This window comes from Syzygium oleosum, unplaced genomic scaffold, assembly GCF_021117445.2.
Source record: "Syzygium oleosum isolate NSW1041296 unplaced genomic scaffold, Sole_v2.1 Sole_v2.24, whole genome shotgun sequence".
Lineage (NCBI taxonomy): Eukaryota > Viridiplantae > Streptophyta > Magnoliopsida > Myrtales > Myrtaceae > Syzygium > Syzygium oleosum.
This window is the reverse complement of record NW_026607508.1, coordinates 4032049-4103970: the sequence shown is the minus strand read 5'-3', so window position 1 is coordinate 4103970 and position 71922 is coordinate 4032049. Positions and strand designations below refer to the sequence as shown.

General features: G+C 40.4%; 4 protein-coding genes across 8 annotated transcripts; 2 read left to right on the top strand and 2 right to left on the bottom strand.

Annotated features, from left to right (window-relative positions):
* Positions 1–18118: 18118 nt before the first annotated feature.
* On the top strand, positions 18119–18910 carry LOC130134829 (uncharacterized). Its single transcript, XM_056302532.1, has one exon. The coding sequence runs from the start codon at positions 18119–18121 to the stop codon at positions 18908–18910; it is 792 nt and encodes a 263-aa protein (XP_056158507.1).
* A 20203-nt stretch (positions 18911–39113) lies between these two features.
* On the top strand, positions 39114–44440 carry LOC115668501 (glycolate oxidase-like). Of its 3 annotated transcripts, none has more exons than XM_056302672.1 (12): positions 39114–39204; positions 39829–39984; positions 40153–40277; positions 41482–41528; positions 41693–41770; positions 42193–42317; positions 42538–42604; positions 42692–42754; positions 42837–42906; positions 43001–43101; positions 43364–43468; positions 44079–44440. In XM_056302672.1, exons 2-12 carry the CDS (start codon positions 39848–39850, stop codon positions 44262–44264), a joined length of 1104 nt encoding a protein of 367 aa, XP_056158647.1. In that variant the 5' UTR covers positions 39114–39204; positions 39829–39847; the 3' UTR covers positions 44265–44440. The 3 variants fall into 3 exon arrangements, with proteins under 3 accessions (XP_056158647.1, XP_056158646.1, XP_056158648.1); XM_056302671.1 differs by lacking the exon at positions 39114–39204 and adding an exon at positions 39246–39435; XM_056302673.1 differs by lacking the exon at positions 39114–39204 and having other exon boundaries at positions 39873–39988.
* Positions 44441–45986: 1546 nt separating this feature from the next.
* Positions 45987–52640, bottom strand: LOC115665749 (U-box domain-containing protein 43-like). 3 transcript variants are annotated; one of them, XM_056302543.1, is made up of 7 exons: positions 51928–52640; positions 51496–51535; positions 51305–51384; positions 50192–51197; positions 49205–49502; positions 48034–48521; positions 45987–47458 (listed from the first exon to the last, which is right to left on the bottom strand). In XM_056302543.1, the coding sequence occupies exons 3-7, from the start codon at positions 51334–51336 to the stop codon at positions 46463–46465; spliced, it is 2820 nt and encodes a 939-aa protein (XP_056158518.1). In that variant the 5' UTR covers positions 51337–51384; positions 51496–51535; positions 51928–52640; the 3' UTR covers positions 45987–46462. The 3 variants fall into 3 exon arrangements, with proteins under 3 accessions (XP_056158518.1, XP_056158517.1, XP_056158516.1); XM_056302542.1 differs by having other exon boundaries at positions 50192–51384; XM_056302541.1 differs by having other exon boundaries at positions 50192–51535.
* A 5639-nt stretch (positions 52641–58279) lies between these two features.
* Positions 58280–59557, bottom strand: LOC115665978 (protein TIFY 5A-like). The gene is made up of 3 exons (XM_030587785.2): positions 59355–59557; positions 59150–59243; positions 58280–58709 (listed from the first exon to the last, which is right to left on the bottom strand). The coding sequence occupies exons 1-3, from the start codon at positions 59435–59437 to the stop codon at positions 58485–58487; spliced, it is 402 nt and encodes a 133-aa protein (XP_030443645.2). The 5' UTR covers positions 59438–59557; the 3' UTR covers positions 58280–58484.
* Between the last annotated feature and the right edge of the window lie 12365 nt (positions 59558–71922).

The window sequence follows — 71922 nt, the reverse complement described above, 5'->3', positions numbered from 1 at the left end:
ATGACGTAATACAAATGCCACTTCTAATCCATTTATGCCTTAAAAGAGCATATACTCGAAAATGTGAATGAAATCAATGTTTAATACGAATGCCTTTTGTCATGCTCCATTTTGACCATAAAGTCCTATCCTATGGTTTACAATTTCGAATACATCGAAAATAGACTTTCGGCAAATGGGATTGTACTTATCACATCTTGAGCATTCAATCTACTTGAATTACATTGAAAATCATCGTGGATCTATACATTCCATCTAGAAATGAAAAATGTGACCAAATGGAGCATGTCACCCTATTCATTCATTCTAGTATGAAAAGGCATTTTGATCAAACATTGATTGTCATTTGGGCATTTTTTTAACAAAATGGTGTCAACTAACTTTGCATAATTGAAAAGATGAGAGAAATGGAACGACACTTACTTACCAACATATTTTTGCTTGGTTTTAGGTATACCAACCACAAAGATAAGCATATGCAACAAGTGAAGTTTTGACACCTAAAAGGGTGGGATATACTAAAGGCTCAAGGTCACCATCTTAATGGACAAGGGATTCCATTCTAATAGGCGATCGGCCTAAAGTAATAGAATATTATTCCATCTCGGTGATCGGTATTGTATTTAAACGATCTCATGAGCAATCGGCTCACAGTTTCGCCTAAATACATACCTCCTAAGGGTGATCCTAAATGTAGCCGGGGTTGGGCCACGGGTGGTGTGTGCGAAAAGTGTAGTGCTAAAGCAATTTAAAGGCAAGCACAACAATTTATAACCAAACAACACTTCTAAAATTTGGTAGAACCACATTCAATCCCAACACCATCCTGCAAAACAAAGGTAAGCACAGACTACACCCCTTATACCTCCCACCTGCATCACTATTTAACACGTCATTAGTGGAATGTACCTGGGATCCTTACGAGCACAAACACATGCATATCATTCTATCTAGGCCTAAGTCCACGTAAAAATTTAAGATTCCCCAGCAGAGTCTCCAAGCCTGTCGCGCCACGCTCTCGCGTGCTAGAATGGAGGTATTTTTCTATACAGGCCTCTCCCAGACCATACCTCACGTGACAGCGGGGTTTATTTGATCTGAATTTGAACTTGGAGTTGCCACTAGTCATTTATGGTAGGTTGACTAGAAACCTAATTGAGGTACGGGAGAAGTACCGCAATCCTACGAATTAGAGATTCTGAATAAGGGACTTGGTTACGTTAACGATCCCAAATTGAGACCATTAGCGCCCTTTCGGTACCTAAGAATGATATGGCATGTCTAACGTATCACACGGATCACTAAGATCAATTCACTAATCTAATCATGAACAGACAGTTAAGCACCCAAGAATTAAATGCACATCCAATGGCAAATCAATCATAGCAACCCTAATTTGGCCACTAAAAATGAAAATCAAGCAAAATACCTAAACCCTAACGAAGCTCTAATAGCTTGTTCATTTCATGATTTACACATTTTTAGGGTTTAGGGTTTTTTAGGGGTTTTATCCCTAAATTTGGAATTTTCCAAAAAATACCACTTAAGCATTTCGGAAAATTCAAATTTCACTTTTTATGACTGGCCACAATGATTTTGAATCATTCTGTGGATTTTCAAAATTTTTGATTTTTTTTAAGTGCCATTTGGACACTTCAAAAATTCAAATTTCACCTTTTATGGCTGGCCACGATGATTTTGGACCTTTTTGTGAATTTTCAAATTTTTTGAATTTTTTTATTTTTTTGAATTTTTTGATTTGATTTTTTTTTTTTCGGAAGAATTTCTTTAAATCGAGAAATGATTTTTTTATGATTTTCTGGAAATTTTGTGAAATTTCCAATTTTTCAATTTTTTATTGATTTTCCAAAATTTTCAAAAAAAAATTTTATTTGTATTTTTTGAATTTTCGAAAGTTTTATGAATTTTCTGAAGATTTTTGTATTTTTCTAAATTTTCTGTAATTTTTTTGAATTTTTTTGAATTTTCTTTTATTTTTTTGAATTTTCTAAGAAAATCTAATTTTTTATGATTTTTGTGATTTTTTATTTATTTATTTATTTTAGAATTTACTAATTTTTTTATATTGATTTTTTATTTTTTATTTTTGAATTTTCCCGCCGGGGGACGAACCGGACCGGACCGGTTCAGACCGGTTCGGCCGAGACCGAACCGGCCATCGCCGACACCGGCGCCGGTCTTCTTCTCCGGCGGGCACGGCACGCCAAAACGGCGCCGTTTTGGCCTTTTTTCATTGTGACATTTTGTCAAACATCTGGTGTGCAGGTATCATGTGTTAGGGTCTTCGAGGTCGCCGGTTCGAGCTCGTCGCCGACGATCCTCCGGCGACCTTTTGGCCATTTTGGTTGCACCACAACGAAGTCCATATATTCTATTTTCAATGCAACCAATTCGAAACGCCGGCGGACGTTCACCGGCTGGTGAAAAAACTCAGTCAAAAACCTAATTTGCAAACTAATCAAACCTATTTCTTAAGCATTCAAATCAACATATTGATCGCCCTAACCATCTAAATCGGTTCTAATCAGCATCGAATCATCAAACAAAGTGAAAGGAAGCCTACTTGGATGACCTATGGTAACTGTGACGCTCCGGCGAGGCTTCGGGTTTTCCGGCGAAGTTCAACAACCATGGCCGACTCGGTTTATGCAGGATTTATCGTTCAAAATGCAACCAAATAATGAAATATGTGATCAGAACATATTTTGATTATCAATCATAGCTAAAATCGAGAAGCACATACACGATTGAACTAAAATCCTATTCTGGAAAATCGGGAAAATTATGACGACTAACGAAGTTTACCTGCTTCGTCAGAGGGCAAATAGGAATCTCCAAGCTTATCTTTGGCCGCAGAGATGTTCTTCAATATATGGACTATCGAACCGTAGTATCCACTTCGTCGGAAAATCCCTGGATACGTCGGCCGAGCTCGTGTTTCAGAGCTTCGTGATCAACTCCGACACTGGTTCGCCGGTGAGGAAGCTCACCACTTGGACCGATTTGCCGGTGCTTTTCCAGCCGGAAAAGCACTGATCGCTTGGTCCAGGAAACCTCAACTCACGTCGACGATCGTTCTCTCTCGTTTTCGCTTTTTTTTTTCTCTCCTCTCCCCCTTCGGAATTTCGTCAAACACTTTCTGTTCTTCTTCTTCAGTTTTTTTCAGTTTTTATTCTTTGATTTCCCGCTCAAAATTCGTTGAAACTGACTCTCAATCGTTTGGGGTTGTTAACCGGTGCTAGCTGGACATTTTCCAGCTGGCCAAACCGACCAACGCGTGCTAAAATAGCTAGAAATGTTTGACGAAGTCGCGGGTCTGAGTTGGTTTTTTCTGGGTTTATCGCGGGTTGGGCGACCAGGCGAAGAAGATGAACTGTTCGGGTCGAGTCGACTCGCCCGACCCGGCAGTTCCAGTTTTACCTAAATCCTCAAATTAAGTCCGATTTCTGCCAAATTTTCAAAATTCGACCCCAAAATTGAATTCCCCATCATATTCCGATCCCAAAGATATAATTTTCCTCAATTTTTATTATAATTGTGTCCAAGATTTTCTCATTTTTATATTCGGGTTAATAGGGTTTTGTTTAATTTGATGTCCTAATGACCTGATTAGGAAAAATTGATGCCAAAATTGAATTACCCACCCCTGATTAACCCTAGAAATGATGGTCTCACATTTCGATAATTTTATTTTGGGCACGATTCCCAATTTAGGTTCAAAATTCTTATTTTTCAATCAAATTTTGGGGATTTTTTATTTTTATGTCAAATTGTGCAATTGGACTGACCATTGTGCAATTCAAGGTCCCAGAATCAATTGTTGTGAAGACACTATGACTTAAAAATGTCTAGAAAAAATTTAATTTCATTTTTGGTTCAATTCGGGCTTAATTTTGCCCAATTCTGGGAAAAACATATACCCGATTGAGATTTTCTAAAATTGACAGTGTATTTATGAAATTGGATTTAAAATAAGACTAACGACTATTTTTATGGAATTTTCTAATTCCGTTTACTATTTTTCTTGATTTTCTTGCTTATTTAGACTAAAAGAAATTACGAAAAATTGCAGAAAAATGATAAAAAATTATTTTTGGTTTAGAAATAGGTTTCTAGGCTTGGCCAAGATCCCTACACCGAATTTTCAAAATTTTGAAAATATGACAAAAATGAGCTAAAAATTAGGTGTCAACATAGGGTCGGCGACTTCCAGGGACGTTGCGATATTCGACCATAGAGGTATGTCACGAGCTCGATGGGGTTCGGGGCGTGAGATGGTCCGTAGAACCATCCTCAGATATTGTCCATGTTCCTCAGGGCTCTTTGAATACACCAAGATGTCATCGATGAATACAATAACGAACCGATCCAAGAATTCCTTAAACACCCGATTCATTAAATCCATAAAGGCGGCTAGGGCACTAGTCAATCCAAATAGCATTACGGTAAACTCATAATGTCCATATCTCGTACAAAATGCCGTCTTCGGTATGACCTCCTTCTTGATCCTTAACTGATGGTAGCCCGTTCTTAAGTCTATATTGAAGAATACTGATGCCCCTTGCAGTTGATCGAACAAGTCATCTATTCTTGGTAATGGACACTTGTTCTTGACGGTTACTTGATTCAACTGTCAATAGTCAATGCATAAACACAAAGACCCATCCTTTTTCCTTACGAACAACACTGGTGCTCCCCACGGTGACGCGCTCGGACGAATAAACCCCTTATCCAGTAGTTCTTGCATCTGAACCTTTAATTCTTTCAATTCCGACAATGCCATTCTGTAGTGCGCTCTAGATATCGATTCTGTCCCAAGTGCCAACTTAATTACAAATTCCACTTCCCTTTCAGGTGACAATCTCGGCAATTCCTGAGGAAAGACATTGGGAAAATTGCATATCTCGGCTATGTCCTCTAGCCTCAGTACCTCAATTAAAGAATCAACCACAGTCGCCAGGTAACCTTGACATCCTTCATCTAACAACTTAGTCACCTCAAGCGACGAAATCCAAGGGATCGAGGTTCCTCCTCGGTTTCCCACAAATTCATATCTAGAGTGATCAATCGGATTAAATTGAATCACCCTACTACCACAATTCAACAAAGCCCTCTGTCTAACCAACCAATCCATATCAATGATGACATCGAAATCAAACATAGCCAAGACAGCCAAATCAATCAAATTCTCCCTCCAGCAATAACAATCTTACTGTCTGGGTATCCTAACGAAATCAGCACTTTATCCATAAGAGAGGTGGTAACACACAACATTACTTCTAGCGGTTTCGGAAAATTTCTCACTTGGTTATCATGTTGGCTACATCCAAAACATGCTCCAGGTCCACTCGTTCAAGGGCCATTCCCGTGCCTCCTTCCACAAGACCGACATGCGGCATTAGAGTAATGGTTCGGCTTTCCAATGTTCTTTCTTACAGGAGGGTGGTGGCGGTCAGGTGCCGTAACAACGCCGGCAACTTCACGGCGGCATCACGGTGGCTGGCGATGGCTGAGAAGGGCTGAGCAAATCAGCAAGGTGGAAAGGGAAGGAGCTTCGACCGAAAATGGAGGGGCAATGGAAGAGAGAGAGTGAGCTAGAGAGAATGAGGGAGAGAGATGATTAGATTTTACTAACCCAAATAACAAAACCCCAATACCAAAACCCACTCACAAATCCAAGGGTCCACATTCTATCCTCTTCCCCAAGCCAAGATCCAAGGGTCCACAAAATTCCTCTCATCAATTTCCCAAAATTACAAATGGCAACCAAAAATAAATAAGCAAGATGAGGAGGGGTAGATTGGTCTGAAATTTTTGGCCAAGGAGGGAAAGCATAAATGTCCAAATTGCCCTTCAACCTTTCAAATGCATTCAAATATCTTCAGGGGTAAAATGGTCTTTTTCCATACCTGGTCCAAATTACACTTTTTCGACAATTTTGAGCGATCTAATAGTTGGCCATGCTTAATGGACGACGTCCGATAAATTTTTGTGAAAACTCAAAGTTCGACATTCCATTCCGAATTCTAATTCATGGCTAAAACCAATCGATCGCGATTTTAGAGTATCTCAAACTAACGGGCGGCTTTTAGGAGTTACGCGTATCGATCCATAGCCGATTCGATATCGGGCCACATCTAAGTTTACTCGAGCCATAGCGACCTCAGTTGTCATGTAATTGGGAGGGTCAATCACTAGTTCCAATTGACGCGATTGTTCGAATTAGGTTTAGGATCGTTCGAAATCCATACAATGGTCAAGCGGAATCACCCGCGATTCAATTATATAATATTTGCGAATCGTCTCATAGCCATCCTTGGATCGGTCTTTAATTGCCCAAAATATCTCTTCGTCAATCCTTTTGGTCGAAGTGTCAATCCATGACCAAGTTCTTAGGTCCACGTACTTGATTCCTAGCTAGCCATTCCCTAATGGTTAGTCTTCTCAAGAGTGATCAATTCTGAGTGAGATTTAACTAAAGTGCATCGAGGATATAATCATTTCATAAATCTCGAAAATGGATCGAATTTCAAAATGTCACAATTGCACTGGAAATATCTTGATCTCAGTATGAACTTTTATGAAGAACATTTTTTCAGATTTTCAACACACGAATTTATAAAAATCTAAGAACACATGAAGGTCAATTAGAAACTCATCTATCACAGGAACTGAGATTTCATGAAAATTTTACGGTATATAGATCTAAATGTTCTTTACAACTTTTATGAAGAAAGTTTTCTCAAATAATGAACACATAAAATCAGAAAAATCATCCAACCTAGCAAAGTCATTCAGTATCACAGAAGAACAGAACACAGTATGATCATTCCAGATTCTGATTTCAACTTTCAAAGTAGTTTTTACCTAGCAAACGATGTCCGCTTAAGTCGTACGACCTATCAAATCGAAACTCAAGATGTATTCTATGACTCTCTAGTTCATCACTTCACGAGATTCTAACATTTTCGAAGTCAAATCGTCATCATTAGCAGACTGATCATCAGGATCCGAGAATGACAGATTTGAACTCACCTTGTGTAATGATACTTCGATGCACAACCGAGCAATATGGCCTCCGTATTCAGCTCAAGGACAGCACAGAAAAGCCTCGGAAAGCTCGACAAACCTATAATAATCAAGCGTACAAGCTAAAGTGAGAATCAACTCGATTTTACACAATTGAACGTTTAATCGAAAAATCAAAAGAACAAGACAATCCAGTGGCCATTCATAGGAACCACGGCCACCACAACCACAGGAGGACGCCAAGGAAGGTCGTTGGAGGCTCAAGATTGTTGAAGAGAGCCGTCGGATCACCGGTTCAGCCGATTGAACCGGCTGGAAGGCTCACCGGCTTGGTTGCAAATGAGTTTGTCGAAAGGAAATAGGAGTTGATCAAACGACCTCCGGCCACTAGCAGCTGTAGCCGATCTTGCAACTAGCTCCAGGACACCGAGAGGATCGCCGAAGCGGTGGCAACACGCCGGGAACCGGCTGGTGAGCAGTCGAACCGGTGAGGAGAGCTCTCGGCCGAGAGAGAGACAAAGAGAGAGAGAGGGCGTGAGATTGAGAGAGAAGAAAGAGAGGAGAGAGAAACCAGATCTGAAAAATGAGAGAGTTATCAATTTTTGGAAGGAAAAAGTATATATTCCCCCAACCTTGAATCCTAACCCTTAGATCAATCTAATGGCTTAGAATGCATCCTTAATGATTAAAAATATTCCTTAAAGGCTAAGGATAGGTGACTGGCATTATGGATGGCCATCATCTGCTCTAAATGAATGGCTATAATTGATTTGCTTAACCCCTAAGTAATTTGCTTAATCAATAAGTAAGGGCATTTTGGTAATTTTGCTTTAGGGGCATTTTTGTGATTTCCATTTAGGGGCATTTTGGTCATTTTGAGCACAAAGGGATGTGGTTGGCCGGAATGGACCGTCGGTAGCCGGATTTTTTACCGGAAAATGGCCAGTCCAATTAGACCGGTTCAATTCCACTCAAACCAGATTGAATTGGTTGGACCGGTTTGACCCAAGTTTGATCGGGTTGAACCGATTCAATTCTCAGCCCTATTTGTTCCAATTTTGTACAATTTAATCACTATCATAATTGATTGACCCGATTAATATTGAATTCGATTAAATTGGATTGAACAAATTTGAAATTCAAGCACAAATTGATCAAATTTAACTTATTTAGCTTAATTGTTTTAGTTTGAGTTAAATTCCATGGCCAAGCTAGACTAATGAATTTAATTGAAGTCCAATTGGCGAAATTGAGCTTCAATTTATCAAATTGGATGTTAGTCTAGACTGGGTCAACTTGTATTGCATTAATTGAACCTATTACTTTTAGATTTCTCAATCATTGGATCACTAATTTGGTCAAATTGGCTCAAATTCATATGAATCTTTCAAAATTGATTTTGGATTTAAGTTTCTTAAAAAAAATTAGGCTCACTCATGTCTTAATTGTGCAAATCATGACGAATCGATCGGAATCACTAATTAGGGTCTAAATTGGGGGTTTTTTCCCTTGGCTTGAAATTACAAAATTGGCTCCAAAATTGAATGCAATATGACCTCCAGATCAAATGTCGTGAAGGAAACTATCCTAAAAAATGACTAGAATTGAAGTAATTTCATTTTTGGCCTATTTGAACCAAATTTCGCAAATTGGAGAAAAGTTGATTCTAAACCGATTTTTGTAAAATTGATGATTCCAAAGTGAAATTAAGCTAAAAATGAGTTGATTTAGGGGTTTTGAAAATTTTGAATTTTTTTGGAGAAAATGTTGATCAAAAGTCAATATTTTAGTACTTATATACTAAAATGTCAATTAATGGGTCATACTTTGAATTTTTTGAAAATTGATGATGTAAAAGTGAAATTGACATTATTTTGGGGTTTTTTTTATGTAAAAAACCAAATTTTGACTTTGGGTTGACTTTTGGTCAAATTTCGACTAAAAGTCAACTCGAAAGTCAACTCTTTACTTTTTGAAATTGAAATGCAAAAAGCTAGAAAATGAATGGCTAATGATATTTCAAATGCTAAATGACTCTTTTTGGTTGAGGATTGGGTTCTGTTGCGATCAAGAAACCCTAATCTCAAGTTTTTTCCTTTATGACGTGTCGACTAAAAATCAGGTGTCAACATGGACTAGCATGGATTTTATATTCAGTATTTCTTTGTGTTAATATTTTGAATTAAGGGATTACAGATTGCTCCCGCTCACCCATTCATACGAAGTCAAGAGCTAAAATGGCTAATCATGCTGAACTACGAGATCGTATCACTGGTATTAAGGATCAAATGAATCAATTCTTCACTACAATCCAAGAAATGTCCTCCTAGGTCAAATCCCTTCAACTGACTCTAATTCCTACATCCATTCATCTTGAACCATCTGCTTTGAAGCTAAATAGTAGAAAGGACACTGTTTATGAGGAGGAGGATGATGATTTGCCTAATTTAGAAGATGACTCTATCCAAGTCATTGTTAATAAAGCTAAACCTAGTAGAATGCTAAAGGTAGAGCATGACAAACACGTCACTAAACTCAAGAAGAAGGTGAGACTGTTGGAAGGCTCGCATGATTCACCCTCGACGAAGCTGTTGTCATTCCAAGCTCTTTGGTGTTTCTACTCAATCTTGCCGTCGATGCTGATCTAGTGATTTTAATGCCTTCTCATCGCGAACCCAGCTGCAACGAGTCTCCGTTGCACCGCTCCTGCTCAACTCACCCCAATCCCGCTCAGTCCCAAGACACCCCCACACCATGAGTTACTCTATTTTTGCAGGTGCCTCCCAAGAGCTGTCTCGGCTAAGACCCTCTTTGGCCGAGTTTCCTCACCATCCGTGAGCTCATCTATGAACTTACTACCTGTCCCGAGCCATAATCCATCGTCCCATTCGTGGTTCGTCGAATTTGATTCGGAAACACCATTCGCGCAATATTTCGAATTAGGTAAGAATTTTATTTAATTTGATTTTCAAATGTTTTGTTTACTTAATTGGAATATTGCAATCTAAATTGAGTCCTTGAATGATAATGCATATCCGTAAAATATTCGAATAACCCCTAAGTTAGGAAATTTCCTAACTCAACAACACGCTTGGACGGTAGTCTGATCTCTAATCACGAGATACGATTCCCGACAGTACGGAAAATCTTCTATCCTATCCATAACCACTTGAATATAATTGTTGATTTATTTTGTTTCCAAATTTAAACATAAAACTTTTCATCAGTATGCATAACCACTTGGATATGGTCGCTGGTTTAGTCCGTTTCCAAATTTAAATAGATAAGATAAATTTTGCGGATTGTGTGGATATTATTTGATGATGGATGTTTATCTTTTAATTGATTTGCTTGCCCATAAAAGAAATTACAAAAAATATATCATGATATATTAGGTTATATTTGTTAGATAGCCCTTGCATGTTTAGATAGATTTTAGGAGATTAAAATTATATTCAGACTTAAATTAGGATTTAACGTAGATTATTTCCTAGTTTAAGTGAGATATTATTATAATTTTGATAGTTCACTTTGGGTGATTTTTTATTTCGAATTTAATAAAAAATACCAAAAACACCATCTTAGAGTAAATTAGATTTTCTTAGAGGATAGATTGCGTGTTTAAATTAGGGCATTTAATCAACTCCGAATCTCATGACAAATACCAAAAAGAAACATGTGCATGTCATGCGAAAATAGTTTGCATATTAATTTTGGCCCATCATCTGAAACTGCATGTTTAGGTCATTTAATAAACATTTGCATGTCATGTTAGAATAGACATATTTTGTATGTCATTGCATATATGTTAGTTTTCACATAAATAAGAGAAAACCCAAAAAATATATTGAATGAATTGCGTATTAATTAGAAAACATATTTAGCTTATTGATGTGATTTTCTAGTTAATACTGTAGATGCTTACGTTGCTTTGAGGTAAGTAATTCTTCCCTTTTTCTTGTAATTTATTTATTGGGTGTTAATTTGATGGCTTATGCACCTACATGATCAGGTCACACATTAGAAAGTAATAAAATTAATCCAAGCTACCTGCTCAAATATTTCATGAAAAGGAAAGGTACTGAAAGGACATTAGAGTAATCTAGCGTAATCAAGTCTCCATACTTATAGTCTCTGGTTCGTAGTAGTAAAGTAATTCTCCCAATACTTTACTTAGGTTTTTAATCGATCCACCCTAGACTAAGTGTTAAGAACTAAGTATTAAGAACTTGAATCATAAGTTGCGAATTGGTATGGAGTTAGGAGAGCTCGAGTTAAGTCCAGGCTTAATAATCTATTAGCCGAACCCCTAAGTGGTGCACCCGAGGTAAGGCCGTGATAGCTTGGCGACTCCGCTAGGGACTTGAAAATTCTTAGTGGACTTAGGTCAAAAAATTTGAACCTCTCAAGAATGCGCAAACCATTCATTCGTGACCTCCCCAACGGTGCACCATCCAAGAGTTCGGCTAATGGATTATTAAGTCTAAACTTAACTCGGACTCTCCCAAGTCCATACTAATTCTCAACTTATGATTTAAGTTCTTAACATGCAAATAATTTTCAATTAGAAGTCGCCACTAATGAGTTTACGGTGGGTCGATTTGAAACCCAAGTAAAGTATTGGGAGAATTATTTTACTTCTATGAATTGGAGATTATGAGTATGGAAACTTGATTACGCTAGATTACTCTAATATCCTTTCGGTACCTTTTCTTTCCATGAAAATATTTGAATAGACAGCGTAGATTGATTTTATTACTTCCTAACATGTGAAGTGACTATGCATGTGTGCAAGCCATCAAATTAACACCCAATATTTAAAGCGACAAATAAATTGCAAGAAGAGAGAAGAATTACTTACCTCAAAGCAACAAAAATATGTGCAATATTAGCTAAAAAATCACATCAACAACCTAAATATGATTTATAATTGACAAGCAATTCATTCAATATTTTTTTAGGGTTTTCACTTAACCTATATGCAATGACGTACAAAAATGTGTCTATTATAACATGACATGCAACCTTAATTAAATGACCTAAACATGCACTTTCTAATGACAAGCCAAATTAGTATGCAACTATTCTAGCATGACAAGCACATGTTTATTTTTAGTACTTTTCACGAAATTTGGCATTAATTAAATTCTCTAATTTTAACATGCAATCTATCCTCTAAGAAATCTAATTTATTCTAAGATGATGTTACTGGTATTTTTTTTATTAAATTCAAAAAAAATTACTTAAGTAAACTATCAAATTATAATAATATCTAACTTAAACTAGGATGTAATCTACTTTAAATCCTAATTTAAATCGGAATATAATTCTAATCTCCTAAAATCTACTAAATTTGTAATCTATCTAGAATATCCTAACTTAAGAGGAAAGTTTATTTAGCATGATTCTAATATAAGATTATCTCTAAAAAATCTATCCAAACATGCAAGGCTATCTAACAAAATTTAACTTAATATATCATAATATATATTTTTTTGTATTTTTTTTATGGAGAAACAAATCAATTAAAAGATAAACACTAATCTTCAAATAATATCCGCATAATCCGCTAAATATATTTTAGGGTTAATACCACGAAAAACCCTAAACTGGTTCACTTGTGACACATTTACCTCAAACTATTTTTTTAACCATAAAAAACCCCAAACTGGTACACCTGTGATAATTTTACCCTGAACTATTTTTTTTACCACCAAAACCCCAAACTTATACACCTGACAATTTTACCTGAACTTACCACAAAAAATTCCAACTGGTACATATGTGATAATTTTACCCTGAATTAAAATTTTAATATTATTTTTTATTTTTTCAAATTTTTATTTATTTTTTATTCTTTTCTTTTTTTTTTTTTTTATCTTCATTAATGGAAAGTTTTCCATTTAAATTTGGAAACAAAGTAAATCAACGATCGTATATAAGTGGTTATTGATAAGATGGAAGATTTTCCATGCTGCCGGATATTGTATCTTGTAGTTAGAGATTGGATTGCCGTCCAAGCACATATTAATGAAAGTTTATGTGCTGGATATTCAAATATTTTACAGATATGCACAACCACTTAGACATCAAATTAATTAATGAAATCAATCAAATTGAATAATAAAATATTCAAATTGATAGCGGATGAAATCATTATCTAATTCGAAATATCACGTGGATAAGTTTCCAAATAGGATTCGACGGACCACAAACGGGACAGTGGCCTGCAGTGGATTACAGCTCGGGACCGGGGAGGCTCACGGTAACAAGTTCACAGATGAGCTCATGGATGGTGAAGAAACTCGGCCAGAGAGGGTCTTCGCCGAGACAGCTCTTGGGAAACACCTGCAAAAACAGAATAACTCTTGGTGTGGGGTGTCTTGGGACTGAGCACGATTGGGGTGAGTCAAGCAGGAGCGGCGCAACGAAGACTCGTGGCAGCTGGGTTTGCAATGAGAAGGCAGCAAAATCACCGGATCAGCAGCGATGACAAGATTGAAAAGAAACACCCGGGAGCTCGGAACAATAACAGCTTCATCGAGGGGATTTGCGACACCGCAACAGGAGCGGAGCAACATCTCGAGTGTCAATGCAGAGGCAAATCAGCAGCAGGAGCAGCACCATCGTCGGGGTGGTCTGGCGAGGCGTGTCGTGGGCAGAGCAGGCACGGCGGCTTGGCAGTAACACATCGGACAAGCTGGGATCAGTTGGCTCGTCGAGGCAACAGGCACGGCGGCTGGGGCTGGCTGGATTCGTAGTCACGGAGAGGGGCAGCTCGGACCAGAGCAACAACGTCGGGGTTGACGTCAAGCTCGCAGCAAGGAAGCAACGACTCTTTCTCTCTTTAACTTTTTACCCTCTTTCTTGTCTTGCCTTTTCTTTGAGTTTTGTCAGAGAGCCCCCACGTCTCGTCTTCTTGTGCTTTTATAGTGCTTCTCTTGACTACCGAACCAGTAAGAAATGATCATCCCCTCTTTCTTTCCTGTTTCTGTACGCAATAAAACTGGGCCCCCAAATATCAAAGACAAATTATCAAAGACAAATTGTAAAATAATGTTGACTTCCGTTGTATATATTGCAGATTCTGTGAAGAACATGTGATGCGGGAGCATCCGACTTAGCTTTATCGAACAATTTGGAACCATCGATGCTTATTCAAGCCAATAAAGAATTTGGGCATCATGTGCTTCGAATGGGTCATTTCCAACGATTCTGAATGAAACAAAACCTATCGATAACATATCGATATGATGAAGAACGTCGATAACTTGAAGTATATTGATGACATATCGATGGGAGGCTATTATGGACTATTTCAAAGAGCATTTGAAGAGTTTTCAACAAGGTTATCTTCTGGTCAAAGGGGGAATACGAATTTTGCAAAGATGAAAACTCAAGAATGCAAGTTCCCATGCTATTAATTGCATTTCTAAGTTCCTAGGTGTCTTTACTATTTTACAAGTTTCAGAGAGTCAAAGTTTGTAGAACCTAGGTGCTTTATTATGTTTCTTAGTTCCAAGGTTTTTCTTTTAATATTTCGGTTAATTCCTAGATTTCGTTTCTCCTATAAATAGAGGACGATTCTCCATTGTAAGAGGGGATTTTGAGGAATGAAAATTTGTGAGATTTCTTTAGGTTTTTCGTGGTATTAACCCTATATTTTATTTGTTTAAATTCGGAAATAAAATAAACCAGCGATCATATCCAAATGTTTATGGATATTAATGGAAAGTTTTCCATTTAAATTTGGAAACAAAGTAAATCAACGATCGTATACAAGTGGTTATTGATAAGATGGAAGATTTTCCATGCTGCCGGATATTGTATCTTGTAGTTAGAGATTGGATTGCCGTCCAAGCACATATTAATGAAAGTTTATGTGCTGGATATTCAAATATTTTACAGATATGCACAACCACTTAGACATCAAATTAATTAATGAAATCAATCAAATTGAATAATAAAATATTCAAATTGATAGCGGATTAAATCATTATCTAATTCGAAATATCACGTGGATAAGTTTCCAAATAGGACTCGACGGACCACAAACGGGACAGTGGCCTGCAGTGGATTACAGCTCGGGACCGGGGAGGCTCACGGTAACAAGTTCACAGATGAGCTCATGGATGGTGAAGAAACTCGGCCAGAGAGGGTCTTCGCCGAGACAGCTCTTGGGAAACACCTGCAAAAACAGAATAACTCTTGGTGTGGGGTGTCTTGGGACTGAGCACGATTGGGGTGAGTCAAGCAGGAGCGGCGCAACGGAGACTCGTGGCAGCTGGGTTTGCAATGAGAAGGCAGCAAAATCACCGGATCAGCAGCGATGACAAGATTGAAAAGAAACACCCGGGAGCTCGGAACAATAACAGCTTCATCGAGGGGATTTGCGACACCGCAACAGGAGCGGAGCAACATCTCGAGTGTCAATGCAGAGGCAAATCAGCAGCAGGAGCAGCACCATCGTCGGGGTGGTCTGGCGAGGCGTGTCGTGGGCAGAGCAGGCACGGCGGCTTGGGCAGTAACACATCCGACAAGCTGGGATCAGTTGGCTCGTCGAGGCAACAGGCACGGCGGCTGGGGCTGGCTGGATTCGTAGTCACGGACAGGGGCAGCTCGGACCAGAGCAACAACGTCGGGGTTGACGTCAAGCTCGCAGCAAGGAAGCAACGACTCTTTCTCTCTTTAACTTTTTACCCTCTTTCTTGTCTTGCCTTTTCTTTGAGTTTTGTCAGAGAGCCCCCACGTCTCGTCTTCTTGTGCTTTTATAGTGCTTCTCTTGACTACCGAACCAGTAAGAAATGATCATCCCCTCTTTCTTTCCTGTTTCTGTACGCAATAAAACTGGGCCCCCAAATATCAAAGACAAATTATCAAAGACAAATTGTAAAATAATGTTGACTTCCGTTGTATATATTGCAGATTCTGTGAAGAACATGTGATGCGGGAGCATCCGACTTAGCTTTATCGAACAATTTGGAACCATCGATGCTTATTCAAGCCAATAAAGAATTTGGGCATCATGTGCTTCGATGGGTCATTTCCAACGATTCTGAATGAAACAAAACCTATCGATAACATATCGATATGATGAAGAACGTCGATAACTTGAAGTATATTGATGACATATCGATGGGAGGCTATTATGGACTATTTCAAAGAGCATTTGAAGAGTTTTCAACAAGGTTATCTTCTGGTCAAAGGGGGAATACGAATTTTGCAAAGATGAAGACTCAAGAATGCAAGTTCCCATGCTATTAATTGCATTTCTAAGTTCCTAGGTGTCTTTACTATTTTACAAGTTTCAGAGAGTCAAAGTTTGTAGAACCTAGGTGCTTTATTATGTTTCTTAGTTCCAAGGTTTTTCTTTTAATATTTCGGTTAATTCCTAGATTTCGTTTCTCCTATAAATAGAGGACGATTCTCCATTGTAAGAGGGGATTTTGAGGAATGAAAATTTGTGAGATTTCCTCTGCTTGAGTGAATATCTTCGGAGAGTGGATAACTCCTTTCGGTCTCTTTATCCTTGGAGCGTGGATTACTCCTTGGTGGTGAGCCAAGAAGCCCTTTATCCTTGACTGGTGGTATCTTTAGGTCTTGGTGGTGAGCTTCTCCTATCCCGAAGTCCTTTATCCTTGGCTGGTGGAATCTTTAGGCCTTGGTGGTGAACTTCGTAGATCCCGATCCTCATCCTTGGTTGGTGGCGTGGCCTTTATACCTTGGAAGGAGATCATTCTATCTTATTTTATTTCTGCATTTTTCCCTTCAGTTCCATCCTCATACACTCCATTCCATACACTTATCTAGAAAATTCCAAAAAGAAAATTACCCGTTCCGGAATCACTCGCCCACCAACGTATCAAATTGATATCAGAGCTCAAGGTTGAACTTGTTTGAGTGATTCCTTTTTGTTTTCCAATCCTTATTCAACATGGATGATCGGGTTCCAAGAGGCTTGACTTTGGAATAAGCGCACAATGAAAGGTGGGATCGTGTTATCAAAAACCTTCAGCAACAAATGGAGCGAGTCCTCAATCTTCTAGAGGATCCGGCGAGACAAGGCCAACCGGAGAGGCGTCCGAATGATCGACGTCGGCATGACGATTCAGAATCTCGTCAAAGTTCTAGTGGCGATTCCAATTCCACTGGGGGCAACTCTAGTGATTCCGATTCTCATATCCGAAGACGAAGAGGGAGGCATAAGGAGAATGATCGAGACATCAAAGTAGAGGTCCCTGAATTTGAAGGTAGTCTCAATCCCGACGACTTTGTGGATTGGCTACATATAATCGAACGGAGTTTTGACTTCAAGTCCTACTCAGACGAGAAGAGGTGCAAGGTTGCTGTCCTAAAGTTGACAAAGTATGCTTCTCTATGGTGGGAGAATCTAAAGCATCAGCGAGCAAGAGAAGGAAAAGGCCAAATCAAGTCTTGGGAAAAACTCAAGAAGTTGATGAAGAAGAGGTTCTTGCCCAACAATTATAGGCAAGATCTTTTCCTAAAACTGAATTCCCTAAGACAACAAGGGATGAGTATTGAAGAATACATCCGTGAGTTTGAACAACTCAAAATGAGATGCGACGTTCCAGAAGTTCCAGAGCAAACCGTCGCTCGTTTCCTTGGCGGCATGAATAGAGAAATTGCTGATATGGTTGAACTTCAACCGTATTGGTCCTTTGAAGACGTTTGTAAGCTAGCCATAAAAGTTGAGAAGCAACTGAAAGGCAAGAGGTTTTCCTCCAGAACCTCAACCAAGGCGACATCCTATTTTAAGGGTGCTTCCTCAAGCAAGGTCGACAGCACATCGACCAAAGACAAAGGAAAGGAGAAGAGTACAGAGCCTTCCAAAGAATTCAAGAAGAAACCTGAAGGCAATGCGAGGAAATGCTTTAAGTGCCATGGTTTTGGGCATTTTCAAGCAAATTGTCCAAATCGGCGAGTTATGACTCTTCAAGAAATTGAGGAGATCAATTCGGCACTTCAATAGGCTGAAAGCAATCCGGACCAAAATGGTTCCGAATTTGAAAAGGAAGAAGAACTTGTGGAGAAAGTAGATGATGGCGAAATGTTGATCATACGAAGAGTATTGCATGTTGAAGTTTCTCTTGATAATGAGCAAAGGGAGAACATCTTTCACACCCGTTGCACTATTAACGGGAAGGTATGTTCGGTGATTATCGATGGTGGGAGTTGCACCAACGTTGCTTTGACAACCCTTGTCGACAAGCTGAAGCTTCCAACAACGAAACATCCTCAACCATACAAGCTCCAATGGCTCAATCAAGGAAATGATCTCAAGGTAACCAAACGAGCTCTTATATCGTTTTCGATTGGGAAGAACTATCGAGATCAAGTTCTGTGTGATGTGATTCCCATGGATGCATGTCATTTGTTATTGGGAAGACCTTGGCAATATGATATGAATGCTGTGCGTGATGGTCATAAGAACACATACTCTTTTCGAAAGGAACAAAAATGCATCACCCTTTTACCCTTGAATCCTTCATTGATACATCGAAATCAACCTGGGGAGGGAAACACTGGTAAGGAAAGTTTGTTCTTAAATGAAACACGGGTTGAGAGAGCCATTAGCAAACAAAAGAATGTATTTGCTTTGCTTATGGTAGAGAAAAAGAGTGAGATAGAGCGACCCATTCATCCAAAGAAGCATCGCTTGTTGAAAGATTTTGCAGATGTGTTCCCGGAGGATTTGCCACCTGGATTACCTCCCATAAGAGGTATTGAGCATCAAATTGATTTGATCCCCGGCGCTCCTTTACCAAACAAACCAGCTTGTCGATGTAATCCGAAGGAAACAAAGGAATTGCAAAGACAAGTCGATGAACTTATCGACTGAGGATATGTTCGAGAAAGCATGAGTCCATGTTCTGTTCCGGCTCTACTCGTGCCCAAGAAAGATGGTTCATTCAGAATGTGCGTCGATAGTCGAGCCATTAACAACATCACCATTAAGTATAGGTACCCTATACCTAGACTTGATGATATGCTTGATGAATTGTATGGTTCTACTGTCTTCTCAAAGATAGATTTGCGGAGTGGTTATCACCAAATCAGAATGCAAGAAGTTGATGAATGGAAGACGGCTTTCAAAACCAAGGGAGGCCTTTATGAGTGGTTGGTAATGCCATTCAGGTTATCCAATGCTCCAAGTACCTTCATGAGACTTATGAACGAGGTTCTTCGTTCCTTTATTGGTCGATTTGTCGTTATTTATTTCGACGATATTCTTGTTTATAGCAGGGACGAGGAGGAGCATATCTCTCATTTAAAACAGGTCTTTAATGTCTTGAGAGGACAGAAACTCTATGCCAAAATGGAGAAATGTGAGTTCTTCTCTCCAAGCATTGTGTTTCTTGGTTATGTAGTTTCCAAAGAGGGAATTTCCGTCGATCAATCCAAGGTGGAAGCTATGAAGACTTGGCTGGTTCCGAAGTCCATTTTTTATGTAAGAAGTTTTCATGGACTTGTTTCTTTCTATCGACGGTTTGTTAAAAATTTCAGTACCATCATGGCTCCTATAACTGAATGCATGAAGAAGGGAGCTTTTGAATGGACAAAGGCTGCTCAAAATGCTTTTGAGGTAATCAAGCAAAAACTTTGTAAGTCCCCTATTCTTGCTCTTCCTGATTTTGATAAAGTATTTGAAGTTGAGTGTGATGCAAGTGGAATTGGCATTGGTGCTGTTCTTATGCAAGCACAAAAACCTTTGGCGTATTTCAGCGAGAAGCTGACTGATTCGAAGAAGAATTATTCAACTTATGATAAAGAGTTCTATGCCATTGTCCGAGCTCTTGATCATTGGAGTCATTATTTGAGGCCAAAGCAATTTGTCCTTCATTCTGATCATGAAGCTCTCAAATTCATTAGCGGCCAACGCAAGCTTAATTCGAGACATGCAAAATGGGTAGAATTTCTTCAATCCTTTTCTTTTGTCTCAAAGTATAAACCTGGACACACTAATGTTCTAGCAGATGTTTTATCGAGGATTCTTGGATTTCAATTGATGAAAGAACTTTATTCTAAAGATGCTGAGTTCTCATCAACCATCGACAACTGTAAGCGAGGAGTTCAAGGTACATATTCCTTACAAGATGGGTTTCTTTTTAAAGGAAATCGATTATGTGTGCCGAAGAGTTCTTTTCGCGAGTTGCTAATCCGAGAAGCGCATGGTGGTGGAATGGCTGGTCATTTTGGAGTTAACAAAACTCTTAAGGTTCTTCAAGAACATTTCTATTGGCCAAAGATGAATGGAGATGTGCATGCTATTATCTCGAGGTGTGCAACTTGTCAAAGAGCAAAAAGTTATTTCCATCAAGGGTTGTATACTCCACTTCCGGTTCCATTGCAGCCCTGGGAAGATGTTAGCATGGATTTCATTGTGGCTCTACCGAGAATTCAAAGGGGAAAAGATGTCATCATGGTGGTTGTCGATCGGTTCTCTAAAATGGCTCATTTTGTACCATGTCACAAAACCGATGATGCATCTCTTGTTGCTGACTTATATTTCAAAGAGATTATTCGTCTCCATGGAGTACCGAAGACCATTGTGTCGGATCGTGATTCCAAGTTCTTAAGCTAGTTCTGGAAGACACTATGGAGAATGCTTGGTACCAAACTCTTATTCAACACTGCTTGTCATCCTCAAATCGATGGCCAAACGGAGGTAACCAATCGTACTCTTACCACTCTTCTTCGTAGCATGGTGAGTAAATCTTTGAAAGATTGGGATTTGAAGCTTGCGCATGCTGAATTTGCTTACAATCGATCACCAAGTTACACTACTGGTCGATCACCATTTGAAGTTGTTTATGGAATTAATCCTCTCACACCCATCGATTTGATTCCAATTCCATCTAACTCTCAAGTAAGCTTTGATGGCAAAGATAGAGCTGAATCGATGAAGAAGCTTCATGAGCAAATTCGAACAAAGATTGAGAAGGCCAATGAGTCTTACCAGAAGAAAGCAAATCAGTTTCGGAAGAAGGCCCAATTTCAACCAGGTGATCTTGTGTGGCTTCACTTAACAAAGGTAAGATTTCCATCTCGACGCAAGAACAAGCTCATGCCGTGAGCTGATGGTCCGTTTAAAGTTATCGAGCGAATTGGGGACAATGCTTACAAGATTGATCTTCCCGGAGAATTTGGAGTTTCAGCAACTTTCAATGTGGTAGACCTTTCTCCTTACTTGGAAGATGAAGACTTCTCAGATTTGAGGACAAATCTCAAACAACCCAGGGAGGATGATGCGAGAGCATCCGACTTAGCTTTATCGAACAATTCGGAACCATCGATGCTTATTCAAGCCAATAAAGAATTTGGGCATCATGTGCTTCGATGGGTCATTTCCAACGATTCTGAATGAAACAAAACCTATCGATAACATATCGATACGATGAAGAATGTCGATAACTTGAAGTATATTGATGACATATCGATGGGAGGCTATTATGGACTATTTCAAAGAGCATTTGAAAAGTTTTCAACAAGGTTATCTTCTGGTCAAAGGGGGAATACGAATTTTGCAAAGATGAAGACTCAAGAATGCAAGTTCCCATGCTATTAATTGCATTTCTAAGTTCCTAGGTGTCTTTACTATTTTACAAGTTTCAAAGAGTCAAAGTTTGTAGAACCTAGGTGCTTTATTATGTTTATTAGTTCCAAGGTTTTTCTTTTAATATTTCGGTTGATTCCTAGATTTCGTTTCTCCTATAAATAGAGGACGATTCTCCATTGCAAGAGGGGATTTTGAGGAATGAAAATTTGTGAGATTTCCTCTGCTTGAGTGAATATCTTCGGAGAGTGGATAACTCATTTCGGTCTCTTTATCCTTGGAGCGTGGATTACTCCTTGGTGGTGAGCCAAGAAGCCCTTTATCCTTGACTGGTGGTATCTTTAGGCCTTGGTGGTGAGCTTTTCCTATCCCGAAGTCATTCATCCTTGGCTGGTGAAATCTTTAGGCCTTGGTGATGAACTTCGTAGATCCCGATCCTCATCCTTGGTTGGTGGCGTGGCCTTTATACCTTGGAAGGAGATCGTTCTATCTTATTTTATTTCTGCATTTTTCCCTTCAGTTCCATCCTCATACACTCCATTCCATACACTTATCTAGAAAATTCCAAAAAGAAAATTACCCATTCCGGAATCACTCGCCCACCAACGCATCAACATGCCCTCTTTCTTGTTTTGAAAAAAAAATTTATTGCTCAAATAATAAGATCACATATATGTCCCCACGAGCAATATTTCTTTCTCATCCGTGAATAGTGCTAAGATCTTTTATTACTCTTCTTTTATTTCCTTGGTCCGCATGCATGTGCCCAATCCTTCTTGCCTCATTAATCTGATCATGCCGTGGAGCAAAAATCTCCAGGTCCACCGAAGTGCATGGGCTTTTGGCCATTTTTTTAGCTCACGTGGACTTAGTTCAATTAATTTGATTAAACTAAAAACTATTCATTCAAGTCCATTCACGCCGGCCCAATCCAATGTATTGTGCAATAAATGTTCCTACAAACTATATGCTATGTAATTTATTCTACAATTAAACCTTAAATGATTAGCCAAAATTTAGGTATTAACACTCCTCATGCACCATTTCATCATTCTATTCGCAACTTCTTTTGATTTAGTTAATAACCTTTTTCAATCCATATAAAAAAATATTTTAGATATATAATGTAATGAAGAAAACATATTGTGACATTAAAAAAAGTATATATTTACTGTATCAAGTATTCATATATTCATTTACATGTTTATTTATTTAAAATGACATGTATTGATGTAAATTTATATAAGTAGAGTTTTTATACATAAAATTCTGGGTAACACGCCAACCTAACCCTAGATTTAGTAGATTGGGGAATAATCCCCAAAATGAAGCTAGGGAAGCATGCAAAAGAAGGAAATAGAGGGAAACTTGCCATTGCCAATTTAGTCCTAAATATTTTAATTGTGCCCTTGCCCGATCCGGCGAGGGTGGCCCTTGCCTGAGGTCGGTGGTCATGGCCATCAATAAGGCTTGATGATGGCCGACGGAGGGAAAAAGAAAAAAGAAAAAAAGAAAAGAAGAGAAAACGAAAAAAAAAAAAGTAAAGAAGGAAAAGAGAAGAAAAGAAAAAAAGGAAAAATAAAAAAATTCCGAAAAATATAAAAAATATTATTAAAAATTATCCATGTCAGCATCTACTGTGCCCTATTTATGTTCTAGATATAGAGAAGTAGAATATCATTTCTGTTCCAAACCCATTTCGAGGCTAAAAATTTATCCTAGAAATAGAAAAATGAAATTGCGTTACTAAACAGATTTATGTTCCAAATATGTTACTAGGAACAAAAAAAAAAGAAAAATAAAGAGACAAAATGGTTATCATTCACGTCATAAATGGTAAACACGCGCGCCCTTAGTTTCCACCCATGATATGCTAAAATTTAAATTTCTAATCGATCTAGAAAATAGCTGGATGTTGAATCCTAGAATGGATTTTTTCTTAATCATAAATTTTTTGGTAGATTATACGAACCCTAGAATAGAGAATATTCTAGAAATTCGAGGTGCTAGACTAGTTATTTAGGATTTGCAAAATTCGAAGTGCTAAATGTGATAAAGAAAATTTTAATTATGTGTATGACCAAGTGGAAGTAAGGGTGTTTGTTGAAGAGAGTGCAAACAAGAGAGCAAAGAACAATGAGAGGAAAGGGTAACATTTAAAAACAGAGGGTGCAGATGATGCATGTAAAGACCTAAGACACCATAAATGAGTTTTAGGTATTAAGAAAATGAGTCCAATTTTGAGAAAATTACCTAATCAATCATAAGCCTATCGTACGGATGTCAATTCAATCCTAAACTTTTCAAGTTTATTAATTTAGTCATAAATCTTTGCGCGAAATCCCTTGTAGTCCTTTTAATCATTTTTTGCTAGAAATTGCTTACGTGACGGTTTAGTCATCATTAGCTATCATACGTGGCACATCGTCACGTCTGCAATTTCTTACGAAAATTGACTAGAAAGACTATAGATTCCATATAGGTTTAGGATTAAATTGGCAAAATTGAAATGTTTATGATTAAATTGACATCCATACAATAGATTTAAGACTGATTTAACAATTTCTCCTCCAATTTCAAATACATCTTTAATTGAAAACTGAAACTTATTAAACTGATTTAGACAGGAATAAGATGGAATTAAACTAGTCAATTACCGGTTTCTCCATTCGAATGTAGACGTGAACAACCCGAAGTGAATTGGGACCGATTGGACTGGGCTGCCAATTTGAAAGATGTTTCCGTTGTTGGGACACTCTTGTGACTTGATATCACGAAACATGGGTCTCGATAAGTCATATAAGGAGCCCGAACATTGTCGGAAAAGAACGTAGCTTGGCCCATTAGTCCTTTGAGACCCTCGGAGATGGTACTTTGCCATAAAAAAGAAAAGAGAAAAAGCCGCAAAAAAATCCAAACTATGTCCACTGTGATACATTTACGCTGAATTTTTTCTCTAGTGACTTCCAAAACCTCATAATATACCCACTCACATTTAACTTAAATTCTTTCTCGTGACATAAAAAACTCGAAACTTATATCTATGAGTCACATTTATCCTCTGTCAAGATTTCATCAGATGATTTTTTCAGCCAAAAAACGTCGTTTTTTTTGTCGCTTAATGCATGTGGCTGGTCATGTCAACCTCATTTGCTTTTCCGGCGTCCATGTAGGCAAATCTTTAACAATGTTCATTGACAGAACCTTGACGTAGGGTAAATGTGTTATACTGGTAAAAATTTGGGATTTTTTATTTCACAGAAAAAAAATTTAGAGTATATATGTTATAGTGAGTATAGTTTGAGGGTTTTTTGTGGCTTTTGCCGTAAAAAGATCCCTGCACACCTTATGTTTGCAAGCAAGATGATTGGGGCAAAAGCGGTCATGACCATACATCTCTTTCTATTGATCTAACCATCTCCGGTTGTTGACGCAACGGAAACGGGAATAAACAAACCTAGATCATACTAGATTCGCAAAACTGAAGTTGCACTCGCATCAAATGCAGGAAAAGAGGCCAAGCTCAAGTTCAATTTGTTATAATTCAATAAACAAAACATAAAATATTGTGTAATCTTATAACCCTAGGGAAATCGTAACTTCATATCAGGAAACCTAATATAAGAGATAAAGACAAAAATATGCTAATTGAAACTAATTAGACAGCTAACAAAAGTAATTGAACTTTCTAAAGATACCAAAAACTGAGGAAGATAAAGCGAATCTCATTTGGAGGAGAATATTCAATCCAGCCTTAGTTTTCTTGTTGAAAATGCTTCTGTTGGTTGCGAAAAAGTTCTCCATTGACTAACAAGATCAAAGAGATCAAGTCATATTTTGATTTTAACTAGCAGATGCGTCTTGTCCAGCCAACAAAGATTGAATTTGTTTGTTAAATTGAGAAAATGCACAAGATACTATTGAAGAGATCTTGGAAAATGTGTCTACGTCTTGAATATCAGATGACATGAGCTGTCCCCTAAATCAAATGTCCCAGTCGTCGTAATGTCTATTTATAATCATAGAATCTAGAATACATCGTTACGCTAATTGACAAGTTCAAAAATACAAGCCGTTGAATTGTCTAAATGAAAACTCAAAAGCACAAAATACGTCATTAGGCTGCATGTTTGAATAGTTTGAAATAGTAAAAAGTACCTAATAAGTCATAAACCTATTGTACAAATGCCAAATTAATCCTAAACTTTTCAAATTTTCAAATTTAGTCCTAAAATTTGCGATGAAATTGCAATGTAATTCTTCAGATCAATAATTGCCAGAAATCACTAACGTGATGGTATAATCATTGCCGGCCACCACATCAACAATTTTAAAACGAAAATTGATCGGAAAGATTATATTGAAATTTCGCGCAAAAGTTTAAGACTCAATTAGTAAAATTGAAAAGTTTAGGATTGAATTGGCATCCGTAAAATAGGTTAAGGACTGATTGGACAATTTCTCTATCGAAAACACATGTTCTTAGGCCATTGCAATGCCGAAATTAGATATCGAGTTAGCTAACATCACATGACTTCGCTCTAACTGCATTCTCTACTCATCAGAGTTGTCTCAGGATGTTGACATCTCCACCTTGCTCTTGTTCCGCCACCGGCTGTGCAGTTGATGACTCAAAACATCCCACTCTATCATTTCCAGGTTGTGGTGATGAGTTATTACCACCAGCATTATCAAGATCAAGTTGTTTCCTTATTCTCACCATTGTATCTCCTCAAATCAACCACAATAGTCCCACCAAGAGTGCCAAAAAGATGTTTCGCAAAAATTGCTCCCGCAATGAAATATCTTTCACCAATAATCATTCTTCAGCTTCTAATGAGAGAAAAAAAGGTTCTATGGCGATTTCGGATAGGAAATATCCAGGTGACAGGAAATTGACAACTTTACTTCAAATTTAATTGTACGTACAAACTGTGCTAGAATTCAATCAACAACAAAGCTTGAGAACGTGCAAATATGTAACGCCGGAATTTAATCATCAACGCAACACTCAGGATAGAGATACACGCCGAAATATCATCGACGACGCAAATTGGAAAGCTACAACTAAGGAAAAATAAAGTTTAGTACAGGAAAGTAATGATAATTAAAAGACAACATTTCTGGTTGATTTGTCGGGGGGTCTTCAAAGGGTACAATGTAACTATTTAAAACCTACAATCGACAGTTATCAACGGAGGTTACAAAAGAGATTACCAATGGTTGCTAAAACAATAATAACTTTCTAGCGGTTACGAGAAGTTACAAAGAGAGGTTACACATAGAAGTTACAAAAGAAGGTTACAAACAGTTACTAAAAAGAAATAACTTCATAATGGTTACGAGAAGTTACAAAGAAATATTACAAAAAGAAGTTATAAACAGAGATTATGAATGCTTACTGAACGGTTATCGACAATTATGTAGACTCCACTACGTCGACGGTTTCTTCGATGCCACTACGTTGACGGTTGTTTTTTTTACGGTAGTATCCGATATTGTTGACTCCACTTTTTATCGATTCCTTTAAGTTGGCGATTCTTTACATTGTCGATAATAAACGACCAAACTCGGCTATTATCGACTAAGTCTTTCCAACGTCGATAATAACAAAAAATTGGTCTTTTTTTGGTGTAAACAACATGTCTATATATACGCATTTCAATTATGCTCCACGCCCACAAAAGTGTGGAAGGCGAAATTTCTTTTCCTGCCGGTTGTCGATCCAAGCCCATTGGATTGTAACAAATACAGACATCCACGTACACGAAAACATTATCTTTTACTTGTTGGCCAAATAGAGTGCTGAGCCAACAAGCTTCCTCAAAATATACATAATAGTTCAGAATAAACAATATACTTAAAAGATAACAATGAATCTAACCATAAAATATTAAATGAGGTCATGTTAATCGTAATCTTTTAAATCCATTTGCAACTTTGGTATGGTCCCGTGATTACTGCTCGTGTGTGGTCTGCAAGACTCCATATAGGAATCAAACTCCTTATCTGACAGCTTTGCTTTTATTCACACGAGAATAGAAACATAAACTGCTTGAATATGTCCAAAGCCACATGTCACCTACCTATGCCCACATGTCACCAAAAATTGAATTTTATTAAAAAATAACTTCAAAAGTAAATAGTTTCATTTTCCTATGCTTGGTCGTATTTTACAATTTACATAGTAAGTCATTTTCTAATTTTTTTTTGGTAAGGGTCATTTTCTGAAGTTTGTTACATATGAACTAGAAAATCTCAATGAGAACTCAAGTTCGAGTTCGGCACTGGGCATTCGGTCGCAACTGCCGAGGAACCGGGCATGGGCCTCAAGGTCTTTACCCAGGCCTCGAGGGACCCAAGAGTGGCCATCAAAGGTCCTAAGTGGCCGGTTACTCGAGCTTGTCATCTAGAGATTTGGTTTAGCCATCGGGGACCTAGGCAGCGTCACTGGTGAACCTAGGCTCATCCTTAGGGGACTTAACCACCAAATTTCATCAAATATTACAAGGACAATCTTCCCAGCACCAAATTTCATCAAATATAACAAGGACAATCTTCCCAGCAACACGTGTGTTGAATTTAAGGTTCAAGTTGGAGGGGCTCAAAACTCTCCTAAATACATATTACAAAAATTTGGGATTGGGTGAGGAGGTCCAAGTGCAAAAAGATAAAGGTGATGGAGATGGCTATGAGTTGGCTCTGAAATATGTATGTTGCATATGCCGATCGATTTGATATGACCAGTTCCACACTACAAATGAAGAACGCGACCCTATTGAGCTATGTCCAGAATTCTAAAATGGTGGAAAGGCTAGCCACCACTTCTCTAATTCTCTCCACCATGGCTCGTGACTTACTCACCCCATTTGTCTGTAAAAAATTTAGAAATGGTCATCGTATGGTATGATTGGTTTTTGCAAGAATTGACTCCATAGGAACATACCCCCATGAAGAAGAGGACTACGTCGACGTTGTACTATTCAAATCATAGTGAGTGATACAGTCGTTTGTGTGTAATCATTATTAGAACACCACTAATTGAAGTTTTTTTCCCATATTTTTTATGATATATTATAATTTGGTCTAATTGAAAAAATACTTTCCGTTAATTTTGCTCAATTGATTTCTGTATTATATTTAAAATTTTAGAATAGATTAATTTTTTCCGCACTCTTAATAAGTGGGAATATTCTACACTATATGCATTTTTTTTCTCAAATTTGATTGGCTTATTAGACATTGTACAACCGTCACGTAAAACAAGTTTTCTTTCTCAAGTTAAAACACGCATTTATTAGTTAATTGACTAAATTAGCCTTTGACTTCGGGGCATTAAACATGGATTGATATTTAATACCACCTCCTTTAGGCAAAATTATGATTCACGAATTGCCACTTTGTTACTTGGTTTTCTCTAAAAACCAGACTATTAACCCACACTTTGCGGTTTAGATTCATGCGTATTTTCACTATTTCAAGTTATGCATATGTAATAATGAAAATTAATATTAAAAAAAATCTCCTTCCACTTTAATATATTCATATAAACAAAATAAAAAAATAACAATAAAATTAATTGATATTGGCGTCAAAACTATTTTGATTATAGTATTCCATCATGATGATATGATATTTATGAAATGATAATTGTCAAATCACGATTTAGTCATAATAATGTCTCATGATAATTATAGAAGAAGTATAAAAAATCTCAAATTTACTTTCCCAGTGAAAGAAAATGTAACTTTATTCGCTACTATCAATTGCATTTCTTGTTAAAAGATTAACTTATCATCCTTTTTTAGCTAATAAATTAAGCTAACCAAGTAAAGAAGAAAACAAAATCATACAGAAGAAATTAAAAGTTTCAACTCAGTAAGTAACTGCTCATTGTAAATGTATATGAGATTGTCATGAGCCTTTGTTGATCAAACTTTTACTAAAATATTAATTTTTGATCGGATAAAAAAAATCTAACTAACCAATAGAAGGAAAACAAAACAGAAGAAAATCACATATTGAAACTTGTATAATTATAAGAGAGAAACAAATATGACCGAAATTTAAAACATCTAATATGCTCGATTCTTTCATTAAAATAAGCTTACGTACAAATCAAAATGTAAAAATTATAACTTTAACATACATTAATCATAACCTAATTTGGGATAATGACACCAATAGTTTTTTAACTTTGGCCCAAAATACAATGTGGTCCTTGAACTTTTAATTTGTTCAATGTAGTTCATGAACTTTGGCTTAATGTTCAATGTGGTCCTTGGACTTTTGGTACATGTTCAATGTAATCCCCGAACTATATGAAGATATTCAATATGTAGGGGTTCGACGTAGGGTTCCACAGTTGTTAAAACGCAGCGGAATATATTTGTAAACCGAAACCCTAGAACCCTAGACAGGATCCATGTGTATATTGAAATCGAGACAGAAGTTCGATACGTACCTTTTGCAAATCGAACGTAAATTGACAATTGATTGTGTCATGCCCCGAACCCAATGACGCGCAACATCCCTCGCAAAGGTCGAATTTGTTGCGACGTCCCAGGACGCGTCGCCGACCCAACACCCAACACAGAGATCAGTGCACATGCGGAAGCAATATATCACAACACCCGTACAGATAACAATTATGACCAAGGATAGCACAACATCAGGATAAACAAATATACATTTTCCACTACCATTGAAAGTATATACAATATCCATTTACAGCGAAAACATACAACAACCAAAAACAGGTCAACGGCCACTAAGGTCAAAAAGAGTAAGTGGCCAGTGTGGTCAAGAATGCTAGGATAAGGTGGGGCTCTGGTCAAAAAGTTATTGGCCCAACCTAACTACAGTTAAGGCTGACCTAAGGGACCCAGTCCAGGTCAGATCCCGATGACTCGGAAGATGAAGAGCTGTCGGACAGCTCCACCTCGGAGTCTAAGGAATCTATCTCGGACTCGGCCTCGGCCGGCTCCTCCTCCGAGTCCATATCCTCAGGCTCGCCCTCTGGCACGAGGTCCTCCTCTATGGGCTCCGGCTCCTTATCTGGCTCCATCAGCTCCTGATCAACATCCCAGTCAGCGGGCTCCATATTCATCGGATCAAACTCGTCAACCTCATAAACAACAGGTACAGCGTCAAAACTCGAACTCTCCTCGGCTGAAGTATCGGGGTCCACCACGTCTCCGTCGGGGCACTGCGGATCCACCCGCCCTCCCCATTAAACGGAACATCAAAAGTCCGAAGAGGCCCATACTCCCCGGAATAGTCTCTAAAACACCACGCTACATACTCGTGGGTCTCAAAATGCATCTCACCTACATCAACCCACACTAAAGTATAATACCTAATATACATATCCCCGTTCCCTACGGGGTATACTGACATCGTCTTCTCTATATGGTGCGGAATCCCATAACATACTGGAGCCTCGGACATCCTCAAGGCCGGGGGTCTTAAAAGTTGGGTTTAAACAACAATGAGACGAATCTCAACAAGTAAAACCCCCTAAACCGAAACTAGGCTAACATGCACCTCCTGACAGGCAAACAATTACACACAACAATAATAATTGCCAATCAATTGACCTAGGCCCTCGGGCCCAGATCGAGAACACAGTTAACCCTGCACGTTAGGCATAATATAATCATCATAATGGCATGTATGCGACAAACTTAGTCACGCGTGCATCATGCACATACTCATGCTCTGATTCAACAATGCACTCTGGCACACGGCTCATTTTTCAATTAGAGCTCGACCCGCATAAAACGCATCAGGTCTTTCCATCATTATCAACACTTCATGACCCGCGTAAAATGCATCATGCCCAGTGTCTCTAGCCCGCGTCAAAACGCATCAGGCGCAACACCGATCTCCTTACGGACCAAAACCCACGTAAAACGCATCAGGCTGGCCGTCTTCCGGTAGAACCGGGTACCATCCCGCGTAAAACGCATCAGGACTCATAATGATCACACATGCACACAACCAATTTTATCTGAACCCCGCGTAAAACGCATCAGGGCAATTAGGCCATCACATATTCATATCAGGCACGTGTGTTCGCACAACTCATGATTCAAGCCCAAGCTCAATATGCGAAATGCGAGGCCATGCATAATGAGCACTCAATTTCAATCATGGCACATAATCCAATAATGCCAAAGCATGCTCAATTTGTGCCGTAATATACTCACTAGCCATGACATGCCCAATTTATGCCATAACATGTTCAATCAACATTGCATCGGCATGTCCATATATTCAATTAAGCACAATTCGGCACGGCACATAAATCACGCAATTAGTGCAACACAATTTCGCACACTCAAGGCCCGGCATACAACCTCATTCTCGGCCACTTTAGGACACATACGTGGCATCACAAAATTGAACACAACCAAGCCTAATTCAGCCACTAATTGATTAGTCTAGGCATGCTCGGCAATTACACAATTTAGTCCCAAAATTAATCAAACTCAATCCAATTGAACCCACCATGGACAGCCACCTATTCGGCCCCCTCTAGGCCATCAATTCCACTCCCAAATCAGCACATTAATCCACCAAATTTACCACAAAATAGCCATGACAAGTTCAACCACTAACTACCCCTAAAATCACCCTAATTAATCCCTAAAATCAACCTAACCTATCTAGAAATGCATAATTGGCCTAATTAAGGTTTAGGGGCTAATTACTCACTTAATCGCCTAAGATCCGATTAACTGAACCGGCGGAAATTCGGGCGGTCCAAGCGGCGGCCTAGCGACGGCGGCGATCGGCGGCTCTACGACGAGGGGCGACGGTGAGAGATGGTGAGGCTGGTCGGTGATGGCCGAAAGGAGAGAGAGAGAAAACAGGTTAGTCGGGTGGTGGTGGTGCACGACGGACAAGCGGCACGGCGGTCGGCGGCTCCAGCGATGATCCTCACGCCGACGGTTCACGGCCAAAGCTGATCCGGCGGTCCCTCCGCCGAACTAGGGAGAGAGAGACGAGACGGTGGGAGAGAGAGATGATGGACGGTCGGTGGTGGTGAGGCTGGGCTGACGAGCGGCGGCGATTCGGCCGGACGGGCGGCACGGCGGCGGCGCTCCGGCGGTGCTGATCTCGCGGCCGAGAGAGAGAGAACCGGCGGGATGGAGAGGGGAAGGAGAGAAAGAGGGTTTGCTTGGTGAGGAAGTAATGAGAGAGAGACAAGATCATTTAATAGACTTTGACCAAACTTTCCCAATATTCCAATCTTGCCCTTCATTTTTAATCCAATAATTGAGGGGCACAATTGACCTACCAAAAATCTGAATTATTGGTTGATGTTTATCCATAATTTAATCCCCAAATAGTCTCCCAAAATATCCAAAATTCGGAATACCCCAAAATAGGCCTAGGGGCAAAATGGTCATTTTCCGATTTCGGGCCGAATTTCCATTTTTTTTACCGTACTTACCCCAAATATATTTGGCCACACTAAAATGACGTCGTCCTCGCAAAATAGTCGTATACGTCCACAAAATTTGACGTCTAAGTCCAGATCCAATTCCGCGATCAAAATTGCTCAATTTAAAATTTTATGGTCTCTCACTAACGGGCGACTGTTTAGGGGTTACGAGTATTGACCTAGGGCTACTCGAGTCGTGACGGTCTTGATTACCAGGAGAACGCAAGGAATTATCACTAGTTCCGGAGGTCGCGATCTTTCGGTTTAAGTTCGAGATTTGTTCGCCACGCGTACTCTCGGTCATGCGTAATCACCCGCGATCTGATCATACGTCATTGGCCAAACTAAATCCATCACCTTCCTAGGATCGGCCCACATTGGCCCAAAATATTTCCTCGTCGTTTCTCGGAATCGGTGCCCAATTCGCAATCGGGTCCCTGGTTCACGTACCGTTTTCCTAATTAGTCATTCCCTTTTGGTTAGTATCCCGCGATTGATCAATTCCGGGCGAGACTTACTAAATTAAATGAGAAATAATATCTATTTCATTGATCCCGGAAATGAGTCAAAATTCAGGATGTTACAGATTGTGTCTGGATTAGAGCCCCAAGTGTTGCGCCTCTACCGGTATCCACACACGCGAACAGAAGTTTCCAACGATCCAAGTGCTAGCTAAAGATCTTGAAGTTCCTTTTCTTCAACACCTTTTGATTTTCGATACTCTGTCAAAAAAACCCTAGACAGAGAATGATTATCTATCTATTTATACAGCCTCATTATCCAGCGGAATTAAAAGAAGTGGGCCAGGCGATTTGGGCCCGCCAAACCATCCACTTTCAATCGTACATTTAATCGTTATCTCATAACACGCACGACTGTGTAGATAAGTTGAATAGAAGAATAAATTAAAATCTAAAGTAGATCCCAGCGCACAGAAAATATTAACTCAGTTCGCTTTTGTGTGCGACCCTGTAGGTTCACTAAACATTAGCGGTGTGCTCAAAATCCTTTTTGGCCCATAAGTCATAAGCGGTCTCTAACAAGACATTATGACTACCTAAGTATAGTGAAGGTCGATTTTCCGACGCAACCTAATCCACAACTAATATTAGAGTATCAACCTTGATTGATTCCTAGGGCAGACCACTAACACAATATAGTCCTTTTATTAATTCAAGTTCAGGGACTACATTGAATATTTTCATATAGTTTCAAGGACTAAATTATATATGTACCAAAAAGTTCAGAAAGCACATTGAACATTAAGCTAAAGTTTAGGGACTACATTGAATAAATCAAAAGTTCAAGGACCACATTGCACATGGGCTAAAGTTCATGAACTGTTTGTATAATTTTCCCATCTAATTTTTGTAATCATACCGCTTCAAAGCCATAAACGGTTCACTCAATCATCCATATGCATGTCTCCAATTTTTCACATAACTTATTCGCCAATGAGAAGAAAAGAAAAGAAATTTTGTTGGTTATTTGGCATGTACATTCTAGGTAAATTCTATGTGTCTAGTGCAATATGCATATGGATAGAAAGTAATAAAATCTTCTAAATAAATACTTAGCAAGAGTGATGGGGAATGTTGGGAACTTTTATAATTGTCACGCCCCGAACCCCTACGAGCTCGCGACATCCCCTGCTCCGGTCGAAATGATGCGACGTCCCAGGAACGTCGCCGACCCAATCCAAACATCAGAGCCACATGCGGAAGCGGATATAAAAACCCCGGACAAAAAGATGACGACAACGGGGTAGAACACCACAACAATCAAACAACAACATCTTCATACAGCACCAAACATACAAACATCATATTACAGACATAAATACAGACGAACATACACCGCCACCGTTTTAACAAAAGATCAAGGTCTGGTTAACTTAACTTCCCTATGGGTCAACCCGATTTACACAACCCCTAAAATATCCTAGGGAAAGCCTACTGGTCGCCCTTCCGCTCTGCTTCTGATTCTTCGGGTTTGAGCCTCCGGACACTCACCTGCAATTTCACCAGGCACCAAAGGCGGTTCCTCGAACTTCCAAAAAGAGGAGGCAAACTTCCCGGGTCTAAGGCTAGGGGTCTAAAAGTGGCGGTTATACAACCGTGAGACGAATCTCAATAAGTGTACAACCCCAAACCCCACGTAGGCACTCACGTACCGCCAGACGAAAACACACATAACACACAATGATCAGTCAAACTAACAATCACATGCGACTCTACCTGGAATTCCTCACGCACGTCCCCGCACGTTAGTCAACCACACAGCCGTATGCCACGTAAATACATCATCACCGCTGCGCTGCCCGATTATAGAGCAAAACCCACTTGGGCACGTCCCATACCATGCCTAGTAGTTTTTACCCCATAATCGAGCATCACACCACGCAATACAAACACACTCGCACACCAACTCACACCACACGCCACTTTCTTAATTTCACTCGTCCCGCCAATTCTTGCTCATTCTCGGCCTTTCCACCACTACCGCGCCCGCGTAAAACGCATCAGGCCAACGGTCTTCTGACCTCGTCAGGCATCATCACCCCGTCGGGCCGAGCATCGTCCCCTCGTCAGGGACGGCATCGTCCCGCGTAAACGTACACGCCTTAGGACGGAATCCTACACACACTTTCCTTCTACCGCGCCCGCGTAAAACGCATCAGGCCAACGGTCTTCTGACCACGTCAGGCATCGACACCCCGTCGGGCCGGGCATCGTCACCTCGTCAGGGACGGCATCGTCCCGCGTAAACGTACATGCCTCAGGACGGACCTTTTTCCAATCAATCCTACACATCCGAACCTTCGTTCCACACTCTCTACACGTACCACGCCACCACACAAACACACTGCCAAACATACACACTTCACACACATTTCACATTTACACAACCTCGTCACGCGAACACCACACAAACACCCAAGCTTGGCACGCAAACTCAATGCGCAATCACGCCACCACACCTCACAGCCACACAATCACACATACGAGCTCATTCAAGCATCAAACTACCCGTCAAAATGCCATGATAACACCGAATAATTCTCGAGAGAGAGAAAAACCGAGAATATGTAAAATCGGGTCAAAACTGGGCAGTTTACACAGTGACCGAAATCCCAATAAAATAAATAGTAAACGAACTCCAAAAATTCTAAATTTTGGATATGTCATAAAAAAAACATCTTGATCAACATTTCTTATGAAGAACACAAAATCCGGTTCAATCTACAACCATGCCTTTTTGTCCCTCGAAGTCAGACCAAAATCAGTTCGCTCAAACAGACCGTTTTGTCCTCAAAATACATTTATTTCAACATCCAGATCACCTTGAAAAGCTTTGAAATTTTTATATGTTATAGATACAAATGTCCCCAACAACTTTTGTGAAGGAAGTATTTTGAAAATAGGCCTGGAAAAATCTATAAAAATTCGAACAGACCCGAAGGTCGGGTGAACAGTAAATCGGGCAGTTTTATTTCGGTCCAAAGATGGACTTCCGAATGGCATCAAATGATTTCCAAAAATTCCCAAATTAAAATATGCTATACTTCAAGATTTTGGAAACTTTCATGAAGAAACCCTCCTCAAATTCGGGCCCCACAAGTCACAGTAAAAATAACAAAAACCAGCGACGCAGCAGCAAACTAACTGGAAATCAGCCAACACACACCACCGAGCAAACCAGCCACTAAACTCACCCTAAACCGAGCCCTAAACAAGCCTAACAATACCCGAGGTCCTAGGCGACATTTGGGGAGGTCACTTACATAAGAAAGGCGAGACGAACGGGCTGGATTGGAGGCTGAAACGGGCGGAACAAAGAAGCCAGAAAGAAGACCGCGGTGATGGGAGGAAATGAAGATGAAGAGAGTGAGAGAGAGAGAGAGAGAGAGAGAGAGAGAGAGAGAGAGAAAGAAAAGCTGATCGTGGGGGTTCGGCCAGAATGGGGAGGAAGAGAGAGAGAGGAGGGTCAGCTGGTCAAAAATGGGGGACTAGAGGGTGCCACGTATCGCAATCCTACGCGATTTCCCATTTTGCCCTTGATCCGACGGCCCTTATTTGTCTCTATCCAATAATTGAAGGGCAAAAATGTCCAAAGTCCAATAATGCAGCTGAAATTCTAATTTAATAATTCCCAATTCTCCAGTCCAAAATTCGGAATACCCAGTACCGGGTCCAAGGGCAAAACAGTAATTTTTTCACCTCGGGCCGAAATTCCATTTTTCGACCGTACTAACCAAAAATGTGAGTGGCCAACATAATATGGCGTCGGATTCGTGAAAATAGCCTCTTAAGCCCTCGAAAATCGACTGCAAAGTTCTGGGAATAAAATAATATTATTTTTCACTTCCGAGCCAAAATTCCAATTTTCGTCCGAAACCACTCCAGATATGCGTGGCCACCCAAAAATGGCATCGGCCTCGAAAAATAACCTCAAACGGCCTCAAAATCCAACATCGGTGTCCACAGGGGCAAAATCGTAATTTTTTCGGTCCCGAACCGAAATCCATTTTATTTGCAGAAATGGATGGCCCCAAGGTTGGCCAAGCCAAAAACGTCATCGGCCGTCCAAAATTGTCACTTTCAAAATTCTCGATTCCCGGGCCCGAATTCCAAGAAATGACTAAGATCTAACAATCGCGACTTTAGTTTATCTCAGGCTAACGGGTGGCTCATTGGGATTACGCGCTCTCGACCCGTGACCGACACTAAGTCAAATCACGTTTAAGTTTGCTCGAGCCAAGGCGACCTCGATTGTCATATAATTGCGAGGGTCTGTCACTAGTGCTCTTCGGGCACGATCAATCAAATAGACCGGTCTCGGTTGGCTCAAAACATTCCCTCGTCAATCGATATGGTTGAAGCTCGAACCAAGGTCGAGTTCTTTGGTCGTGTGAACTTAATCCCGTACTTGCCTTACCCCTAAGGTTAGCATCCCGTGAATGCGCATTTCCGGGTAAGATCTCACTATAGTGCATTGATCAATATTCATTTCCTAAATCCCGGGAAAATGATCGAAAATTCAGACTGTTACAATAATTGTCACTTTTCAACATTAAAACTCATTAAAGCTCATATTTGGTTTTTTATTTATTGAACAAAACTCTTGATATTGATTACGCTTTGAATGAGGCAAGCCCAACATCCTAGTTGCAAGCCAACATAGTGGAGAATGCAACACAAGTGCTCGTCGCAAGGAAAATGATCAACCTCTCGTAATTATATATACACCAAACATTACAAACGCATTGTACGGATTGTCATACAAAGTAATAATTAAAACCTTGGAGAGTTCAATTCTAACAATCTACAATTTTAGATGTCATATTCAGAGGCAACACTCAGAGAAGATTGTACGGAGGGAGGTGTAATGTTAACGGATGCCAAATCAAATCTCGTGATTGAAAGATAATTCGATCACATGATATATACAAATGGGTGGAGAACTAGCCCACTCAAATCTCAAAGAAAAAAATTGCACTTTTGCATTCTTTGACAATAGCGCATGATTGATATGGCTTAAATCACAGTAACAAGATTCAAATTTAAGCAGTAAAATGCATCTTTTAGGATTCATTTGTTTCGATAAAAATAAATTATGTAGTAAACATTTTCTTAAAATTGAGCTCTTGTTGTTTTTACAGAAATAAATGAACAAAAAATATTTTTATCGTCTGTAACAATATTTGAACATAAATTATTGTTGGTAATGAAAATATTTTTCATAAATTAATTATTTCGGATGAATTAAAGCAATCATTTCTTAAGAAAATATTTTTCATTCTTTCTTCCAAAAATTATGAATTTCCGTTGGATATAATCTAAAACATTGTTATTGTAGTGGCCAATAAAACTATTTCGTAATTTGACCGGCGCTTCTCGCTCAGATTCGGCATGCTTGACCCCTTCTTGTCTCTTAGCCCATTCTTTAATCTCTCTCTCTCTCTCTCTCTCTCTCTTCCTTCTTTTGTTTGTTTCGACTACGTAAACAGAGTAGTGTCTCTCGACCAAAAAAAAAACAGAGTCGTGTCTGTCGCTCTGTCTCCATTATTCGCGAGCTCCTCCGAAGTCTCTGTCGTTCCCTTTCGCTCGAGTTCAGAAAACCCCAGGTCTGCTCATCATCCCGCTCTCTCGTTCGTAGTTTGATCCTGCAATTCTGCTCGATCCCACCTGCCATGGCGAAACCGGGTTGTTCCTGTCACCCTTCAAGCCCGAGAGCGTTTCGCTCGAGTTCGAGCTTCGGTTCTGCAATTTAGCCACGGCGTTCTGTCGTTTGCTGATGTTTTTGCTGACATACACTCATTGTCGGAAGAAGCACTTTGATGATGCTCGTCCTTCGTGTTCGTCTCTGTTTGCTCTGAGGCTCTTTACTTCGTTTCGTTTTGATATGGTCGCCAAGTGGGTTGTGATCATGATTTGGATGATGTTTAAAGTTTTTAAATTGGTCAAACTGGGGAGAGGTACACTGTGATCGATTGAATGTGCAAAAGATGAGTGTCTAGGAGAACTGAGTTTTTTTTCAGCGAGTATAATATAGTCGTTCCTTTAATTTGTATATGCCGATTCCAGGTGTGGGTGAACAGAAACCCAAATTCTGATTCTCTATACTTTTCTGCTAAAGGAATCGTTCTAGTATTTAAATGACAATACTGTTCAACTAATGAATCTAGTGTCGAAATCATCTTGGACCGAGGATTAGTTCTGAACTACTTTCTCAAAATCCACGAGAACAGAACAACTCCTGCTGAGAAGATGGAGATCACTAATGTGATGGAGTATGAGGAAATCGCGAAGAAGAAGCTGCCCAAGATGGTGTATGACTACTATGCGTCCGGTGCTGAAGACCAGTGGACTCTCAAGGAAAACCGAAATGCGTTTTCAAGGATTTTGTAGGCGGATCTTTCACTATTCGGTTTATTTAAACTCATGTCATTCCTGACTTCTTTCTTTCACAGTCCATTTAATTTGATGAACTGGTGTCTATGGTGATATTATTGGTTTTATGCCCGAGACAAATATTGACATGTTTTTTCCTTGAATGGTGTTTAACTATACAGGTTTCGGCCTCGGATTCTTGTAGATGTAAGCCATATAGACATGACAACAACAGTTTTGGGATTCAAAATCTCGATGCCTATCATGATTGCTCCCACAGCAATGCAAAAGATGGCACATCCTGATGGTACAGATCCATGCTTGCATTAGCTCCTTCCTTCCACCTGAGGAGATGCTTACCATTTCAATACATGATTTTTTTTGTGGGTGCCCTGCATCTGTATGTAAATGCATCTGTTACTCTGCTAGGGCTTGATAATGAAAGTTATGTTGGGTATGCACACAGATTCTTGTATTTGCACGATCTTACTGCCACTGTGTCCATAGATTGCACCTTCAATTGGAAGAGACTTGGTGAATGTATCATACTAATGCTATATCTAAACAAATCTGCGTTTGCATCTCTTAATATGTGTATTAATCTATATGTGTGCGCTTGTAGTTAACAGTATGCAGACGACTAACATTGACTACAGATGTTAGATTAACTATCCATTTGCTGTGTTATATCTAAAAATTCTGAGCTCGTGTTTAACTTCCAAAGGCTGCTTTACGCTAGTGTATCTGGATCATGCATAATACCACAGTCGCAGTTTATAATTAGGATTTCACATACAACATGATTAATTGTTGTTTGCAATTTGTATTTATATTGACATAACTAATCCCCATTATCTACATAGCAAGGAACTTTAGTATACCATTAACTAATTATGATAATAATTAGCAACTGCTTCAGTAAAGTTTACTTAGAGTAAGTCCATTTCATCTTGTTGCCCATGGAAGTTGGACGGGATACTTCTGATGTGTTGAGATTTCCCTTGATGGTTTCCCTCGAATCAGTTTTAAATAGCGTGACTCCTTCTCATTTTCTTGCTCATTATTACAAGGAAAATACGGTACACCTTGATCACTGATCCCTTGAAAGGTAAAAAGGTGAGATGACTGTTTCTCGCTGACCGGTAGAACTCATAATAGAAATTAAGGACATACAGTAAAAATTTGCCCAGAATAGCCATTAAAAATAATAATTTTGTCATACTTTCCTTCAAGACAGACCCTGACATGGATGTGAAGACTGTTGGTCCATTAGGAAACGATAATCTTTACTTCTGAAATTTCTGCCTGAACATCTTCAACAACCTGGTGCATGTATGATGGTTTATGACCAGAAAAGAAAAAAGAAGCAAAGAAACTATCTTGGAATTACCACTTACTCAACGAGATTTGAAGTTAGAGATTATTGATTCGGTTTTTTTACTCTTGGCGTATTTGACCTTTTTCGTGACTAACAACTGCAATTATTTAATAGGCGTGCTTCTTTTCTGCAGGAGAATATGCAACTGCTAGAGCTGCATCAGCAGCAGGGACGATTATGGTACTTTTGATTTGCTTCTTCACCCTCTTTCATATTTTGTAATTTAGTTGATTTTGTTGATATCGATCCAGACTACGTAGGCAATGCGCCCCTTAAGGAGTCATTCTTTCAACAATCAGTGCCGTGTATATATGCCTCACTCCTTTTATCGATTGTTATTACAGATTCTTTCCTCATGGGGTACATCAAGTGTGGATGAGGTTGCTTCAACAGGACCTGGAATTCGCTTCTTCCAGCTTTACGTGAGTTTAACAGATTAAATCTCACACTTTATCTTACACTCTGTTTATCTGTTATTTTTTGCTGTTGGCCATTTATTTAGTCTTTTGAACGTGTTTGTCATTTGTTATTTTATTAGTGTAAAGTGTACATCTAATTTATTTACTCTAGGAACAACCTAATCTAGAAGGTCAAATGTTGTTATTTATACTGTGCCTGCACGTCATCTCCTTGCAGAAACTGTTTTCTTTCTTCCTTTTTGGTCATTATCTGCTCCGAACGTGCTTTCTTTGTTCTATTTCTTTCCAGCTTTGTTATCATATGTGAACTTTTCAGATTGAACCAAGAAAATCTGTTGACATCTTGAGAGCGAAATTTTTCTCATGATATTTTTGAGAAACCCTGTTTATCAATTGAACACTGATGCACTGCCTAATGCATTTAGGTGTTAAAAGACAGAAATGTTGTTGCACAACTTGTGAGGAGAGCTGAAAGAGCTGGTTTCAAAGCAATTGCCCTTACCGTGGACACACCGAGGGTTGGTCGCAGGGAAGCTGACATCAAGAATAGGTGGGAACTCATTGAATAACCCATCCTAAATGAAAGTAGCACATACATGGATTGTAGGAATGATAAGTAGGATGCTCTAGCTGCCTTTTGCAGTCATCATTTTTCTGTGTTTGGTGGTGGAATTACTTAAATCCATTATGAGGTGAACATAAGATGAATTGCTTCTGGTGTGCCTCATTGAAAATTATCAGTCTTTCCGTTCTGATGCATTCTTCTGCAGATTTGTTTTGCCTCCATATCTCACACTCAAGAATTTTGAGGGTTTGGATATTGGAAAAGTGGATAGGGTACTCTCTCTCTCTCTCTCTCTCTCTCTCTCTCTCTCTCTCTCTCTTCAAGCGTGTTTCTAACTGCTTCACCTCCTAACCTTGCAGACAAATGACTCAGGTCTGACCACTTACGCTGCTGAACAGGGGGACCGATCTCTAAGCTGGAAGGTGATGTAATTTACCTAAATATTATCGTCCACAGAATTGTATTGATCGGAAATATTAAAAACTGCTTCTTTTTGGTGTACAGGATGTCAAGTGGCTTCAAACAATCACTACACTGCCAATTCTAGTGAAGGGCGTACTAACTGCTGAAGATAGTGAGGATACCTCGCCCACTTGGAGAAAACCTTCATCCGTTTTATGACCTCTATGTTTCTCACCCCTGACTACGCTTTTCTGTTAAAATTGCAGCCAGGCTAGCTATTCAAGCTGGAGCTGCTGGAATCATAGTGTCCAACCATGGAGCTCGGCAACTTGATTATGTACCCGCAACCATCATGGCGCTGGAAGAGGTTCGTTCGTGATGTGAAAGTTATATTTTGATTTTCCTACTATTTTTCCATAGAAAAGCTTGAAAACTTTTGAGCTAGAGGATTCTGTCCATATCATTAAGTTTCCGTCCTAGAAAATCGCAAGTACTGAACAGGCTGACTTGACTGATATTAACAGCTGTCATCATAGGCTACATTCTATCCGTCTACCGGATGCATTTTCTAATTACCAATTTTCTTTATCGCGGTTGCCGGGCAATGAATTGGTTGATGTGATTTGCAGGTTGTAAAAGCTGCACAAGGAAAAATTCCAGTTTTCCTGGATGGTGGGGTTCGCCGTGGAACCGATGTCTTCAAGGCATTGGCTCTTGGAGCATCTGGGGTATTTGTGAGTACTCAGACTTGATTGCATCAGTTCTTGCCCATAGATGATGGCTATATGGCCTATTACAACAATCTACATTCATGCAAAAAGTGAGAGAGCACTCATGTTCCTATAGTATCTACGCATAAGACGAGGAGTGGAATAAAAGAGGAGTAATAATCGTGTTGGAACCACCCGCCTGGGTGGCGCTGCTGGAGCGTGCACTCTTCCTCTCGCAAAAGGTTGAGTGTTCGAATCCCGGGTGCCGCAGGGTGACTTAACCGGTGCACGTGTGTGGTGGCTAACACGTGTCGCCCCCAGGGTTTACCTCCCGGCTGTCGGCCGTGCGGGGGTTCCCTGGGTCATCAAAAAAATAATAATAATAATCGTGTTGGAAAGTAATTTTTCTTCCTTTTACATGGGTCATTGACACCCCACTTCGATTTCTATTCAATACTAGTAAACTAATATTGGTATTGCCATATCTTCGTCAATTTGAAATTCCAGTCCAAATATCTGTAGGCTTTAATGATCCTGGGGATTCAACACTTGATAGATACAGAATGAAGCCGAATTTATTGATCATTAGCAAAGGCTAACAGAGAAACTAAGGTGATTTCGCCTTGTCTAACAGATTGGAAGGCCTGTCCTGTTCTCATTGGCGGCCGAAGGCGAAGCTGGTGTGAAGAAAGTGCTTCAAATGCTCCACGATGAGTTTGAGCTGACTATGGCATTGAGCGGATGCCGCTCGTTGAAGGAGATCACCCGCGACCATATCATGACTGAGTGGGACCGTCCTCGGGTGGCACCTCGCCTGTGAATCTGGCGACTCTTCTTGCCTGTATCGTGGATTAACAATGCGGAATGTTAATGTTCAGGAACTTGTATTTTTCAGAATAACAGCACAACGTCCCTGGTTTGGGATTATGTGAACTGGGGTCCGCCATTGCGACTTCCTCACACGTATCAATGGCAATGTCTGCTCTTTAGTTGTTACTTCACTCCAGTTGTGCTATTTCACGGGAAGTTTCCACCTAGGCTAAGCTATTGGCCTATTGCGTAAACTAGGGATCATCGGTCCGGGGACTTGGTTGTATGGTGGGGAAGAGTTAGCATCCCCACAACTCTCCTTCAGTAGCATAATCCTATCAATGAAGCTTGATTTCCGCTTATTATTTGGTTTTTCGAGCACAATGCCTGATTTTTTGGAGGGTGTTAAAATGACAAGTCGCCTAGTTCGATATTCAGTGCTGCCATTGATTATCACCCCCATTTTTCACAAAATGGCATGACTCCATGAGTATGTGCTTGTGTCTATTTTTGAAATAAATGCACGACGAAACATGAAATGTGGAACGATTGACATGACGACAACGTGACATAATGATGATATATAAATATGTATACAATGACATGCAGCATTTTGACAATATAAATTCATATAGATGTCATAATGATTACAAGATAAGCCGCATGACATAATGATGACATGACAAAGCACATGACATAACGAAAATGTGGTAAAAACATACAAATGTCAGACGATAACATGGCAAAGCATTCGAATCATATGTTAGATGACGTGGCAAAAGTACGCAAATATCGTTACAGTGACATGAAGAGATCTTCCTTGAAAAATCAAATCTCGAAGCCAATGCCCTTCGCGCTTTTGTGATCACTTTACTTGTGATGGTTAATTCCGAGAAATTCCTATCATACTTCCTAAATTAAAAAAAAGTCTTATAAAAGATGTTACGACACGGCAAAGTAAGACCCATTTAGTAACATTTTCGTTTCTATGTATTTCTGTCTATTTGTTTTCCGAAACAGAAAAAGAACATAAATCTATTTATGTACATCAGTAAATTATTTTTTTACCAAAATAAATAAGTAGCTAGGGAATAAATTTGAAATAAAAACAATAAATAAAAAAAATCTACTTGTTCGTCTCTATTTGCTAAGGCTCTTCACTTCATTTCATTTTTGATCGCATCATTGCATGCGTCTCGATCCTCACCAAGTGGGTTGTAATCATGATTTGGACAATCGAATGTGCAAAAGCTGAGTGTCCAAGTGGAACTGATTTGGATTAGTTTGGAAATACTTTCTCAAAATCCATGAAAGCAAATCTACAGCTGCCAACCATTTCAAAGCAAATCTACAGCTGCCAACTCCATTTTGCCAATCACAACGTCGACGATCTTGAAATGATACAACACAATAATCTTTATTATACAAATTAAGAATACCCATATAACCATGAAATGATGGCAATTATATTTACCATGAAAGGACTTTCTTCCTATCTGTCGCACAATCAGTTTTGACTCCTCTTCTGTCATAAGCCATGCCGTGCCAGCTCGGACATCGCATCGGACAACTGATCGTAGTTCTGACTTCAAGCTCGGCTACGACAGGGCCTGCATCGGTCACCTTATAAACAGCTTGGTGACAATAACTTGCTAATACAGGCTTTCACATCCGTCAAACTTCTCACAGACAAGCACAACCTGTCTAATATTTGCCACACAAGTTAAAAGTCGTGCCCCATCAAAGAATTTAAGCATTGACCAAAGCGCGCTGCAATTGTCAAGAAAAGAATTCTATACAACAAAGAATTAATCTATTCTATATGTCTGACTGATTTCTGGCTAACTTACCAATTAGTGATCCGCTGGTTTTGTTTCCTTACAATCTAACTAGTCTCAAGATAATTGGTACAGGGTTTAGCACAGCAGTTCCACTTCAGCCAGTAACACTCTGCAACTTCAAACAGATTGAATACTGAGAGCTCCAATCGCACCTAGGACTTCACATCCAAATGGCAGTGATTCTTGAAGATCACAATAATCGCTGAAATTCATGACCATATATACATCCTCTTGAGCAAAACATTCAAGATTATGCTGCCGGTCATCTTAGACTTCACAAAAAAAAAGGATTACGTCCACTCTCAGTCATCAATTTGATGGCTCGTGAAAGCAGCTATGCACTTGAAACAGCCGAGACTCAAGTCATTTAAAAATAAGAAGACTGATCAGGAAGCACGTTTAAGTGAGCAAGTATTTTGGCAGCTAAAGATTTCATTCTGCTGCTTCCGCGCTGTGTCAAGTCAACTAGGGGCATTTGTGCCAATGGTCCATACCTCAGTTTGAGTTCTGGCAACCGGAAAATCCTTTCCAACGCCTCTAATGATTTCTCCTGCAAACTAGAGGAAGAGGAAACAAGAAACTTTATCATTGGAGGAATCACATTTGCTTCCACAAGAACCTTACTGCCACTTTGCAGTTTTTGGCCCTCAATTAATGTCAATAATGCATCTAAAGAAGCCTCACAGGCTTCGAGATCTGCCTCATCGAGGACCCCCACAAGAGGTTCCACAGCATTAGCTTCGATGAGGCAAAATGATGATTCCACTGAACAGATTCCTCCATGAATTGAGCAACCAGATTCCATAGGAGCTGAGAAGCACAAGAATCCTCTACGTTTCGGTATTGCCCTGCTCAATTGAGATGAGCTGCATGAGAACTGAGCAAGACACAAGGAGGCACGCCTTTTCGTCAAACTAGTTCCAAATTTTAACAACTGCACCAGCAATGGAATAAGCCCCTCTTTAGCTGCCCTCTTTTGCATTTCCTGGTTAGTAGGTACAGTGAAACGACAAATAGCTCTGACAGCATTTTCCACTAATTTACTCTTTTGAGAATTGTTCTGCCTAGAGATCTGCAGTAAGTTGAGAATAGCGGGGAAAGCTCCTTTATCCTGAAGCAATTCAGTGAATTGAGGCTCCTCTGGTAGCATGGCGATTATCCCAACTGCAGAAGCAACCTCCTCATCATCATTGGAAGTTCTGATGATCTTAAGCAACGTCTCGACGCACCTTTCTCCCACATGCTCTGTGATGATTGCCTCATCACTTTCATCAACCAAAAAATAGAGAAGCTTTACAGCATTTGCTCGGACGTTTAGCCTATCAAGCTCACATAGCTGAACCAATGCTTGAAAAACAGAGCACTGCATGTGGAGTAGATCACCAGTATTACAAGTAGATGTAGAGAGAAAATGCAGCAAGAGTGAGACCAACATTAAATATCGTGTAATTTTGACTTAAGATAGAAAAACATAAGTATCATTCAGATAACAAAGTTTGCATGCGACAGTTTCTCCACTGTTGGATCAGCATAAAAAACCATGATTTGCTAGGTAAATATCGACCATGCAGTTCCTCCAAAGGTGGGAGCATTAGTATCTAGACATTGAACTATATCAGTTCTTTCTTGTCACAAGTTACTAGGTCGGTCGTAAATTTTGCAAGTTGCAACCATGCAAAAGCCATTACAGAGGATTTTGACCTTTTTCCTTTCAATGTAGAAGCTTTCGTGAAATTTTGGAAAGACTGTCTTTGAATTGTTGATAATTGCATATTTTACATGATACACCTTACTTAAACAAACCTCACCATCCAAAACGACTGACCTCAAGATATATGAAACTCATAATGAAAGTACCTCACTGCAAACAAGGCAGTTATGCTTATTATTGCTGCAAAGGAACAGAAGAATGAGATCGCAAAGATCGGAGGATGTTACCTGCCTCAATCTGGTCCTGACATTAGTACCACAAGGGGATTGACACAGGGCATGAAAAGTTCGAAGAATGCACTCTTGTACGTTCGGGCCAGAGAATATAGTCAATGAAAAGAGCTTGAAAATATCTTCCGATTCCAACAACAAGCTCTGTGTCTGATCTGCCTCTTGAGACAAGGTTGATATAGCAAGTTGCATGATTGTGGCAGCCAAAGTTTCACGCAAGCTCGAGGATGATGAGCTGTGATTAAAGAGAACATCAAGTAAGGGGCCAACTGCTCCATCTACTATCATCTGGAGCCCATTTTTTGGTAAAGTCGAGAGGGTGTAGAGAGCCTTGATAGCCACTTCTTTCACCCGAATGTCAACATGTTCAATCAAGTGAAGGAGGGGATCCAACACTCCACCCTCATAAAGGGATGCCTTGTTGTGGTCGGTCAACTCCATTTCTGCCAAAGCTGTTGCAATGGTCATTTTGACATCCTCCGGTCCTGCATTTACATTCTATCATAAGCTGTGTTACCAAATTAACCTTGCAGTACTGCTCAATCAAACCCGATTTACACATTTGATTAAAAAAAAATTAAATGAGCAGTGTTGACTTGCTTCCAGAGTGTTGATGCACATCAATAAAAACAATTGTATGTTCCCTAAGTTGTTTTCAATTAGCAATTACACACTTTATTATTGTAGTGCAAGCTTCCACCATAAATGATTTTCATAACCCACAATAAAATATACTCCCAAGATCACTGGAATGGATTAGACTGTAAGTATAACCCTCAAAGACAACACCAGCAGTGATGCCAGGTGAACTGTTTGAATTAGATTCAACTAAAACAAATTCCGCCTTGTTGTACTAAGAAGAGGGGTCGGAACTTTTGAATGAGATAAAAGAACAAAATCTACAGAAAAAGGAATCCCGCTTCAGAAGCCCCTATCAGGCTCACTGAAATAAACGTCCATTCATATGCAAGATCAGGATTTTTTTGTCTACAAATAAGCTCATCCTAGTTTCATACAACCAAGTTCAGATAAATGATGTTGTGTTAACCAGGAATGAAAAAGAACAGCTAACTGCTTCTTTAGTGATATTTTAGACTTGTAGAGGGCCCAGAATCACTTATGCTAACATAAAGACCTTAATTTACGCAGTCAGAATTGAGGAAATCACCGGAAGAAAGACGCTGCAGTAAATACTTGAAGTAATTTGCCTTTGCCATCTGCACAACATTCTGATCTGAAAAGGACAGATTATCCAGTAGCTCTTCTGCATCTTTTGCAGCTTGAATATCATCACCCCTTGACATGGTCACCAAAAGAAGTATGCATCCTTGAACCTTCCCCAGGCGATCTCTTATAGAACTATCTTTCGATAATTCTAGCAATAATCTTACAGCTAACTTCATCTCACGGCGTCCGAGAGAACCAACAATGACTTCAATTGCGTTGTCGACACTCGCAATTCTTTCCTATATCATAAACCATCATATGCAAATATGATTGATGTTAGCATTAGCTGTAGCTAGAAATTAATCACCTAACACGTATCCAGACCATGCAAACATAATAGGGTTAACTCGTTCATTTACATATGCTAGATATGCTAGACTGCTAATTCTCTGCAACAGTTTCTGCAGTAGAGGTGCTCCCCTTGCTATAACATATAAAGGAAAATTTGCAGTAACTAAACCACCATAAGATTACTGTCTCATGTTTGGTTTGGAGGTAAATCTTATAAATGAGGAGGGTGGCAAACTGTCATCTCTTGGAGGACACAATAATCTAGCTAATATAGACCAAACTAGGATACAAGTGGAGCTTTACGTATCATTTAGTTTCTTATTTGTAGTGAGCAATTAGTTGGTTCATTGGCAACAAAGTCAAATTTTAAAGAATTTTTCTCTTGATAGAATTAATTAAAAATTGATGAAATTGAACAGCAAGGACAGTAACTTTCGTATACAAACAGCATATCTAGCTTCATAAATGCGAGAAACCGAAGTGTAGCAGTAGTATGTTGCTGGGAATCGGAACAATGCCATTGCAACAGCCTGTAAGCACCCACGTGTGTTCTAGACTTTAAAGCATTAGAAAGAGGAACTCTTCTTCTCCTACTTCCATGCAATTAACCATATACAGAAAAACATGACTTATGTACCTTAGCATGATCAGTATCCCTTGCCACTAAGCAGAGGATAACGAGAACACGACTTTTAATTTCTCGAATATCTCGACCTCTTGAACGCAGAAGTTCGAGCAATATGGGTATGTAGTCCTCCATTATTACCCACTCTCGATGCACATCTCTTTGTTCACAGAGATCCTGTAGCTGCTCCAGGCAACAAAACACTTCTTCTTCATCATCTGACTCAAGCTTCTTTTTTATGGAAGCAATCGTAATCATGTTGTTTCTGTCCTTCCATTCTTCGATAGATTGTCGCAGAGTTTTATTTGGCCGTAAAATTGATGCATCTAAAGGAGTCATTGTGAGAGGACACATGTTATTCCCTTCTGCAAACCATTTTTCTATCGCACTTCGCTCAAAAGTATGTCCAGATGATGTCTCCACAGGGTCCACCATGACATCTCGAGTGATTGGGCAGTAAAATGACTGGAGAGGTTCCAGTGGTTGAGTTCCCAAAGACTTCCGCTTGGTGAAGTATTTTATCTCCCTCTCCTTAGGAGATGAAGCAGCATCTGCCCTTTCTAACAAAGAAATTATCTGCTCCATCTGTATCGCTTCTGCCTGATCCTTCCGCAGCTGGGCATTTTCAATCTCACTCTTGAACTCATCAAATTCTCTCCTCAGGGACGTCTTCTCAGTAGATACACCAACCACCTCCGCAATACGAACCAGCAAATTATTTGCGTAGGATCTGTCGACGGTCCTATCCTGTATTCCAGATTCAATTTTCTCTAGAATCTCTTCCTCAGCTGAAGCAGCCCGAAGCTCCGCCTTCTCCATGTTGTCACATAGAATCTTGATGTCCTCACTTATATTAGAAGAGAGATCCATGGATGCCAACGGGAGGAGGCTTAATCCTCTACTGATCTCTCTTATGCTGTTCTCCAAGCTTTTCACAATTTTGCGGCAGTTCATTAGAAGATACACTTTGCTCCTTTTGCTGCACTCCCTCGTAAGTCGCTTGGCATTGCTGACTTCTCTATTAAGAATCTCGATAGCAGTGTGCAAGCTTTGAGAATTACTGATTTCTTTCCGACTCAATTCTTTAATTACTGGGACAATCCTTTCCAAGTAAGTAGAAAGTACCTTAAAACTTTCCTTCTCAACGACAACATCATTGGAAGCAACTACAACTTCAACAATGAACTCCACCATTTGAGAAAGGGCTTCGGATGCAGGAGCCAATGACACATTAGTGATCACGTCCAACGTCATTTTGCGGCAAGCAAATGGGAAAAAGCAATCAAATTTCAAACACGGAGATGAGACAGCCGTACACAAAGGATGTTGATCTCATTTTCCTCTAGAAGAGATTCCCTGCATCAAAAGAAAGCATCAAATCAGGAGCTCTCCCGCCGATCCAACTCTGGATTTATAGACTACGAGATGAGCAATATATCCAGTCCAACCCCTTTGTGTTATTTGTGCGAGGAAGCTTTCTTATCATAAGGTTCTATTCAGAAAGTATCCCATGTGCCCCGAAAACTACGTCACAGTTTATCAGCTCCGGCTGTTCACATGGGCGTAACCGACAGTGGCACGTAATGGCAAATGCAAAGCTCAATAAGCAGCTAGAAAGAACAAAGAAGCCATGCACATTCCCATCCAAACAAGTGCAAGATTGCAATGAAAAGCTTTTCGCCCGAAAAAACAAGCTATTCCCGGATCAAGGGAAACACATCATAAATAATTTCGGAGAAACCACATACTGGGTACGGTCATATGGTGGCTCCCTCCGTTCTTGATCACCATACATCAGCCGAAACTCCGATTTCGTTTCTCAGCCAATTTGCGACCCAGAAACACGAGGCACCGGTCCCAAAATCGAAGCCCTTACGATCACAGGAGGCATTGACGTATTCTCCAGTACCCACAACACGCAGACCTCAACGCCGACTCCAGTAAACGCAATCCGAGCCCAACAGCACTCATCACAGTTCAAACTCAACACGATCGGTCGAAGAGGCGCAGACCCAGAAGCGAAAAATCGCGACCCACTCACCGCGCCCCAGCGAAAAACCCGAGTTCCCGTTCCTCCTCCGGTTCGAAGCCGAAAGGCGGAGGAAAGATCGAACAATTGGGTCAAGAGCAGATCGATGGAGCTGCGGAAATCAATGCCTCCGAACCGAGGCTCGAGAAAGTTGACTGGAGGTCAACGCCGCCATCTCTGGGCTTCCAAGGCCCGAAGAAGGAGTTGCCCGAAAGAGGGAAGCGATCAATGCCGGCAAGGGGAGAGAGGGGGAGACCGAGACCGAGACCGAGCGTGGGAAGATGAATATAGAAACAAAGGAGGAAAAATATCTGATTTGATGATTAAGGTCGACGATCCTGTTCGGCGTCTGTCTGTCCGTTCTCGCCCCTTTCGCGTCGCCTACAGCGGGGCGCGTGACCGGAGTGACGACCACGACAGTCAGACGACGCTCGTCCCTTTGACCGTGTCGATCCTCTCCACGACATTATTATTATAGGGTGCGTTTTAAGTAAGTAACGATCTACGGTTTTTACGGAAAAGTGCAAGAATTCCAGTCCACGTACCCTTATTTCGTAAAGGGCAAAAGTACACCACAAGTACCATAACTCGGCAATCACTTTGGTGCCATAACGTTTTTTCGGATCACATTGGTGCCAAGTCGGAGGAAAATAGATCACTTTAGTGACTCCGGCCAAAAAGCTGACGTGGCATTTATATTAAAAAAAAATGATCTCACTTGTACACGTAATTTCCACGTGGCTTTTTTTTTCGAATTTTTTAATTTTAGAAAAATAATATTAATTAAAAAAAAAAAAAAAACAAAGGTTGCAGCAGCGGCGAGGGAGCCCTGGCCGCTGCTGCCTGGGTCGCCACCACCGCCGGGAAGGGCCGGTGGTGGTGGGCGCAGTGGTCGGCGAGGCGAGACCTCGCCGTCGCGACCCGAGCGACAGCGGGTCGGCCTCGCTGCGAGCGTCCCGCCTCGCCCGGCGAAAGCGGGCGAGACCTTGCCGTCGCCTGGGTCGCGACGGCGGCGCGGCCTCGCCCGCCGAGGTCTCGCCTCACCTTTCCGGCGAGGCCGCGCCTCGCCGTTGCGACCCAGCGACGGCAAGGTCTAGCCTCACCTTCGCCGGGCGAGGCCGCGCCTCGGGCGAGGCCTCGCCTCGCCGTCGCGACCCAGCGACGGCGAGGTCTAGCCTCGCCTCGGCGAGGCCGCGCCTCGCCCGCGCGACCCGGCGACGGCGAGGTCCCGCCGCCCGCAAAGGCGAGGTCTCGCCTCGCCGTCGCTTGTCGCGACGGCGAGGGTCGCTGGGCCCGGCCGGGGCGGCGACCCTCGCCCACCACCGCCGGCCCTTCCGGCGGTGGTGGCGACCCAGAGCAGCATGAGGAGCCCTCGCCGCGCAAACAAAATTTTTTTTAAAAATTTTTTTAAATTTTTTAATATAATATAATATAATTTTTTTAAAAAAAAGTACACGTCAGCGGCTAAACGGCGTCGTTTTTGTTTTTAATGCTGACTGGACCTCTCCGGCAAGCCGTGGACCTCTCCGGCGAGCCGTGTCAGCGCCACATCGGATTTCCGACGAGCCACGTCAGCATTGGCACTAAAGTGATCGTTTTTCAAAAAAGTTGGCACCAAAGTGATCCGAAAAAAAGTTATGGCACCAAAGTGATCGCCGTACACAAGTTATGGCACTTGTGGTGTACTTTTGCCTTTCGTAAAGTGAAAGTGATACAAATGGTCTATCAATTTTAGCTCAATAAATCTATCAAATGAGTGGATCGGATCGGGTTTGACCCATTTCCGTATAATACCTAAATTGTTAAATAGATTCATTTAACCCGTTTTGATCAATTTCTATATAATATAAATTTAATGACTCATACCCGATCCATATCTATATTATTAAAACACTTCCACATTTAACTAAATCTAGAAAAACTCATACCTAAATTGAGATAAGAGTGCGGGGTAAGTGAGGGCAAGAGAGATGAGTTGAGTTTAAATAAGTTGTAAATTCATTTATGACATATTTACGATCTATTTATAACCCATTTAACACTTATATTATGAGTATACCCATTTATGACCCATTTACTCATATATGGGTTAAGAAATGGGCTTATGACCCATTTTGACAAGTCTATGGCTTAATGTGCAATATCTTCTCGGAACTTTTAATTTGTTCAATGTGGTTCCGAATGTTCAATCTAATCCTTGAGTTATATGAAAATGCTTAGTATTGTCCCTGAACTTCAATTAATGGAAGAATAATATTGAATATTTTCGTATAATTCAAGGACAAACTTGAACACGTGCCAAAAGTCCAAGGATCATAATAAATAAATTAAAAGTTCAGGGATCATATTACACATTGGGCTAAAGTTTAGGAAACACATTGAACAAATTAAAAGTTCATTAATCATATTATATATTGAGTCAAAATTCATAAACTATGTGAAAGTTTTGATCCTCATACTTTTATAAAAAAAAAATCAAATTTGGTCCTCGTACTTTATCCAATTTTGACAATGTGAGCATATTTTGTAACCCAATTATGCGTTGGACTGCTTGTTTGCATTGTTAAATATGCAAAAAAAAAAAAATTTGTTATATTTCGACTAAAATTTGAAATGTTATCCAAATTTCAAAACAAATTATGAAAAAATTATATGTGGTTGTACGTGTCAAATATTGTATAATGCGAAACCTTCAAGTGATTTAGGTTAGGAAAAAATCAAAGGGCGTTCGCTACAAAATTTATTTCAAATAAAAAAGGAAAACGAGAGTAACCAGTCGTACCAGTGTTGCAAAGAATCAGCGAAGGAAGACGGATTTATGGATGAAGGGAGCTCTAGACAATGGCTGCCCAGCTAAGTTAGGGTTTGTAAATTTTGGGTTTAGTATGGTATTCTTGGGCAATGGAAGGATGCAGGGGTAATAGTGGTAGCTGGACAAGTTGAGCACGATGCAGAGTAGATGTGTTTTCCCATTTGTAGTGGGTTGATTGAAGCATTAAATAGGGCAAAACCGAGCAGGGTGGGAGGGAATAATGGTCAATCAGGAGGAATAAATACCTTGAAAATTAGGAGGGATGAACTACAGGGTCGTGAATAGGAAAAAACTTTTGCGAGGAAGAGAGGGGACACTCGAAGTGGAGCGTTCAACGAGACACGCTAAAAAATTTAGCACTTAATAAATTAAGCCATTTTGATAACTCTAACTAACTACCGTAGACTCAAAAGATCTAAGAAGTCAAAAGTTTACTCCGGTGAATAAGGACGGGTTGTTGGCGTAGTCTAGAATTGGAATCAGAAACCCTTTCATGTCCCAAGGCAAACCCCCTTACCTCTCAAAGACTCTTCCCTCTTTTGAAACTCTTCCGTAAATTTTCTAAAGTTGAGAGCCTATTTAGCCTTAGATTTTCTTTTTCTTTGCTTTGACTATCTTTTCTTTTCTCTTCCGATTTGTTTTGGGAGATTGTGCGTATGAATAAATTTCTGTAGCTAATCTTAGGTGAAAGTAGAGTCCAATTCGGCCATTTGTATAGTTGATAGCCCTCGACGAAGATGTCTGTCACGTGACTCTACAACCTTTCCGAGATTAGGCTACTCTTCTCTCCCGACTAGATTTCGATCTAGATATGGGGGTTTTACTCTTCCGATTTAGATTTAGGTCTAGATTTAGGAGTTCCTTACAGGTATTTGATATGTGTTCTTTCAACATATTGATGTTGGTGTCTTTGCACGGCGATGGTGATGAGAACGTTAAACTTAGACGTGCACCGCAAGCCGTTGCAAATAGAGTGGGGGATCTCAGCGTGTGCTCTCACTGAATCTGCTAATCGGCCACCTAACGTTTACGGTGGTAGATCTGTTCTTAAGAGATGATAGTGTGCTTCTAACTGCAGACTATGCTTTGTTATTTACATTTTAGTATTTCCTTTATTTCGCAGTTGTTTAGGATTTGCTAGACTTGTAAGCATTCTATGTGCCACTTGAGTATTATTCTGATGAATGGAATCTTTCTTTTGACAGAAAAAAAAGGAATAAAAACGGGTTGCTTTTTGTGCAATAGGAAAAATAATTGATGGTCATACCAAAAATAATCTTGCCAATCTATTCTAACCTAATTTAAGCAAAGATAGTAAAGTTATACCAAAAAATATCACGGAATGTGCTTTTGACAAATGGTTTAAGAAGGATTGGTTTTATGGATTTCAAGCTCCTCAATCAATTCACTTAGCTCTCTTCTAATTTCTTATAGGGGTGAGCATGGACCGGACGGGCCGTTCTCAACATGGAACCGGGAACCGCCACTAAGTACCGGTGCCGAGAAATTAGAACCGAGAACCGCCTGTTGATTCCATGGATCTACCAGGAACCGGACCGCCGGTCCAATCCAATTCCTAGGTGGTCCATAGAACCGATCCCACCAAGTTTCATGCAAATGGAGGTGATCGAAAGAGTGAGAGAGAGGTGATAAACGGCTAGAGGCGCGGCCGTGAGTTGATGGGAGTTGAGAATTGAGCTTCAAATTAGGGATTTTATTGTTTTTTATTTTTCTAAAAATGTTTTCTTTTTTTTTTTGTCAAAATTTTTCTTAAAAATTATATATATGTATATATTACCGATCCGGTTCGGGTGAGTGGGTGGGTGGTTTCACGCCTAGAACCAGGAACCGGACTGGTACTCACCGGTTCTAGTAAATTAGAATCAGGAACCGAACCGGTCCTCATGGGAACCGCCGGTTCCGAGCTAGTTTGGTCCTGTTCCGGGCGGTTCGGGCGATTTCCGATGCCTTTGCACACCCCTAATTTCTTGTATAATTAGCACTATTCATGTTAGTGCATTCTAAACTTTATTTGCTTATCCGGCTTAAAGGGTAGCCATAAGAACCATTGCTAATCAACATGTTTTGGCTAGAAAATAAAATTGATATGTACTTAACTCTTCAAACTTCTTTTCCTCTCGATTTACATGTCCCTTCATATCTCTTCTCGAAATTTTTTTAAAGAGAAAATTTGAAATACCCCCCCCCCCCTCACCTTTTGGACTTACATCAAATACCCTCCGCAATTTTTGAAAATTGCAATTTTCATCTTCAAACAAAGACCCCAATTGGAAATGAACATAATATTGTCAAAAAAGGGCATCATATTCTTAATAAATGATGATATAAATTAAGTTCCCTTCTTGATGAATAATAGCCATCGTGCATCATTCTCCCTCGTCGAGAAAAAGTCGCTCCGACGTGAACATTTCATGAAAGTAGACGACGAGTTTGAGCATCAAACCTCTCTTGTTCGGAAGAATCGAAGCAAATCGAAATGGTGTTTCTTGGTCGTCTCTTCCATCAACTTGGTCGATCCTTCCATGGCGTTTGTTAACACTGCAAATTGAACCTTGATTGTGCAGAGAAATTGTCAAGCTGACAAATGGCATGCACAATATACTCATACTCCGATCTCGACACTTGGTTGCAGGGTATCGTCAAGCGACGGCCGGAGTCTTCTCATCGGCTTTTGAATCAACAACTCTCGCAAACCTACTGCAGAATGCACTCAAAACTTTGACATGTTGGGTTGTCGTGTAACAATAGTTTCACACGTACCAATTTGATGGAAATCTGGACTTTCAGCACCAATACCAAATTGATGTAGAACGAATCTTGCTTTGAAATCAAGGAAACTGGAGCAGATCCAGTTCTTATAGCAACTAATGCAGAACCAGAAGCGTGGTAAGAAAGGTATAAAATCATAAAAAGAATCAGATAGTAAGAAAGGGTGGAGAAACAAGAGAGATAGATGAAAAAGACAGAAACGCCAATGCAGGCGGGGAAGAAGAAACGGCAAACTTGGCAAACTCAACCGATATTTATAGGCAACCTAAACAAAGAGTTCAAAGATTAAGACATCAAGATAATATTGTAAATAAATGGTTTATAAAAGGAAATAAATTGGTAAGGTTGTAGGGAAAAGGCATGTCCTGAATCATTTGCGCATCCAACTTCACATCTTCAAACCGAATGAGATCAATAGATGGCGTACATATTTTATATATATATGTACACATTTTCTTCCTCAGACCATGAAGTCGAGATTAGGCTTTACAGAGAGATCAGGACACCCTCAGTGATCAATTAACTACCGCATAGCACAAAAGTCCACACTCGAAAAATACGTCCAAAATAGGATTGAGGAACTCCTGAATTCACTCGATTTGCAACACCTAATCCATCAAACAGAACTCCATTGGAGACCCTATCAACAAATGTCCGCATGATAGATAGAACAACTACTGATCCATGTGATAGGGCGATGTAGCTCGGAAGCGAAGCTTTCTTTTTTGGAGGAATCGCTGGAGTGATCTCTTCATGGAAAGGCCGGTGCCAGTGGGGCTATAGAGCTCAGCAGGTGTTGGTCGTCTGCTTGGTAAATTAGGCCGCGATTCGGTCACGGTCAGTGTAGTTTTCATTCTTTCCTGCATTTCTCTGCTTGCAAGCACTAGAATTGCTCTCGCCTGTGACATACAAGAAGAACAGCAAACAAGCGATTATGTGCATAGTATAATTCCAATGAAAAATATTCATGAGTAAGCTTTAGGAGAAAATCACCACCATGTATATAGTTTAATGGTCGCGGCGAGGGGCACGTCGACAAACAAGAGAGTATTAAAGTAACAAATATCATGAAATTTTCAACGACAAGCAAGGTTGGTTTTTGTGTAGTTTGAATAAACTGACATATTACTTCTATTCATAACAAAGGGAAAAAAGGCAGGACATTTGCGTTGGGAGAGGACTTTGTCGGCGCGCATAATGCTCTCGTGTCGCACTGGGCTATCATGAAAATGTCCAACTTCTTGCGTGTCAAAACGGCTCCACGAATCAAACCATGTAAATCGACACACGACCGAAAAACTTCAAACGACATGGGAATGTGACTAGCGGTCCTAGGTACCTGTAGTTCAGTAACATCGCAGACGCAAACGTCGCCATTGTAGAATATGGTCAGCTGCTGCTGCTCTTCCCGCCTCCCGCTCGTCACTTCCATCCTACCACAACAGCAGCATCAAAACAAGATCAAGTTTTGCTCTCGCCGCGTTTGCTCTCGCTTTAAAAAGCTCCAGCTTTTACAGTAACGTGAGGCAGGAAGAGCAGCTTACTGATCTGGGCGACGGAAATCCATTGAAGAGAGAGAAGCTGAAGCAGACTGCAGACTAAGCTGCAAGTTACAGTTCCTTCTCATTCTCGTTGATCAAGTCTATGGAAGAAGGAAACATACATCAAATGCTGCAACTGCACTTGAGAGAGAGAGAGAGAGAGAGAGAGAGAGAGATTTGAGGCGGCTTTTGCTAGTTAGTGCGCCTTGTGTTGGTGTAGAAGACAGCGGGAGTTGACGTGATTCCGGAAGAAAAGCATCCGACCCACGGAATTCAGACACAAGTTTTCCAAATTAAGCACGTGGGGAAAACGATCCGAGCTGGAGCCACGTGATTCCCACAGAAAAAAAAGCATTTAAAACGCGGAATTCGGACGCAAGTTTCTGGATGGAGCACGTGGGAAAGCGATTCTTTCCTTGAGGCTGCTGCTAAAAGGGACTCATCCCTTAATCGACGGTGCGACTTTGCCCCCGACGTACCGCTTTGATCAGATTCTGATTGCCAAACCTAGTCATGGCCACGGGCCGATTTTGGCCCGGAACCGGCCCGGGTCAAACCCGGGACTGGCCCGTTGACCGGACCTAAGGTTCGGAACCAGAACCGGCCCGTGGCATACGGGCCCGATTCCAAAAAAAAAAAAACCTGCTGCTGCAGCCTACATTGATATCTCTCTCTCTCACGTGCTCTGCATCTTCTGCTTTTGCTTCTCCTTCTTCTTCTTCTCCTCCGAGGCTCTGCCCGCCCCCTATCTTCCCAGATCTGACCCCCGCCGCCGTCGCCCCCGCCCATGGCCGCAGCCGCCGACGCCGACGCCCCCTCCTCCTTCCCCCTCGCTACCCTGCGCCTCCTCCCCTTTTCTCCTCCGCCGGGTCCGCCCACCCCCCGTCTCCCCAGATCTGACCCCCCGCCGCCGCCGCCGCCGCCCATGGCCGTAGCTGCCGACACCGACGCCGACGCCCCCTCCTCCCGACCCCGGAGGAGGAGGACCCCCCACTCCTCCTCCCCGTCCCCGTTCCCGTCCCCCTCCTTCTCCCCCTCGCCGCCGCCCCCGTCTCTCGCTTCATCTCCTTGCCAGGTCGCGAAACCCGAGCGACGACCGACGGTGACCAGGCCTGCAATTTTTTTTATTAATTTTTAAATTACGAACCGGAACCGGAACCGGAACCGCCCCCTTGCGGTTCCGTTCCGGTTCATACGTGGCCACGAACCGGAACCGGCGGTTCCTGAACCGTGGCCATGACTAGCCAAACCCCCTTGAATTAAAAGGAAGTGGAAAATTTGGCGATGGTCTCGATTCGCTAAGAGAGGGTTTTTTCTACTAAACTTTTGTTATATCAAGGGAAGATTATCTTTAAGACGAGATGAACATGTCATTGACTCTTGGTATCATCTTGTGGGCCCGATACGGTCGACACTTTCGGGCGGATAATTTATCGAAATTTACTATACTGGCGAAGTTGGGGGGAGCTATTTCCATCCCGCAAATGGCTGCATAGATGATCATTTAATTCGACAAAAAGAAGAAGAAAGATAATCATTTAAGGAGAAAGCTTCATTGGAACTTATAGATGCCCTTATTAAAATGAGGCAATACTACGTGCATTTTCCAATGGAGTTCCATGATTCTCTCTATATATATTATTTTCTGGGTTGCGGAGATTTGCGACTTTACGCCACTATCTCGTACTTTTCTTTTCTTTTATATTTTTTACTCAATGAAAAGAAATATTGGAGAATGAATCCATTCAAGAGATAGGGGTTGATTTGCCTCACTAACTTAGGAAAGAACCTTATGGTAAAATCACTTTAATAACAATATAAATCTGATATGTAAATTGTGTTCTCGCGAATTTGTCTCTTAATGGGACAAACAAGCAATGTTGGAACAAAGAATTTTCGCAAATGGGCTTAATTTACTAGTGATGTCAACACTACAGGCTTGTGCGATCGTCGGGATAGGATAATGATGCATCCAGGGATACGATTGGATAAATTCGGACGAAATCCTGAATAACTTATTATATATAAGAAGGTGGAGGGGAAGGAGGTGGCACAACACTATATGCCTTAGTGATTATTAAAACATGTCTCAAGTTTGAGCTCGCGAACGAAGTCTGATTAAATATGTGTGAATTGTTATTTGTGGACCTTCAAATATGGGGAAAAGTGCCAAAAAAGTCCTAAACCTTTTGCATTAGTACCAATTTAGTCCTAAACCTTTTTTTGGTGCCAATTCAGTCCTAAACCTTTTGCATTGGTGCCAATTGAGTCCTAAACCTTTTTTTGGTGCCAATTAAGTCCTAAACCTTTTAAATTGGTGCCAATTCAGTCCTAAACCTTTTATTTTTGTGCCAATTTAGTCCTTCCAGCCAATTTAGACCGGAATTTGCCTACGTGGACGCCTGCCGGCCGGCGGCCGGTCACCGGCGCCGACGTGGCGCCGACGTGGACAACTTTAATATTTTTTAATATTTTTTGAATTTTTATTTTTTCCTTTTTTTTTTTTTTTTCTACTTTTTTTGGTTGTCTTCCTCCTTACTCGGCCGGTCGCCGGTCCGGCGACGGCCGCAGCCGGCGAGGGCGAGCCTCGCCTTGGTCGGGCGAGGCTCGAGCCCGCCGGAGGCCGCGGCGAGGTCGAGGCGAGCCTCGCCATGGCGGGGCGAGCCTCGCCATGGTCGGGCGAGGCCCGACCTCGCCGGATCCGGCGAACGCTCGACCTCGCCGGATCCGGCGAGGTCGGGCCTCACTCGACCATGGCGAGGCTCGCCGCCTCGCGGCCTCCGGCGAGGGCTCGAGCCTGCCTTGGTCGGGCGAGGCTCGCCTCGCGCGGCCTCCGGCGAGGTCGGGCCTCGCCATGGTCGGGCGAGGCTCGCCCTCGCCGCAGCCTCCCGGCGAGGGCTCGAGCCTCGCCATGGTCGGGCGAGGCCCGACCTCGCCGGATCCGGCGAGGCCGGGCCTCGCCGGCGGCCGGGCGAGGCTCGACCTTGCCGGATCCGGCGAGGTCGAGCCTCGCCCGACCATGGCGAGGCTCGGCCTCGCCGGCGAGGCCGCCTCCCGTGGCCGCGAGGTCGAGCTCGCCGCCCTCCCCAGTGGCCGGCTAGGTCGAGCTCGCCGGCCACTGGCCTCTGGCCGGTCGCCGGACCGGTGACCGGCCAGATGAAGAAGAAACCAAAAAAAAAAAGTGGAAAAAAAAAGAAAAAAAAGGAAAAAAATAAAAATTCAAAAAAATATTAAAATATTATTTAATTTGTCCACGTCAGCGCCACGTCGGCGCCGATGACCGGCAGGCGTCACGTCAGCAAATTCCGGTCAAAATTGACCGGAAGGACTAAATTGGCACAAAAATAAAAGGTTTAGGACTGAATTGGCACCAATTTAAAAGGTTTAGGACTTAATTGGCACCAAAAAAAGGTTTAGGACTAAATTGGCACCAATGCAAAAGGTTTAGGACTGAATTGACACCAAAAAAAGGTTTAGGACTAAATTGGCACTAATGCAAAAGGTTTAGGACTTTTTTGGCACTTTTCCCTCAAATATGTGTCATGGAAATCCATATTATTTGTTCGGTGTTATAGTCCAAAAGTTGGAATATTTATGTGGACATCCAAAATATATAAATATTGAGCAAAGGAAGATACGGCAACTTTCAATAAGGATTTGGAGTCAGCCAAAGAAAAAGGAAAAGAAAATCAAAAGAGGAAAGTTGGGTTCGCCGAGCCACATGAGTTTCCTATTCCACGTTGAAGTTGCCTACTGCACGCATCCATAGATATATATTATATATTCTCCTCTTTGGTCATGTGGTCGTTGTGTTGGTGCAGAACTCTTGCGGAAGTTACGGCCGTTTGTGTATGCGCTCAATATTGGTCGTCGTGCAATCTGAGGAGCTTCACTCGTGAATTACATCCAAGAAGAATTAACATCCAAGCCAAAACTTGTGGTAAGATTTATTAATTCTTCTGTGAGATTGAGAGATTATATCGTAAGATATGTATGGCTAAACACTGTGTGAGTTATTGGATGTAATTTGACATTAGAAAACATCAAAAGTGCTTAATTGACTCGAATGTATTTATAATATTCGTGGTATCGCTTGATCTATTCTAGAATTTCTTTCTAATCTCCTTGCAGATGTAGATCACACTAACCGAATCACGTAAATTTGTTTTCGCGAAACACTAATAGCACACTATTGTTGTGTAGCTAGCAACTACTGCGTGGTGGTAGAACCCCAGTGGTGAACCCGTCGCAATAGTCACATGTGTCAAGCCAAGTTCCACATCTCTCTCTCTCTCTCTCTCTCGTGCACGCGCGCGCATTTTTGAAGCAATCACACGATAGACTCAACCACCACCATGGTGGTCCAACAAACAAGCGACCACGAGCATGGTAGATGCAAATTGAGTGGGTATTTTTTTTTCCTTGCTTTGTTGGGATAGGTGCACCATAAGTTATAAAACTTGTCCAGCAAGTGTAACCGAATCCTAAAACTTTCAAATAGAGTAATCAAGTTCTAAAATTTATCATAGATGTAATGAAATCTCTCAATTTACTCCGTTATATTTGGAACAAAAAAAACTAACGTGGCTCATTGAAAGAGGAGTATTTCCTTAGTCCCTACTGTGCTCTCTAGAAATTCTCTCAATTTGGTGGCGATTCTGATGCTTTTGAGATTCTCGCTCTTTTGAAGTAGGTCTTGACAACCTCAATTCCAATTCCGAATGGAGATGCATAGGACGTTGTAATGTTCGTTTGGAATCATAAAATCAAATATACGTTGTTTTGCCGCTTGTTTAAGTAGTCGTAAACTCCATGTTCATAGGTTGTCATAATGCCGAATGAATCTCAAAATACGTCATTATGATGGCAAAGTAGTTTTAGAAGTCATGCATATTTCAAGGGTGCCGTGGCGACCGTGACTTCAAGATTTGAGACAGACATGAGTAAATGAGACATTGAATATGCTGGCTATCTTGAAATAGCCTAAAATCGAACGAAAAGAATCTTTTAAATAAAAACCAATTAAAAATGTGACTCCACATAGATTTCAAATAAGTTGCATTCGCAAATTCGTTCTCAAAGTCTTAGTCATTTACTCATGTCTTATTCAATGTCCCTTTCCATTTCACATGTCATGTATAGTATATTTTCAAAATACACATTCACGCACAATGGGGTTAACCCATATGCAAAACGATGCAACCTTTCTGCCTAATTGCGTATCGACTAAAATTGGATTTCTAAACTCTCTTAAGGAAAATGCACATTTATTGTGAAAATGCACGATAAATGTGAATTAGGGCGTAACTGAGAAGTTGTGGTACGAAAGGACATTGTGGTATGCTAATTCTTCCCTCAACGTAACCGAATCCCAAACCTCAGCCTCTAGTTACGCATTTAGACCGCTTGCCTTGCACCTGCCACTTAAATAGTTTATTTTCCCTATAATTTTTTAGATATTCTAGGTGTCAAATTGACCTAGGTTAAATAAATTGATTGGTCGTTACTCCTCTTTTCTCCACTTCACATATTCGATGTGGTGGCCAACTCGAACCTAGGGTTTGGGAATGTCCTAGGAGCCCCGGGCGCAGCGATCCGGCCACCCCCGGATCACGAGACTTTGTGGCGCTACAATAGAAAAAACACAACCGCAAATCCAGTGAGGAAGAGTTCCAGACTTGCCAATTTATCAAGGCATGTGAAGAGATGTGGGAAAGTCTTGAGATTGTCCAAACAGACTGATGTCTATGGGACATGTTTTTTCTCTGTATATACTATGATGGGCTATCTTTTACGCATTTGGTCCAAACAATGTCCAATTGCTGTTAAAAATGTCCAAAGTGGCCTTCTGGTTTGCTGTAGCTGCACTAACTGCCAATGCTATTGAACAATGTCAAATGGCTTTATGATGATCTTGGAATTGCTCTTGCTCGGTCATGGCTTTTTGATATATGTGAGCAAAATGATCTTTTGATACATCTTCGAATTCCTCTTGCTACTACTTTTGATTATATGTCTATTCAACTACTTGTTACGTAACGTAATTTATCAAAGCCAAAGAAGCTGTAAAAAGATATATAGCATAATTCATCAATGAAAATGAAGACAGATGGCATTTATTCTTGCTTGCATTTTGTGCATTTGGGAGAGCATTTCTGAAGTCCTTTGACCTCCAAAAGCTCCTATGCCAAAGATAAGGTGTTTACTAAGACGATCAAAAGGCCCTTGAGTCAAAGTTGACCTTTGCAAATGCGAAAAGCTCAATGCAATTCCAAAACAACTTTAGCTTTTAGCTTTCTTAAAAACGAAATGACATAGACAATCTCTGAACTTAGTTTATGTGCAATGTGGTCTTTAAATTTTTAATTTGTTCAATGTGGTCCCTGAATTTTTAGTACATGTTCAATTTACTCTGTAAATTATATGAAAATATTCAATGTAGTCCTTCAATTAATTCAAGTTCGGAGACTATATTAAGTATTTTCATATAGTTTAGGGACTACATTGAACATATATCAAAAGTCTAGGGACCAGATTTAAACAAATTAAAAGTTCGGGGACAACATTGAATATTATGCTAAAGTTCAGGAACTATATTGAATAAAAGTTCAGGGACCACATTGCATATTGAGCCAAAATTTGTGGACTATTTGTGTTATTATCCCTTAAAAAAATGCTACTTCTGGGTTTGATTAATTCTTTTTCTTTCAATTTTGCCATCACTAATATTTTCGTATTCATGTCTTGTCCTCACTAATAGACATGGCCATGGGCCGGTTTCGGCCCGGAACCGGCCCGGTCAAACCCGGGCCCCGCCTGTTTATCGGGCCCGTGGTTCGAAACCAGGCCTAGAACCGGCGGTTTCGGGCCCGGTTCCAAAAAAAATTTTAAAAATTTTAAAAAAAAAAAACAAAAAACCTGCAACAGGGCCTGCACGTCTGCAAGCCCTGCTGCAGCTTGCAGGCCCGTTGCCAGGGCAGCCTTTGGAGGCAGCCTTGGCAACGGGCAAAAATAAAAAAAAGTAAAAAAATTAAAAAAGATAACCGTTGCAAATCTGCAACGGTTATTTAACCTTTTTTTTTTTCCTAAATTTTCTTCTCATTTTTTTCTTATAACTTCTCTCAAATTCTCTCAATACTCTAAATTCTCTCAAATTCTCTTCTCTCAAATTTTCTCAATACTCTAAATTCTCTCAATTTTCTCAATCCGCGCAATTCTCTCTTAATTCTCCTGATCAATCCGCTCAATTCTCTCAATCCACTCGAAAAATGGCAAGTGGAAGTCAAGTGCCAACTGGCAGAGGTAAGAATATCATGACGGAATCCCATCATTCTTTTAGTCCTCGTGATTATGCAGATTTTCAAGATGATGAAATCAACATTTTTCCCGATGTGGAGCGTGTCCCGACGCAAGAAAGTTTTCATCCTCATGCCGAAATGTCTACAACAAAAGAGGCGGAGCGGGAACTTACATTTGACATTTGGGACCACTTCACGAAAACGGAAAGGTTTGATATTGGTCAAAAAATGTATGATGAAATTTATAAACATTGTAGGACAATATATAAATATACAGGTGGATAAGGATACGGAACATTCAAACGACATCTTAGGAGCAAACATCCAACCCAAGCGGGAATCGATATAAGGCAACAACAAATTTCCGGGTACGTCAATCCTAACACTTCTCCTTTATTTCGTTTTAATGAAAAAACTTATAAGGAAGAATTAGGTAAATTTGTTTCCGTTGAGCATTTATCATTTAATTTTGGAGAAAGATTTGGTTTTAATCAATTTGTACAAAAAGCATGTGCTCCACAAGCAAAACGTGTTCCTAGAAATTCACTTAAACGAGTAATTAAAGATCTTTACAAAAATGGGAAAAAAGATTTACGAAACTTTTTTATGCAATTTAATGGATGTGTGCAGATAGGTAGTGATATTTGGAGTGATCATTGGCAAATTCATTCTTACATGGGCATAACATGTCATTGAATAGATGACGATTTGAATATTCAAAAAAGAGTCATTGCATTTAGAGTTTTCGATGGTAAGCATACGGCAAATAATATTTATAGAATAATTAGGCAAATTTTAGAAGAATATTGTTTGCTTAACAAAATTTTTTCAATTGGTTTTGATAATGCCGCGGCAAATACCGCTTCAATTGCCGATATAGAAAATATTTGTAAACCCGTTTTTGGCGGAAAATTTTTTCACGTTAAATGTGCTTGTCATGTTTTAAATTTATGTGTACAAGATGGTTTGAAAACTCTTGATATTTTTCTTGAATCAATAAAAACGGCGATTCAATTTTTATGGAAACATCCTCAAAAAATGAAAGAATGGAATAGATTTTGTAAAGCAAATGGAAAAAAGCCAAGAAGATTTACAAGAAATGTTCCAACTCGTTGGAATTCTACTTTCCACTTGCTTGGTGAATCTTTTGCATATAAAGATTTATTATGTGCATTCATTTCTAATAATATACCTCAGATTAATTTATACCCGCAAGAGTGAGATATTTACAAAAAAAATTTAGATATTTTAAAGGTTTTTAATTATGCAACTTATAATTTGTCCAGTGTTTATTATCCTACTACGCATTTATTTTTAGTAGAGTGTATTAATATTGTCGGAGTTTTTGAGGAATATGAAAATGATGTTGAATTACAAAATACTATAGTAACAATGAGAATGAAGTGGCTACATTATTATAGCGAAATTTCCATTATTTATTTAGTTGCTTGTGTTTTTTATCCGCGTTGCAAATTAGATGGTTTGGGTGATTATTTGCATATGTATTATCAATGTTTACATTATGATACGGTAAATGTTACAACCATACTAAGGGAGGTTAAAAACGTAGTAATAGAATTATATAATGAATTTTATACTAAATATAATTTAGGTGATATTAGATCTTCTCAATCTACCGAGACACAAAGTGAGAATACAAGTAAAATTAGTAGAGGGTACTAACTTTTATTACATAGACAAAAAAAGCAAAAGAGAGTAATAGGAAATATTTCTGAATTAGAGATGTATCTAACCGTTTCCTTTGAGTTTGCTGAATCCGAAGGTAGTACAGGTTTTTTAAATTTGGATTGGTAGAAGAGGCACGCAAGCCAATACACAATTCTTTCTCTTATTTCAAAACAAATTTTTGCAACCCCTTGTTCCACGGTTGCGGTCGAACAAGCATTTAGTGCCGGATGTAATATTTTGGACGAACAACGTTCAAGATTAGTTCCAGAATCAGTAGAGGCTCAAGCTTGTGTCGATGATTGGACGAAGGCTCAATATCGACAACAAGAGATAGATCGGAAATATGATTCCGAATTCTTTAACGACGGAGATACCACCACTACCGGTACCGGTACCGGAACGGGTAGCGACGACTGAGGGTAAAAGAACTATTGAAGTTGGCAAATATTTCGGGGACCATTGTTTCTCATACTGGGCACGCCCACGTGAGCTTAGGGAAATCGAAGTATAATCCGACGACATGTAACCCCTGTGCACAGAATGCAGGGGTTCGGGGGCAGTGCCCGAAACGGTGGTCCCGCTGATCGGTCAGCGGGCGAGGATTCCGCTCCCCGGTGAGCGAATGGCTGCCCCGCCCGCCGGTGAGTGGGCGGGGGTTCGGGGGCAGCGCCCTCGAAACAACAACGGATTTGGGCTTGTGTTTAAGTTGGCCCGTTTGTTGTGGGATCAAAGGGGTTTCGGATAGACTTAGGTTTTGGGGTCATTTTAGGGCATATATATTGTGCTCCTTTTTTTTATAGATCTTTGTAACGAATTGTAAGTCGCTTAATGATAATTCATTAAGTTCAAGCCCCCTCTTTCTCTCTTTTTTTCCCCAAATTTGATTACAATTTACATTTTGATTACAATTTATATTGAATAATTCATTATTTCATAATTGCATAATTCAATTTTTTTTATTTCATAGTTTATTTTTTTAATTTTTAAATTATGAACCGGAACCGGCTCGGAACCGATAGGAACCGGAACCGGAACCAGCCCGGAACCGGCCGGTTCCGGTTCATACATGGCCACGAACTGGAACCGCCGGTTCCGAACCGTGGCCATGCCTACTCACTAATATCTAAATTCCAGCTCTACCCTCACCTCGCAGGCTCTCTCTCTCTCTCCAATGAGCCCACTGCTGGACTCCATGCGTGGCCACCACCACACTAACAAGCCCCCTCAGCCTCGGTCTTCTACGTCCTACCTCCCCTATTGCTCATGGATCGGCAACGGCCTTGGTCCTCCAAAAAGCTACCTAAGGTCGTCGCTGACCCCATCGACCTCGATTTGTCGTTGATAAAGCCGAGATCTTGGGATCAGATATTTGAGATTAGCTTTTGAGTCGAGCACGGTCGAGTTTGAGACTCGAGGCTTATCGTCCTCGTCAACGGCAACGTCTTGAAGCAGAGCAGAGGAGAAGAAAGATGACATATGCAGAGATGGAGAGGTCGATTCACTGTTGGGATGAGACGACATAGAGCCAGGGGAAGAGAGGGCAGAGAGGGATCATCGAGTGGCAAGAGGAAGAGCAAGAAGAGGAAATCCAAAGCGAAGCTCCTTGTTGTTGACAAAGGGAAGGTAACGTCTTGCTTCTTGTTTTCCTTTTTTCTGGTTTTTTTTCCTATTTACGTTGTTTGATTTTAGTATCCTTTTGGTCGTTCACGTTGAATGTAGCGAATCTTTTCATTTTTTTACCAAACGTTATTGCTTTAAGTAAAGTAAATAAGCATTGAGTCAAAGGATTTTGCCTAGATGTAAAGTCATTTCCTCAAAACTCTTCCGAGCGCACCACGATCTTGCATTTCGAAACGACTAGCAAGGTCTCAGACCAAGAAAAGACCAAGAAAAAACGAACTATATGTATAGTTCCTAACTATTACATGGGCCTTTCGACCAAAAAAAAAAACTATTACATGGACCTAATTCCCTTAAAAAATCCCCAACTTCACGTATAGTTCTAATTCTTCCCTGAACTATTTTTGTCTAAAAAAATCCAAAACTTTAGGTCCAATTCAAATTTGCCCCGAACTTCTCTTTGTCTATAAAAAAATCCCCTACTTTAGGTCTATTTCCAAAACTACCCTGAGCGTTTTTATTTTTGTCCAAGAGAAAAATCACCAAGTTTTACTTAAGTTTCAATTTTGCCCTCATTAGCCCTGGTTGTCCCTAATTTCATATCTTAAGACGGTTTCATTTTAAAGATAATTTTTCATGGCACCTTGCTGATGTAGATTTTTTATTGATATAAAAATGCCATGTTAAGTTAGGACTCGATTATAGGGATAGATTTGAAAATAGATTAGAAGTTGATGAATTTTTTTAAATTAGTACTGAATCTAAAGTTTGAGGTTTTTTTTCCATGATAAAACAAAGTTTAGACTATATATTGGACTGGACCTAAAGTTTGAGGTTTTTTTAGAGATAAAATTAAATTCGGGATAGAATTGAAACTAGATATAAAGTTGGAGATTTTTTTAGGGAATTAAGCCTTATTACATAAGACTAAACAACAAACATTCCTAATTCACCAAACAACGAGAAAATATTGGGTGCTTGAAAAAAAAAGAAGAAGTTAAGTAGGCCTTACATTGGTCCACTAATTTATTACCACGTGTACAACGGGCCCTACTCTTTTACTTTTTGTTCTTTTTTCTTTTCTTCTCTCCGAAAGCGTCAGTTTCTCCATCTTTCTATCTCCTGCACCAATTATGGCGAAGACGAGTGAATCCTTAAAAAGCTTGCACAGCGAGTCAGCGACCCCATCCGAAATTCGAACAACGAGAAGAATTCGATCCCGAAACCATTCGAAGAACCAAATCCGGAATGAAGCGACTCGTGCTCATAACCTCCGTCCTCATTTCTTTCATAAATCGATATTTCTCACTCGCTCTAAGCTACCTCTGTCCGTCCTGCGAAGCATCTTTTCTTCAATTTCATTTCCGCGTGTCATCTCATTGTATCATAGCAGTTTCGTAGTTACGTGAAACAGTTTTTCTCGTCCCGAGGTTCTCCTTTTCTTGTGGAAATCAATCAAAATCTACTGCACGCCGCTTCTGTTCGACAATCCTGATTTACCGTCCAAGCGGATGGAATTGGAGCCTCTACAGTTTCCGTGTCATTTCCACGCGGCGTTCATTGGGTGATTTTGGATCAAATTATTTCCATCGTGTAATGATCTGAAATCGTTAATTTCCAATCGGATGAACATCATGGAATGGTATGCTGGGATTGTTCTTCATTTCCGATCAGTCTGCACAGTTCGATCTCAAACCAGAAAAATTCGTAGACGAACATCCTTTTGACGTGTAGAAATTCGTAGTTGCCTCCTCCTCCCAAGACAATTTGGCCTTCCCAGTGGTGGAGCTCCCTTCAACCTTCAGCCTAAATGTCCCCTGTGATTTGTACCCTTGCTCGCTGAGTTTTCTCCCTATGTGCTTTTGCGGAGAGCTCATTGCTGGTGTCTGGCCTTCATCAACTTGGAACCAGAAAAATCTGGGCAGTGTGCCCCACTCTAAGTGACCCCTGAGAAGCCTTTCCTG

Bases quoted from the DNA above. Each gene is read 5' to 3' on its own strand.
- LOC115665978 (XM_030587785.2), bottom strand. From the start codon at position 59,437: ATGAGAAGGAACTGTAACTTGCAGCTTAGTCTGCAGTCTGCTTCAGCT. The intron at 59,244-59,354 runs GTAAGCTGCTCT...CTGTTGTGGTAG, and splicing joins GATTTCCGTCGCCCAGATCA to GATGGAAGTGACGAGCGGGA. The intron at 58,710-59,149 runs GTACCTAGGACC...TGTATGTCACAG, and splicing joins GCGATGTTACTGAACTACAG to GCGAGAGCAATTCTAGTGCT.
- LOC115665749 (XM_056302541.1), bottom strand. From the start codon at position 51,433: ATGACGTTGGACGTGATCACTAATGTGTCATTGGCTCCTGCATCCGAA. The intron at 48,522-49,204 runs GTGATTTCCTCA...ATGTAAATGCAG, and splicing joins ACTGCAGCGTCTTTCTTCCG to GACCGGAGGATGTCAAAATG. The intron at 47,459-48,033 runs GTAACATCCTCC...CTCCACATGCAG, and splicing joins TCAGGACCAGATTGAGGCAG to TGCTCTGTTTTTCAAGCATT.
- LOC130134829 (XM_056302532.1), top strand. From the start codon at position 18,119: ATGTTGATCATACGAAGAGTATTGCATGTTGAAGTTTCTCTTGATAAT.
- LOC115668501 (XM_056302672.1), top strand. From the start codon at position 39,848: ATGGAGATCACTAATGTGATGGAGTATGAGGAAATCGCGAAGAAGAAG. The intron at 41,529-41,692 runs GTACTTTTGATT...TTGTTATTACAG, and splicing joins CAGCAGCAGGGACGATTATG to ATTCTTTCCTCATGGGGTAC. The intron at 41,771-42,192 runs GTGAGTTTAACA...TAATGCATTTAG, and splicing joins TTCGCTTCTTCCAGCTTTAC to GTGTTAAAAGACAGAAATGT.